At 34.0% G+C, this 54630-nt stretch overlaps 2 protein-coding genes across 2 annotated transcripts; one reads left to right on the top strand and one right to left on the bottom strand.

Moving 5' to 3' along the window:
• Positions 1 to 14091: 14091 nt before the first annotated feature.
• Positions 14092 to 54430, top strand: LOC132736446 (uncharacterized). Its single transcript, XM_060723587.1, has 5 exons — positions 14092 to 14862; positions 16330 to 16482; positions 20481 to 20592; positions 21230 to 21390; positions 54184 to 54430. Exons 1-5 carry the CDS (start codon positions 14559 to 14561, stop codon positions 54306 to 54308), a joined length of 855 nt encoding a protein of 284 aa, XP_060579570.1. The 5' UTR covers positions 14092 to 14558; the 3' UTR covers positions 54309 to 54430.
• LOC132736439 (uncharacterized) lies at positions 40520 to 45584 on the bottom strand. The gene is made up of 3 exons (XM_060723568.1): positions 44805 to 45584; positions 43269 to 44773; positions 40520 to 40787 (listed from the first exon to the last, which is right to left on the bottom strand). The coding sequence occupies exons 1-3, from the start codon at positions 45582 to 45584 to the stop codon at positions 40520 to 40522; spliced, it is 2553 nt and encodes an 850-aa protein (XP_060579551.1).
• Positions 54431 to 54630: the final 200 nt, after the last annotated feature.

Here is a 54630-nt window from a genome sequence, read left to right as displayed (position 1 = left end):
TTTTGAATTATGATATTTGAAATGAATATTAAATTAATTATTCAAATAATCCATGATCAATATTTACAACAATGGTTATCTGAATTAGACTCGTCTTCTAAATTAGATTAAGTTAAATTTTATACAAGCTAGTTATTTAAATACTGTTACTGTTGAGGCACATATGAAATTTTAGATGTTCATCACACAACTTAGAGATTGAAGAAAGTCGATAAAGGAATATTATTAGAAGTGAAAGATTATGTAGAAGATGTAATATGAATTAAGTTGAATCAGATAATCATTTTTGTAATATGTCCTTTTCATAGAGAATTATGTTTAACTATTTTAGATAATTATTATTACACATGGCCTAATATGAATTAATTCAATAAAATTATGTCAACACACAACTTGCTAAATGTGTTTATTTGGCAAGAAGAGAAATGATAGTGTTGTTGTATAATGAAATATGTATTTCTTATTTGTCATATTTATGATGTATTTTATTAAAAATGTTAAATATGCCGTGAGTTTTATTGTATGTGTTTATATGTAAGAGAGTGCATCAATAAATTCGTAAACTAATTCAATAGCGGGGAAATGATTTAAGTCAAGTACCTAAAATGATTACTCATCAAAATAACGTCCCATGCACGATTTGCATTTGTCCCATCTCTCGACCGATGACAAGAACACGTGTTGTGGCCCGTCACGTGACATCTCCCGCAGCTCTCTGTCCACGGACCAGCTCAGTTCCTCTCTTGACTCAAATTTCGTACCATGGAGAATGTTTTTTAAAGTTGGAAACAGCCAGAAGTCACAAATCGCTAGGTCCGGGCTGTAGGGTGGGTGTGGTAACAGTTCGACGCTGAGTTTTTCTAGTGTATCCATGACAACGTGGTTTGAATGGCTCTGCGCGTTACCGTGATGTAATATGAATCGAGACCTAAGTAGATGTTGCCGCTTTCTCCTTATTGCCGCCATGAGTTCTATTCTAAGTAATGTTGCATAATAGTTCCCAGTGACTGTCGTTTTCGGAGGAACAAAGTGGTTTAGCACTACACCGTATGTATCACATAATATAATGGCCTTAACCTTCCCGGCTGACTTGGAAATTATCGCATTTGTAGGGGACGGCTAGTAGTCCAGACAGAACTCTGACGTTTGCATTCGGTTTAAAAAAGTGAATCCACGTGTTATGTTATCACTCGTTTTAGAAAGTAATCGCCTTCTTCCCGCTACCTCCTGTCGTACTGCTCTTACCCCCATCTGCTCCGACGTCAACAAACGAGGCACCCATCTTGCTGAAACGCGGAGCATTCCTAATCTATCAGTCATAATGCCCTGAGCTGTACCATATGAAATAGCGAACTTATCTGCTACGTGCTCCACACTTACTCGTCTATCTCAGAGTATGTACTCCTGAATGGCAGCCACTGTTTTTTCATCTGTTACAGTCACTGGTCTACCTGCACGACTGTCGTCTTCACTTGCCTATCTACTGTCTTTATACCGCTTCATCAACTTTGAAATGGCACCTTTTGACAGAGCAGACTCTCCGTAAACTTTCTGCAAATTTTCATGAATATCGGAAAAGACTTTCCGAGTATTTTTTTAAAAACTTTATAACGATGCGCTGTTCGTTAACTTTGTGTGACGCCATTTTCGAATGGATGCCCATAACGACGTCATTTACGGTTTATGACGTCATTAGTGATGACGTCAAAGTTTTGTACACTTTACGATTCATTTTGTAATAATCTGTTTTCACAGCATTTAAAGTTTCATTTGAAACGTACGATTCATTTTAAATTGTAATAATCTGTTTCCACAGCATTTAAAGTTTTATTTGAAACGGACCAGTAGTTTTGACACTATTGAAATAGTTTACGAATTGATTGATGCATCCTCGCATATGCCCGTCTTTTGCTAAAACATGAAAATGAAACTTGAATTATATATTTTCATAATTTTAAATATTATTTTACTATTGTTAATCTTACGGCGAAAATCATGTATATACTTGTATGTTTATGCTAATAAATACTTTGACTTAACTTGACTTGATAACTGAAGTGGTCATCCTAAACACACCATTACATGTTCCTCCCTTCATTGAGGGACTATTTTGGTCCTGTGGCAGTTCTCAATCAACCTGGTGCCATTACTTGTCGACCTGTTCAAACAAACGCGCATACGGAATAGTAATATCCCTCAAATTATCAATGGAAATCAACCCATGCAGTCTTCCAGTCCATTGCAGTATACATTTGTTGCCATGTACAACACGTCATCATTGAAACATCATCAAACTACCATCATGGTACTTGCCATTTGATACCAAGTAAAAACTGTCATAGTCTTCAGGCGGCCATCTTCAACTTTAACTGGACAATAATGATAAAATGATTAAAGATCCTGTATGTTGTAATTTAGGTTGTAACCACACTTAAGTGAAATTCTATATATGTATATAATTATGATTCTAAAACAATTTTCAAACATCGAAGAATATGTAAAATATGTACTGCAATTATTTGTACACATTACATGAAATCATTAAAATATATGCATTCATTTTTAATTGAAGAATTTGACTCGGACTTTATAGAAAATCAATTTCAAATTACCTCCCTTTATTAACATAAAATTGTAAATTCGGTATTATCTTTACTGATAAATCTTCATTTGAGCATTATATTTATGATATAATACCATAAGAAAAAATTCAGTTACAGGATCTTTAAACTTGGTTTAATTGCCAACAGTAAAATGTAACACAGTATCTCATGACATTAGAAGGAAAAGCATGCAGTGTATTTGTGATGATCAATTCAGATGCAAGACTTCAACCTCTGTAAAATCGTATGTGATTGGATTTTTTTATTATATTGCAATTAACCCAATCCGTCACACCTTTTAATTATCTCAGATTTGATGTCCTCCTTAACAGCTTTGCGATGCTCTGTGTGTAACATAAACTTCTGCAACACTGCAAATCACCATTAGAATAATAGTCTGATAATCTGCATCAGCTGCATTTCGTTGGCTTTAGAAAGATAAATTCAGTGTGTCAATCCCTCAATGGCTCGAGCAATGAAGTTGTTAGATTATTTATTATGAATTTATGTTTTGATATTTTCAAGCAATGTTGTTTTGCCGTTTTGTTGCAGCAGAAACAGGTGCAGAAGCATAAAATGTGTTAATGCAATTTCTAAATCAGCAAAAGACTTGAAATGTTGCACATGGCTAATGCTTCATATTGTTGACCATCATACCATGATGATGAAACGGATTTTTAGAATCTGTTGCAGAGTTATATTGGACCAACTGTCCGCAAACTCTAGACTTTCCTAACTCTGTGCAAGGTCATATTGGACCTAATGTCTGCAAACTCTGGGACAGTACCTACTGTAGTGGTTAAAGCGTCTGTTGGGCAAGTGAAAAAGTGAAGTTGCCTACTGTAACGGAACTCTTTGCCCATTTTCGCAGCACTCCATGTGGAAAATATGAGTAAGTTAAAAAAAACAAAAGCAGAAGTTAAATGTTATATCAAGCATAATGTCACATTAAATTAAAGTATGAACATACAAATCAGGTTTTTATTTTATTTAACAAAAATTATTGTATTAATCCTTTTAAAAAGAATAATTCAATAAATTTCAATTTTGATATGAACACATAACTTAAGAAAAAATATCTGCGGCAACTCTGGCAGGATACTTTAGCGCTCTGTTTTGTCATCATGATAAGATCATATGTTCATCTCATTAATCCAAGGACGTCAAGTGCAGTAAAATCAATTTTTCAAGGACTGTTAACTTATTTCTCGATGACACTGTATTTTGATGCACATTATAACAATGTGAATTGATATAGTTTGATGCACATTATGTCATGACAGTGTGATTTTATATGCTTTGATACATATTATGTCGTGTGAATTTATGGTAGTATTTTTATGCACATACATTTATGTCAGTGTGAATTATATATTTTGAGGCACATTATGTACGTTTTGATGCGCATGATGCCGGGATGGGGTCCTATGTTATGGTGAGGATGTCACCTAATGAAAATTTCAATCTGTTGCAAACTTGACGGTGAACTTTTGGCCATTGTCACTTTTCAAACAGTCAATTTGACCAAACGAGAAAATTGAACTTTTAAGTTTCGTACGACTGTTATACTTTCCGTGTCTTGTAATTAACCAGTCTATTTCAAAATGTTTACTGTACACGTCGGCCGTAATGAGATACCTTTTATTGTCCAGAGAGAAAATATCGCAAAGCGATATTCTGCCATGGTCGTTTTGGTATGTCATGGGGTTTAAGAGGCTCTTTTGCATTGGAGTCTTTGGTTTTAAAACATAATTGGCTAGCTAACACATGGTCAGTTATTTTTCGATTGTCTCATGTCTTTGGGAATTACACTATTTTAACCTAAGATTATATCATTTCCCACGCACAAGTCGTCCCTAGTTCTTGGACAGTCATTTCTAAGGTCAGGCCATCTATCAAGTATAATCCGATTTTACGTCTGACATTGACTATCAGTTTAAGTGGCTGGATGGATTTGCTTCCGACGATGTGCCCTTATTTAATGAAATAATATCAAAAATAAATGGAAAGCATTCCTGTTTGTTTCCATAACACTGAAATATAGCTTTATTAAGGTTATCATGAATATGTAACTGTTTAGTTTTACTGAAATATAAATGACGAACTTGTAGAACAGGGAGTTATAAAACTTACGGTTTCGTCAAGGATTAATTATTGAATTTTGGTTAAATTGTCATAATTTTGTTATACAGATTTGATTAATATTTGGACAAAAGAAGACTTGCCACCAAACAAACATAGTTAATAAACCAGATCTGACATGAGCACTGACTTAGATTATGGACGAAGTGACCTTCTTTATTGTCGTTTAACTGATGTACAGCTAAGAAATTTGGACCATGTGTACAGTTTCAGATATAAAATTGAACTTTGATATCAGCTGACCTAGATTTTGCCGAAGTGGTTACTTTCTTATCCTTCTTATACTTGGACTAAAATAAGTATGACTAGACCTACCTTTTAAAGTTTAAAAAAAATGAGTAACTAATTTTTTATGCTAAGCAATCGGTGATGCGGTGGCATATAGCAAATTACTAAGATTTTTTAACAAACTGGTGATTAAGTAAAATGATTTCGAAACTATATAAGATATCAACAGAAAAATTTGGAATACATGATTATTATGACAATTCACAGTTGTTAGACTGAGGACATTATTGTAAATGCATTTTTCTTAAGTTATTACACATTTTCCCATCTCTATTTAGCCATTTTCCTATAAGTGATAAATAAGAAAGCATAAGTTAACATTTTTTAATAAAAGGCTCTTTTCAAATAGCCCGATACATAACCACAAATTATGACAAAAAGGTTCCATTTTTTATAGTATTTTGTTAGAATTTAGCATCTACTAAAGCATTACTTTCGAATCTTTCATGAGTGAATGTTGATTCATTCACCTAACGAAATTGAAGGTTTGCTGTTTAATTGATATATTGTTTTAATCGTTTTGACATTAATGATAATGGTGAACTTTTTCTTCTCCACTTAAATCCTGTTATTTACACACATTTTTCCCCTCGTTTTAAGCTCTGCATGTAGACCTCATGACAATTGATCTTTTATTTAAAAAGTCTTTAATAAACGTATTCTAATACTGTTTAACTGATTTGTTTCTGTTGATTTTTTTAATATAATGTCTATTTTAATAGGCACAAAAATCTCAAATAAAATAAAACAAAAAAACATGGTCATGCCATTATCTGTTATGAACGAATTCAATAAAACTGGATCTGTAATTTTCAACTTACAGCATTAATCTAATTGATCTCAAGGGACATTTCTAGATTTTCTTAAATGGCAATATGCAAATTCACATTCTAGTTTTAACTTTTTTTAAGTTATGTTAGATAAATGAAACCATAGGTAACTTAGTACTACATTGTAGTTCTAAGTACTTTGACTTGTTTGATATGACTTTGTTTATGATACTGTTTATGAAGTATATTATCATTGCCATTGCTTCATAACATACTGGTGATAAATCTTAATAATATTTATAGTAAAATGTCTTTTATGGTCCATGTGTTATTGAAATCGTACTTTTATTTATGAGCTAATAATACTGTTTGCTAAGGTTTTGTTTGTTCTAATTACTTCTTGATTTTAGAGTTGAATATTTTTGTTAGATTTCCTAAACTTTCTATTCTGAGAATAAATGCAATGTTTATTGACCTGTATTTAAAGAAATTGATTAATGCAATTATTCTGTAAAATAATGTGTTGTGTTCTATTTCCAAAAACTGAAATGAAATGGTTATTGACCGGTTTCATATTTAATTCTACATTAAATATATATTGTTTCATATTTAATTCTACATTAAATATATATTGCATGCAATATTTTTTAAACTTGATTATTAGGCTCCGTCTATTTGGTGTACTGACCAATTGACTTCATATTGTTAATAAACTCATAGTATCAACATCTCGTTTTCTCTGCATCGACACCAATTAAACTAACATGAAACATGACCTATATTGAAAACCAATGTATAATGCAATTATATTTAAATACCTCAGTTTTCTAGCATTCAATATTTTCCACAGGCGTTCGGCACATTTGTCTTGCCAACAGTAATCAAATTATCATGGAATTATCTCCGTTTGGTCATTACTATGCATCAATTTTTATAAAAAGAAAAAAAATCAATACCTGGAAGTTTGTCTTAAGGTAATTATCTCTAGCAAGAACGATGTTTGCTTTCCAAATGATTTGAGGTCATGACCTCTAGCAAGAGCGTTGTTTGCCTTGCATGGATATTTATGAAACGATCTAAGCACGTTATAAGGACATTAAAATAGAGAAAATAAGAACCCCTAAAGAAAGCCCAACACGGCATAATTGAAAATGTTGCAGACTCGGTTTGATTGAGCCTGTTCATGGACGGTACTGTTAAGTGCAAACTACCGTCCACGCCCACTAGCACCGGCTTAAGCAGAATTCAACATTTACTATGAACTGGTACAATTTTTAATTTTGAAGCATCCGCAGATGTATTCATATGGCGATTATCATGGAACCTTCAATGTGACACGTAAGTGCCATTCCATGAAAAGCGGCATATGGTCCCCAAGAAAAAAGTGCGTGTGTCCTAAACGAGAAAACAATTAGCGGAACTTAATAAAATGAATTTTGAAAGGGGATCAGAGGTTATGAAGCCTGCATATCACAGATAAGACGTCAAAAGACCAATTTTAAAAGCAGGCCACATATCCTAAGGGTGATTATACAGTATTCAAGTGAGGAATACTGGAACCACCCAACAAAAAAAGCAGAATAGAAAGAACTAAATTACCACAAGCACAACAATAATGTCGTGCTGAACGATCTTTAAGGATCGGAAATATAACATCTCTGATTGAATGTACGGGGCGACTTTTGACAGCCTCCACGCGGCACAAATAACGCTGATGTGGCGATAAAATAGAGATCCTGTAACACAATTTTTTATGGTTTTCAATCATAAATATGATGCTCAAATTAAGATTTATCAATATTGTTGGTTCCAAAAAGCATTATTGATAAAGATATTACCGAATTTAACATTTTATGTAAATAAAGGAAGTAAATAAAAATTTATTTTCTATAAAGTTTAAGTCAAATTTTACAATAAGAAATGAATGCATATACATTGATAACATATAATATGCAAAAATATTTGCAGTACATATATTTTACATATTCTTCAATGTTTGAAAATTGTATCATTTGCATAATTATGTATATATATATAAGTTCACTTAATGTGGTTTACCACTTTGATTTCTCTCTTCCCCTCGGTACGTGTACGTCGTTGCTCAAGAAGACGCAGGGCATCGGCAGAAGATTTGAAGACTGGGGACGGCGAAAAAAGATCGGAACTTGTGCTGCGGACCAGCTGCCGATGTCCTGACTACAGCCCACATAGCTCAATCGGTTAGAGCGCGAGACTTGTAATCTCGACATTGTGGGTTCGATTCCCGGGCTGGCCAACTAAAATTACTAATCAGTCTTTCGGATGAGACTTTAAATCGAGGTCCCGTGTATGGGTGCTTAAACACTTGGCACGTTAAAGAACCAGGAGAAGCTTCTGGAATTGGGGCATCTTTCTGTATCTGTAATTGCACTATCCTCCAAAAAATAAAATGACTAATACTCTTCTGGAGGACTCGCCCATATAGGCAACCGGTGGCGAGTATAGTATAGTGGCGAGTATAAATAAACGCAAATACACACACAATAAAGCCGAGGGGAGTGGCCCTACAAAGTAGGCGCTTGGGTCGACGAGGATGGTGTGCTAAGGTGCGTACGTGAGCCCTTAGCACGGTTAGGCGGCTTAAATGGCACCAACAGCCATTTTCAGGGCTAACCTTTCATATTGTTACAGCTAGGATGCTGTACATTTAGGTCTTTCATTTGAAATGAATTATCGTAAACACAAGTCTCAAGTAAATAAGCCAGGTGCTAATCATCTATTAACTACAAAGACGTCATGCCATGTTCTTTACAAAGTGACAAAAACTTATTATTGAGCCAGGTGCTAATCGTCTATTAACTACAAAGACGTCATGCCATGTTCTTTACAAAGTGACAAAAACTTATTCTTGATTATTTGCTGATAAGCATTTATGCAAAACTTAAATGGATACTGTATATCATCTAATGGGATATCAATATAGCGTTCAAGATTAAACGAACTCCACTGAAAAAAAGCCTGAACATTTTGAAACTTTGAGACACTAACGATAGAAAAATTAAAGAAATAATAATCGAAAATATAACATCATTGATTAAATGTACGGGGAGACTTTTTACAGCCGCCACACGGCACAAATAACACGGATGTGATCATAAAATAGATAAAAATACAGAAGCCGTACCATTCCGGATTTAAAAAAAACAACAGTATGGAAACGGTTTTAAAATGGCTCAACCAGGAAGATACTTAGGTGATCTAGTTTTTTGGCCCATATTGCGGGGGTATATTGTTTATAACATTTCCGACTGATTTTGAAAGTTCGAAGGGTTGTAAAGATGCCTCTTCACAATACTTCCGACCAGTAGCTACAGTATAAGTATCAGATTTTGATTTAACAGTGTTTAAATTATTATGTACGTTTATGTTTTAATAACTGATAATGTTAACGAATGATAAAATCAAAGATAGATATTGCTAGTTACATGAGTATGCAAATTACATTTTAATTGGTAATTCATATTCCTTGTGTGCGTGACGGCGAGGTGTTGTCATAGTCAACAGAAACAGAATTGAAAATGATTCGCCCCACTTACAATTCGCCCCACTTACAATTCGCCCCAAAACAACCCCACTTTAGTGACAATTAGCCTAACTTTAAAACAGTCGTTTAAATCGACCTTAAGCTTATCAAAGTAACTGTACGTTGGTTTTATGGCCAAACAAAAAGTCTAGAAATAACAATGTAAAGTTGGAGTGGGGACGGAGCAAAAACATACTAATAAGCATGTGCATGGGTGTCAGCTAATAAGCATGACTCCGCCCAATGACCCCAACAAGAATGAAGTTGGGAATTAACAAGTTAAAATGGCAAGACACAGAGGATAAACACGTTAGTCAGTGGGGTGCAGGGAGGAATTTAGGAAATACAACAACAGGGGCACAAAAAGCAGCTGATTTGTGCCATTCGTGTTTTTCGCCCTGCAACCCCTGCCAAGCAAATGTAAGAAAATTAACAATTTTAAATGGCAGGGGGACAGAGCGAAAACACGGTAATTAGCGAGGGCATGGGGCAAAGTTCAATAAATAAAACTTTGCCACGAGCCAGATTTAATCAATAAAACGGTGGTATAGCTGGACAAACAAGCTAATTAGCAGGGGTGCGGGACGAAGTTAAATAAGTCAAACTTAGCTCCACAGTGCGAGATTTAAAAAGTAAAATGGCGAGGTTGCGGGACCAAAACACGCTAATTAGCGGGATAGGGCAAAATTTAATAAATAATACTTTGTCTTGCGCCTCCACTAATTAGCATGTTTTCTTCCTGAGACCCCACAAAACGAAAAGTCGATAATTAAACAGTTAAAATGGTAGGGGCGTGGAGCAACAACTTTACACTTCAAATTATAGACTTTGAAAGAATATTTTTGAATATCATATTTTTGTAATTACCAATATTTAATTATATATGACATTTTTGTTCTAGTAAAAGCATGCCAAAATATGCACAAAATTTAATGTTTGATTTTTTATGCCCCCGCCATATAATGGGCTGTTTCGTCATTCCTTCATCATCAGTTTCCGTTCATTATCTTAGTAACTGTTGCACACATTCAACTCAAATTTTACATATGGATATGTCGTGAGAAAATACAGGTCAAGTTCAAATTTGGTCATGGTTCATTGATTTTTGGCAGAGTTGTGCCCCTTTTACTTTGAAAATAATATGAAATTTTCAGTTTCCATTCATTATCTCCCCAACAGTATTACATATTCAACTCAAACTTTGCATATTGATATGTCGTGAGAAAATACAGATCTTTTCGAATTTGGTCATGGTTTGATGATTTTCGGCAGAGTTATGTCCCTTTTACTTTGAAAATAATATTAAATTTTCAGTTTCCGTTCATTATATCCCCAAAAGTATTACACATTAAACTCAAACTTGAGAAATGGATACGTCAAAGGAATGCGTAGGACAAGTTCGAATTTGGTCATGGTTCAATAATTTTTGGCAGAGTTATGTCCCTTTCACTTTGAAAATAATATGAAATTTTCAGTTTCCGTTCATTATCTCCTGTACGATTTTTACACATTCAACTCAAATTTGACATATGGATATGTCAAAGAAATGGGCAGGTCAAGTTTGAATTTGGTCATGGTTTGATGATTTTTGGCAGAGTTATGCCACTTTGACTTCGAAAAAAAAGGAAATTTTCAGTTCCCATTCATTATCTCCCTAACAGTTGTACATATTCAACTTAATTAAAGATATGGATATGTCATAAGAATGCATTGGTCAATTTCGAATTTGATCATGGTTGGATGATAGCTGACAGAGTTATCCCTCTTGAACTTTGAAAAAAAAATCAGAAATATTAAGTTTCCATTCATTATCTCCCCAATGGTTGTACACATTCAACTCAAATTTGACATATAGATACCTCTTAGGAATAAGCATTTCAGGTTTGAATTTGGTCGCAGTTCAATGATTTTGGACAAAGTTATCTCTCTTGAATGTTGGAAAAATTTTGAATTTTCAGTTTCAGCACTCATACTTTTGTGGAAATATATGCAGCCATTATTTTGGCTACAAATATGCAATATGCAATTTACAAAAGGTTAACACTGAATAGTTTCAGTGCCTTTATTAACTTTGTATAAAAATGGTTTGTGTTAACATTGAATAGTTTAAAGGGCTTTGAACTTGAAATGAAAAAAACAATTTGTGCAAACAAATTTGGAACTAAATATGATAACATATGAAATTTTGGCTGCATGTGGGGGCATCTGTGGCGTGACAACACATTTCTAGTTATTAAATTGAATTCTTTTTATAAATAGTTAAATATATCTAAATTTTTGAAAAATATGAAAATATATTTAATAGTTTAGTGATAGTATCACCAGTTTGTTACAGTAAAGTATAAGTATATGTAGCACTAACACCTTTATAAAACATTCTAATTACATAATTATGTATAATGCATTATACAACTTTCACACTTATTTAACTATGATCTTATCTGTTACATATCAACATGTTATCTATAATCAATGTCCTTTTAAGTTTTTAGCTCACCTGTCACAAAGTGACAGGGTGAGCTTTTGTGATCGCTTTTCGTCCGGCGTCCGTCCGTCCGGCGTCCGTCCGTAAACTTTTACTTTAAATGACATCTCCTCATAAACCACTAAGCCAATTTCATCCAAACTTCACAGGAATGTTCCTTTGGTGGTCACCTTTAAAAATTGTTCAAAGAATTTAATTCCATGCAGAACTCTGGTTGCCATGGCAACCAAAAGAAAAAACTTTAAATATCTTCTTTTAAAAAACCCAAAGAGCTAGAGCTTAGATATTTGGCGTGAAACATCTTCTAGTGAGTGTCTACCAAGTTTGTTCAAATAAAAGCCCTGGGGTCAAAATTGGCCCCGCCCCAGGGGGTCATTGATTTTCCCTATATGCATATAGTAAAAACTTAAAAAATCTTCTTTTAAAGAACCCATAGAGCTAGAGCTAAGATATTTAGCATGAAACATGTTCTAATGGGTGTCTACAAAGTTTGTTCAAATAAAAGCTCTGGGGTCAAAATTGGCCCCGCCCCGGGGGTCATTGATTTTCCTTATATGTGTATAGCAAAAACTTAAAAAATCTTCTTTGAAAAAACCCAAATAGCTAGAGTTTAGATATTAAGCATGAAACATCTTCTAGTGAGTGTCTACCAAGTTTGTTCAAATAAAAGCCCTGGGGTCAAAATTGGCCCCGCCCCAGGGGGTCATTGATTTTCCCTATATGCATATAGTAAAAACTTAAAAAATCTTCTTTTAAAGAACCCAAAGAGCTAGAGCTAAGATATTTAGCCATGAAAACATGTTCTAATGGGTGTCTACAAAGTTTGTTTCAAATAAAAGCCCTGGGGTTAAAATTGGCCCGCCCCGGGGGTCATTGATTTTCCTTATATGTGTATAGCAAAAACTTAAAAAATCTTCTTTGAAAAAACCCAAATAGCTAGAGCTTAGATATTTAGCATGAAACATATTCTAATGGGTGTCTACAAAGTTTGTTCAAATAAAAGCCCTGGGGTTAAAACTGGCCCCGCCCGGCCCCCAGAGGTGTCATTGTTTTTAACTATATGTGTATAGTAAAAACTTAAAAAATCTTCTTTTAAAAAACCCAATGAGCTAGAGGTTAGATTTTAAGCAGGAAACATCTTTTTGTTGGTGTCTACCAAGTTTGTCCAAATAAAAGCCCTTGGGTTTAAATTGGCCCTGCCAAAGGGGGGGGGAGGTCATTGTTTTTCATTATATGTGTGTAGTAAAAACCTAACATCATGAAACATCTTCTAATGGGTGTCTTCCAAGTTTGCTCAAATAAAAGCCCTGGGGTCAAAACTGGCCCCGCTCCGGGGGCCTATATACAGGTGAGCGACCTCAGGGCCATCATGGCCCTCTTGTTTTTATAATTTGATAAAAAAGAATATACATTTATAAAAAATATACATGTATATGTAGGCTTATAGCTGAGAATTCAGTCACAATTCATATACACTAACTATAAATAATAATTTTCCCAGGGAAATTATCAGTTAGGCGAATCGTTATATTACCCATAAACAAGAACCTTCCATCTCCTGGCCCTCATGGCCATTCCGGTAATATTCATTTGCCTATTTCAGAGTTTCAGTAGCTGTGATACTGGTTGGGGACCACCAAAACCGGACAACCACCAAACCCGGACGGCCCCAAAAATGCTTAATTTAGAATTTTCTTTGTTCAGTGGTGGTCAGTCATTTTTATATCAACAATAAATGCATGTTTCTTCTAAAATTAAATAAATAAATTTATTTCAACCTCCGTAAATGGTAATATTTTAATGTCTATTTCAAGAATGTTGACGTTGAAATTCGGGGCCAAGAAAGCAATGCCTGACCTCATATACCAGCTATAATCATTTGCAGAGTAAACAATAGAATATCCAAAACTTCAGCATTTGTTGCTGAAATATTGTATATCATGTTAAAAGTCAAAAAATCAAAGCACCCAAGCTTTTTATCTGAATTAAATCACGTCATGTACATATCTGTCCGGACACATGGTACTGTAGTGTTGACAATTTAGGTAATTTTCATACCCTCCTTGTCGAGCCTCAGATATAAGAGTCAATACATTCAGAAATAAACAAACTAGTTTGTTAGTTAGGAGAAGAACCTAGCTGAACTGTGTCAATTTTTTTTATCTCTAGGTTAAAAATTATGAAATCTGTACGGAAAAATGTTCAAAAAGTGTCCGGTTGATGGTCCCCGACCAGTAGAGGATTTGTGATATGAGAGGATCATTAGAACTACAAAAAAAACCTCAAGTCTTGCGTCTGTATATTCAATGAGTGAAATGTCAACTTGTGCTAATTTTTTTTAACCTTACTTAAATTAGAGTTTGTAGTAAAGCCTAAATCAAGGAGAAATTATTGTTTGGTAAAATTGATCTAAGGCATTTGATTATTCAATAACATTTTGTCGGCAACTGTCATTATCGGAAGTAAATTAACCATGCAGACTGATTTTGTATTATTGTTGGGACTAGCTTGTAAACTCAGATTTCAACATTTTTGGTAACAATTTTACAATTTTGAGAAAAAGCTAGGCTTCCACCTTCATGATGCAAGATAATTTTGACTTGCATGCAGTTAAAGGTGACAACATCTGATCATGAGGTTAAATAAATACTCCCTTTGTAGAATCGATCAACAATTGCAAAGGATTAAACTCTGATAAGCTATTCATAATGAGTTTACCAAGCAGACCTCCGTTGGAATCTAAAGATTCAAGTTTTGATGACCCACTGACAATTAATCCTTGGAAAGTTTTAGTGGACAACATATGTGAGAATTTGGACAAAGAGCTCTATACCAAGTTTTTGTTTCACTCAAAAGAGCTGGTACTTGATGACTATAATGCTCTAGAGAAGAATGGAGAGAGAGATGAGTACAGGCAATATTTTAGTAAACTGGAAGATAATCTTGGTGAAAATGGAGCAGTAGATCATCTTGAGCATCTTGTAAGACACCTTGGCTTGCATGGTGGAATGGGTAAGAGTTAGTGATATAAGAAATTCCTTTCTGAAGCAGTAAAGATAAAAAATACATGAAACTGAATCAGATCTGCAGGTGTACTTGAAGTTGAATTCAATCAACAAGTGCAATGTTATATTATAAATAAATACTTCTACGTAATTGATAGGGCGTCTGTGGCCGAGTGGTCGTTGACTTCAAACCACTTGCCCCTCACCGCTGTTGGTTCGAATCCTGACAGGGACTTTGGATTTATTCCTGTGTGGAAGCTATTCAGCTAGCTTAAGGAACGTCGATGGTTCTACTCAGGTGCCCGTTTGTGCCTGAAAATAATGCACGGAAGGACACCTGAGGTCTTCCTCCACCAGTAGTGCTGGAACATCGCCAAATGACCTATACTGTGTCGGTGTGACGTAAAACTCAATGAAACAAACAAACTTAATTGATCATAATTTTAGTTTGATTTATATTTTACATCATTTTAATTGTGTAAACAACACCAAAAACAGTTTGTCAAAGGACTTTTGGAGGGCACTGTATATTGATTGTAGAAATTGTAATGATTACAAATAAGGAAACAATTACAGTACAATTTTAGCAATTTTTAAAATGTATTCAAACACATTTGATTACTTTAGAAAATTGTAACAGATAACAATCAATTTCTAGCATAAAGTTATGAATAAATCATGCCTGCTTCAAAACCAAACATACAGTAATACAATTTTGGGTTTTCTTTCACACTTTGATTTAGCCTACTTCCACCAATTTCACTCCGTTACTCTACACTCCCTTGCAAAAATTAGTGGAGTGTCAGTAAAAATACAATTTTAATGAAATCGGCCTACTACATGTATGTGCAAATTCTGGGCCAAGAACCTTCTGTGAAGAGCATATTTTGTGCCAATGAAAAACTCTTTATAATTATATCCCCATAAACAAAGTTTGGGGGGGGGGTATATATAGGAGTCAGCTTGTCTGTTGGTTGTCTGTCAGGGCATCAGTACTTCGGTCCGCATTATGGTTTCCAAATGATAACTAGAGTTTGGAATGAGTCATTGTAATCAAACTTGGTATTTAGCAACCTTATGAGGAAATCCAGGTTGACATTGTATTAGGACCCTATGTAGGAATGAGATATTGTAATCAAACTTGGTGTTTAGCAAGCTTATATGAAGACCCCGGTTAGTATTGCAATTAATGGAAATAATTCTTTGTACACAGTTGATACTTCTTTTATTATAGGTTGATTTCAAACTTTTCTTCAGACCTATTATTAGTCACCTTTTATTTTTAAAAAGTCTGTGCCGGTGGAGTATTAATCTAGTGATAGCTCTAGTTTTTTGTTGATAAGGATCTAACATTTTAAAAGACTGGCAAACTTAAAAGAGAAGTTGTTAAAATGTCTGTTTAGATTTATTTTATTGTGATATTAAACAGGTTAAACAATGTTATTCAACATTGCTTTGTTTTAATATTATGCAGGTGAAATTAATTACACAGAATGGATTAGCAGTTACAAGGAAGCAAAGATAGAGTATATTCGGAAATGTGAGAGTGTTCTGAAGATAGATCCTGACTTTATTGGTAGAGAACTTATTCTTGAGGATACACTGAAAAATTTCAGAGCCTTTAAAGGTAAGTTTCGCCAGACTGTGTCTTTAATCATTCTATCTGCAAACTTAATTTTGCCTTTCTTTTCATTTGTAACCAGGTTTAAGACATTAAAGTGACATTTTTGTTCATGCAGGTGTAAATGGTGGATGTACAGATTGAAGTCAAAATTATTTAATAACTTTAGATTTTGCCATAATTGCATTCAATGTTAAAAGTTAAGGACATGGGTGTAATCAGAAACCAGTGTGAACGTGACTTCGCATAAATATACATCTGAATGTATTGTTAACATTCAATTGATAAAGGAGTGGGACAGTCCTTTAATACAATATTTTTATCAGTCGACCACAAAATAAAATTAAAATGATAAAAGAGGTTAAATTTTTTAATTTTCAAACATTTTTTTAACACTCTAAAAACAGATTTTTTGTCCATAAAATCAATGATTTTATAGTTTTGAAGTATTTTTGACATGATTTTAAACAAAATAATTGAAAAAAAATGTTTTAAGTCACTTTTGCTTTTGTTTAAAGTAGCTATTTAATGCTGATCTAGTTTTTATTGTGTCGCCTTGAAAAGGTGACATATAGGGGTTACTTATGTCGGCGGTGTCGGCGGCGGCGGCGTCTGTGTCGGCGTCGTTGTCGGCGTCGGCGTCCGCTAAAGCTTGTCCGGAGCATAACTCAGTCACTATAAGTCAGATTGACTTCAAACTTGGTATGCATGCTTCTTTCAATAACCCGAAGTGCAGTGCACAAGGACCGGTACTCTGCAGTTCTTATTTTTTGAGTTATTGCCCTTTGTTAATTTTCATACTTTAATTTTGTCCGGGCCATTTCTCTTCAACTAAAAAAAAGCTATGGACTTGAAACTTCATAGGATGATAGATCTCATTAAGAAGAAATGCAGTGCACAAGAACCAGTACTCTGCACTTCCTAATTTTTGAGTTATTGCCCTTTGTTAATTTTCATACTTATATTTTTGTCCGGGCCATTTCTCCTAATGTATAAAAGCCATGGACTTGAAACTTCATAGGATGATAGGTCTCATTAAGAAGAAGTGCAGTGCACAAGAACTGGTACTCTGCATTTCTTATTTTTTGAGTTATTGCCCTTTGTTTTATTTTCATACTTAATTTTTTGTCCAGGCCATTTCTCTGAAAGTATAAAAATTATGGACTTGAAACTTCATAGGATGATAGATCTCATTAAAAGAAGTGCAGTGCATAGAACTGATACTCAGCATTTCTTATTTTTGAGTTATTGCCTTTGTTGCTTTTTATTACTTTATTTTTGTCCTGGTCATTTTTCCTTCAAGTATGAAAGCTATGGACTTGAAACATCATAGAATGATAGATCTTATTGATAAGAAGTGCAGTGTCCGGAAACTGCTGCTCTGCACTTATTATTTTGTTAGTTATTGCCTTTTGTTATTTTTCATATTTCATTTTTGTCCTGGCCATTTCCCCTAAACTACATTGTTCACAAGGCGACACATCCGACTCGCGGAGTTCTAGTTAGATTTGTCTTTTCGCATTTAGGGCAAACATGCCACACAACTCCAAATTCATTGTTTAGTGTCTTCATTTCAAGAGTATCCAAACAAGGTCGTTTTGCCACTCTCAAGCTTTACTGACACAAGCTTACAACCAGGTAGAACCACCAACCTATAAGCTTACTACAGAAGAACAGAACAGTTCTGTTCTGTTCTATAAGCTTACTGATAGTTTCCTCACGGGAATCCAAATTAAGTTCCTGACAAGATTCTAATCCACAACACCACACAGGGAGAGTGATTTAAGGTCAGAAACCCTAAACCATTCACAGAGGTACAAACATAATAATGTACAATGTCAGTTTCACAAGGTAAATTGAATCAACAACTTCAAATTATCTTTAAAAGAGAGTAAGTTCTGTATGTGCAAAAAATTGCAATTTCTGAAAATTATTTATATTTCAAATGATTAGTAAAATGAAAGCCATTGACAGTAAATAAGAATCAAATGGCATACATTGTTACAAAATCAGGTTTTTCTGCTGAGAATTTACTATAGGCAATTTTTTACAGAAATGTCTAAGAGGACTTATGCTCATAATCTTACATTGAAAAAAGACCAATTTTCTCAATATTTATCTAGTAAAAAACTTCTAAAAAGACACATTACTACCTGTCATGATATGATATAAACTTAATAAATGTTATAGCTGACTGTGTTCAATTATAACAAGCCTTGTATTTCAACAAGACAACAACAAAAATCTGTCCACCAAACAACTTTCAGGAATTTATTATTTTCGTATAATAAATTAATCAATTGTTTTCAAAGATTAATAATAAAAAATTTTCACTATCAATTTACTAACAAATAAAACTACAATGTAAGTAGAACAGATATGAGTCAAATTTCGATAACTCATTTTTCTCAATACATGTATGTCGAAGTAAAATGTAAGTCCAGATTTTCCCCTTATATTTCTTTATAAAAACCTATTAATACTTGAGTCTAAATTTTAATGTGTCGAAATATTCTCATGGTCCGTGGTAAATTGAGTAATATTTCATTTTGACACCTTAGCAGTCGATCAACAGTGAAGATAATTCAAATCAACTTATGCAATGGATGTTAATTACCAGTCATGCTTTCTAAAAGCTTTACAGGCTATCATGTTTGATAAAATGCTCTAATATTTATTAGTTGTAATGAAAAGCGAACTTCCGTGACCCGGTGTCGCGTGATATTCACACGGGTTAATTTACTACAAGCTTGTAAAGTTATTGCCCTTCCATTTGTAACATTCTTGTAAACATCAAAGGGCCTAACTTTTGTCAGTTGTTTTAAGCAAGTTCCTTTGCTTCACCGAGGTTCTACCGTTAAGTATCGTTAAAAATTTAAGTGAAAAACATGTACCATACCAAGTAACTTTTAATTTTGACAGAAGTTGGTAAGAGAGGTTGGCGGGCAAAATGAAAATAAAAGTTCTTAAATGAACTTTTATTTTTATTTGATTTTCTCTAAAAATACAGTCGGCGGTCCCGTAAAACATTTTATAAAAAAAATGTTGGCCTAATTTTAGTATTAAACCTATACTCATTCAATATCCTCTACATCAATCTTTTTAAATATATTACCAATTCAGCTCAAAGTCGACAACAAAACATGAGCATGATGTCACTGTTAGGTTTTGAAGAGAGGGGTTTGTGGGAGGGATCTGAGAAATGTTTGAAATTCTTGTTAGACACAGTAAAATTTCAAAAGGATTTTTTGACATTTGTATGTTTATGAGAGGCTTATATTGCGCTATTATTGTAAATATTTCCAATGACTGTTTAACATCAAACATAAAACATTCTTTACCCAATACCTATTATAAGAACACTTCCAAACTTAACAGATTGCCATGTAATATTGTATTAAAGGTGTTACACATGTAGTCTATGTTTAATGAGAGTCCATCCAACTGTTAATGCACAAAAAGCCGCTTTCGCTGTTGAGTACGGATCCTGGACATGTCATCAGTCATGCCCTCAAAGACTTAATTCTAAATCACATAGTGGTGATGATTTACCTCCATGCAATTTCCATGGCATATTAGCCAAAGGTATGAGTTTTGAGCTAAAGGTCACTGTATGACGGTCAATGAGAACCAAAATGTACAGTAACCTGAGACAATAATGAAAGGAAGTAGCCCTTTAAAGGGCTGTTGATGCCAAGCAAAGGGCCGACTTTACAAACCGTCTATCTGTGCCAAGGGCCTAGCACCCTAGCACACCATCCTCATTGTCTCAGCCAACATTGTAGAGCCACCAACCTCAGCTTAAGTCAAGACATCAGCAGCTTGTCCCCAGTTGAAGACCAAGTAGCAGTCCTGTAAACAGGCAGGGTAATTAAAAGCCGTAAATCTTTGGCCGATGCCCTGCACCTTCTCAGCGAAGTGCACTCACTCAGGGGAAGTGAAAAGAAGGTGTTACACTGTGTGGTGTAAGTGACTTATATACCAATTTTTTTATTATATTAAAGGTGTTACATTGTGTGGTATAAGTGGAATGGGAAAGACCAGTTTGGCTGCCCAGGTGTGTGCCCGACTTGCATGCAGTAAACCAAAGTGGAGGATCATCATCCTCAATCAAAGGTATAATTAATTTTAGTGCAATTTCTTCTTGAATAATTAATTTTAGTGTAATTTGCTCTTAATTAATTATTTTTAAGTGTAATTTCATCTTCATTAATTATTTTAATTTTAATTTCTTCTCACTAGTTATGGTTATGATAGATTTATGATTATATTAAAGCTGCACACCTCCAGATGAACCAAAATATTTAAAGAAAAATCAAACTTTAAAAAAAAAGTACTTAGATGTTAAAAAAGTAAAATTATTCAAGATAAAAGTAATAATTTCTATGTTATGTGTGCTTTATGAAAGCAATGTCTTTAATCAGTGCATGATTTCTGCTGCTTAATAGAAGGAAAAATGATTTTGTTTGCTAAAAACTGTCTAGGAATAAATTGTGTCCAAATGTTTGAAATTCTATAAGAAATGGTACTCATCTTCCTTTTCAGTATAACATAATTTACATTTTCTAATCCACTACTTTCTCCTTTAACCTTGGAGTCTTAGAACAGAATGTAGTTTCAAAAAGAGCTTTAAAAATTAGATAAAAGCAATCTGGTTTACATTTAAAAAGCTACTTGCATTGCATAGATCTATTTATTTAAGAAATTGAAAGAGCAAAAGAAACTGTTTGAAATTTAAACATTTTTATTAAAGAGAAAAATCAGAACTCAACGACTTGTTGTTGGACATGATAGCAGAATTGAGTGCAGAATTAGATGGGAATGAGTACATGCAGTTACTGTCTGAAACAAACACCAACCATCTAAAGGTCAAGTGTAACAAACTGATAGATGAGGTTCTTGAAAAACAACTAAGTAAGTAGCTGTCTTGTTGAATTTTAAGCTCTTCTGGTGAGCTTTTGTGATCGCTTTTCGTCTGGCGTCCGACCGTTCATCTTAAATTCTTCTTTTAAAAATTCTGAAGAGCTAGAGCTAAGATATTAAGCATGAAACATCTTCTAATCTGTGTCCAAGTTTGTTCAAATAAAAGCCCTGGGGTCAATATTGGCCTACGTCCGGGGGGGGGGGTATTTTGATTTTCCTTATACTAGTATGTGTATAGTAAAAACGTAAAAAAAATCTTTATATGAAAATTGTAAAAACAAAAAAATCATCTTTTGAAAAACCCAAATAGCTAGAGCTTAGATATTGAGCATGAAACATCTTCTTGTGAGTTTCTACCAAGTTTGTTCAAATAAAAGCCCTGGGGGTCGAAATTGGCCCCGCCCAAGGGTGTCAATGATTTTCATTATTTTGTAGAGTAAAACTTAAAAAGTCTTCTTTTAAAAAACCAAAAGAGCTAGACGCCCATCCTCAATAATAAGGACCAAATAAGAAAAGTTAAATGATAAACTTTGGATTTTGCAAAAAGTCAAATCATTGTTTTTCATTCAAAACATATGTGTCTTACCCGGCTGTGTATTTTCCAAGGTATTCAAGAAAAATCATGGAAAAAACCATGGAAGTCCAAGCTTTAATGGCAGTTTTACTAGGAAACCTTGGACAATGTTGCAATTGTCCAAGGTGAAAGGTTTTTTTTCTAACTTTTCCTTGGACATATTCCATGGTTGTCTGAAAAATTCCTAGGAATCGCTTGGACAATACCTGGGAAAGTAAAACATAGTTTTTTTCAAGCTGGGAAAATGAACACATTCAAACACTTAGAAAATTTTTAGCTTGGAATTCACTTGGAAAGAAACACTTAGAAAATTTTCAGCTTGGACAAAGGACTTAGGCAATTTTTCTTTCATTTTTTCAATCATCCTAGTGAATGATAATGAATACTGAATTATTTACATTTATTGTCATTATGATGTGCTAGAAGGAACAGAATATTTAATCCTTTTCACAAGATATAAATAGACATTTTAAAGAAATATAATCATTTATTGATTTCTGTATTTAATTATTAAATATAAAGTTATTAAAAATATCAAATATATACATGTACATGCATACAATCTACTAAATTCATTGCATTACAGAGATGAATGATGTTGTGTATAATACATACATTTAATTTTTTTATCAAAACAGTATGGAAAATGTTCTGTTGGTTTCTAAGTTTCTAAATGCATGAGTATCTTCCCTGCAGTTTGTATCTTTAGACTTTTTTATTTCTTGACAGCATGTAGCAACAGTTAAATAATTTTAGAATGCTATTAAACTTTGATATAAGAGTTTATGTTTTTATGCCATATAAAATAGTACATTCTCTGAATATTTGTAGACATACATTTTGATTACACTTAAAATACTCTGCCACTTAGTTTATGTGTACAATAAACACAGTCATATAAATTATATAATAATTATTGCCCATTATATATATATGGCTTTATCTGCAAAATTTGTTAAATATAATAACCAGCTTGCCTAGTCAGGATAAATAAATACTAATATAACACACAGATCAGATAAGACTAATGATTACCATCTGCCCTTCCCTCTATCAATGCATGACTAATCTGACCTCATGGGGCATTCTGGGATACTGACCAGACTATTCCATTTGATTATTAAGGGAATCTGAGCATGATACATTTCTAAACAATCAGTTTAGAAGGTCATTGAAACTTTGATTTTTTTAAACACTTATTATTATTTTCAAATTCTACATTTATTTATCATTTGATATGTTTATACATTCAATAAATGTAAAAATACAATGATGGGTGTTTTGATATTTTTTTTGATAATCCCTGTTTCACATTATGATAGACCTGTCCAGACTGAAACCGTTGCAAAATTTGAAATCTCAGACATTCAGTGCTAACCATAAAGGATCTAAGTGGTATTTTAGCTATTTTGGAGATATCATCTTGTTTTTGAATATTGTGTACATTATTGTGGAATTTTCAAAGAAAACATTTATCTAAATGTGACAAGATTGTGGAATTGTTTGGTTGTTGTAATTGAACTAAGAATGACCTGAGGCAGGAAGTTATGCAAGAATCATAGTAAACAGTTTCAGGTAAATAACTTTTAGATACATTTATGCAGAAAAATGGTTATTTTAAACAATCAAAATATATTATGGCAGCAAGCAAAAATGTTTCTATAAAATAAGGTTGATAAAATTATGCTGTGAATAATTATTTGATAATTAGATCTAGATTTATTACCAAAATTATTTAATTATTTCTATATTGAATCAGTTATTTGTTTAATTTACTTACTGAAATTCCAAGTTAGTATGCTCAACTTAAATTTTGAAGATAAAAAGTTTTAATGGAAAATGAAGATTAAGGAGAATTCAATGCATTTAATGTTAAAATAGACTAGATATACTGAAACTTTGCTTACTTAAATTATATTATTCCAGGAACAGCTGTATGGATATGTAAAGTACAGTGATGACTTCTCAAAAGCCAGCAAGCTCCTGTTCAGACTTTATATAGTGTTGAAGAATACAGGGGCAGGTGTTTTACTGGCAACAGTTACCAACACTAAAACCAAAATCAATTAAGGCCAGCATTGGAGGACACAATATTACTGAAAGTCTTTCATGGTTTGTATAATTTCATTTCCTAGAATTGTTATCAAATTTGAACATATTAATCTTTTTTTGCAGTATTTTACAGTTTTACACAGCATTAAGTTGCAACTAATGTAGTTAAACTCTAATGTCCTTATACATAGTTATTCAAAGTAAGTAAAATCTGTATCAATTAGGAAGTCTTATATATATATATATATATATATATATATATTTATATATTGTTCTTTTAACCTACATTTGTACTGAGTAATGATAATGATAATTGTGCAAGGGAAATATAAAATTATGTTGTCGTTCAAAATATATTGTTTAAGACTTGCATTCCTCATTTGTTACTACATGTATAATTAAGTGTTTTGAATGTAGTTTTTAATGACATTTTAATATTTTTATTTCAGAGTTGATCAAGAGAAAATGGCCATGATTATGTGACTTGAAGCTGTCCAGAAATTGACATTGACATTGATGTTACCAAGCGGAATAAATATTGTTTTAATATTTATAATATTTTATGTTTTGTATTCTACCAGTGTAACATATAGTGTTTAAAAATCATGGAGAGCGAGTTCGTCAATATGTCAGGGATTTAAAGGCAACTAGTTATAAGAATGATGAAAATTCCATATCTCAAAGGGGCTATTGTAAAAAAGCACAGAAATTACAAGCATCAAAGATACAGCGTCTATGGCTTTGCAAGATCATGAAGATGTCAAAGTATTTTCCCAGGTTTTCCAAGTTTTTTTTCACTTGAAGAACCTTGGACAATTCCAAGGAAATAACATTGGACTTCCATGGAAATGTCCAAGCTTTCCGAGGATGTCTATGTACATGTCCAAGCTTTCCAAGGATGTCCAATGAAAAAACCTTGGTCCCAATACTCCAAGGTTTCCAAGGTTTATGGCATATGTTCATGGAAACCTTGTACAAGCTCCAAGGTTTCCAAGCATTTGTCCAAGCATTTGTCCTAGGAAAGACCCTGCCATTTTTGTTCTTAATTTACTCTTATTGTATTGAAAAAGTATACCCAATACTCCAAGGTTTTTTCCATGAAAAATTCCCTGATATTGTCCAAGGAAACCTTGGAAATTGTTCAGCCGGGTAAGTATTTGAAATAAAAACATTTGCGCCACATGAACAGTGAAATATGTCTAAGTCGGATGTTTTAAAAATGTATCTGATAAATCAAAGATATTTACGTTACTGACTAATACATTTATGGTTAAACGAAGTTTAAGAATGAAAAACTCCAAACTTGTCAAACAAAATTTATTTCATCAAAAGAACATATAATACAATGAAGATATGACTGTTTGTCACAAGACTATTCATTAAGATATCTTAGCAGTAAGCATTTGATGATGGCAAATATTTTAAGTCAGTACATAAAAATACAAATGCTTATATAACACACCTTTTGTAAGTTGTATTTTTAGCTCGACTTTTCTATGAAAAGGGGAGCTATCCTACTCGCCCCGGCGTCGGCGTTGGCGTCACACCTTGGTTAAGTTTTTCGTACCACCCCACTTTATTTCAGAAGTATTACAAGTATGGCTTTTGAAACTTACCATACTTGTTCACCATCATAACCTCCATCTACAGACAAGAGTACATAACTCTGTCAAGGTTTTTGACAGAATTATGGCCCTTTTTAGCTCGACTTTTCTATGAAAAGGGGAGCTATCCTACTCGCCCCGCGTCGGCGTCGGCGTTAGCGTTGGCGTCACACCTTGGTTAAGTTTTTCTACCACCCCACTTTATTTCAGAAGTATTACAAGTATGGCTTTGAAACTTACCATACTTGTTCACCATCATAACCTCCATCTACAGACAGGAGTACATAACTCTGTCAAGGTTTTTGACAGAATTATGGCCCTTTTTTGACTTAGAAAGTGTATTGAGCTTGGTTAAGTTTTTTTGTACCACCTCACTTTATTTCAAAACCATTGGAGGTATTGCTTTGAAACTGACCATACTTGTTTACCATCACGACCTTCATCAACAGACAAGAGGACATAACTCTGTCAAGGTTTTTGACAGAATTATGCCCCTTTTTGACTTAGAAAAATACATTGAATATGGGTAAAATCCACTTATTGCCTTAACCCTTTGAGATATTGCTTTGAAACTTTTAATGCTATTTCACATCATTACCCCATCTGTACGCAAGAGAAGGTAACTCTGTCAGGGATTTGTTTTAAAAATTAAGGCCTTTTATCGACTTAGAATCTTGGTTAACTTTTTTGTACCAGTCACTTTTTGACTGAACTGGTTGAGATATTAAATTGAAAGTTGGAATACTTGTTTACCATCATGGTCCCAAAACATGGGCAGGAGAAGGTAATTCTGTTAAGGATTTTATTTGAATTATGGCCCTTTTTGACTTAGAAACTCAGTTAAAATTTTCATTCTTGTCCACTTGTTGACTTAACCATTTGAGATATTACTTTGGAAGTTGGAGTTCTTATGTGCCATCATGAGACCTATCTGTAAGCAAGAGAAGATAACTCTGTGAAAATGTTTCTTGATTTGTACTTAGAAATTCCTAGTTAAGTCTTGTGTGCCCTTAACTGTCAAAGTTTTGTTTTATAGGCAAGCACTAAAAAGTCGAGCGCGCTGTCCTTCTGACAGCTCTTGTTTGACTTAGAAAGTGTATTGAGCTTGGTTAAGTTTTTTTGTACCACCTCACTTTATTTCAAAACCATTGGAGGTATTGCTTTGAAACTGACCATACTTGTTTACCATCACGACCTTCATCAACAGACAAGAGGACATAACTCTGTCAAGGTTTTTGACAGAATTATGCCCCTTTTTGACTTAGAAAATACATTGAATATGGGTAAATCCACTTATTGCCTTAACCCTTTGAGATATTGCTTTTGAAACTTTTTAATGCTATTTCACATCATTACCCCCATCTGTACGCAAGAGAAGGTAACTCTGTCAAGGATTTGTTTTAAAAATTAAGGCCTTTTATCGACTTAGAATCTTGGTTAAGTTTTTAGTACCAGTCCACTTTTTGACTGAAACTGTTTGAGATATTAATTTGAAAGTTGGAATACTTGTTTACAATCATGATTCCCAACATGTCCAGGAGAAGGTAATTCTGTCAAAGATTTTTATTTGAATTATGGCCCTTAACTGTCATGTTTTGTATTATAGGCAAGCACTAAAAAACTTAAAAAATCTAAAAAAATTCATTCCTATCCACTTGTTCACTTTACCATAAATTTTATGTCATATTAAACATTGCTGTAATATTCAAGGGTATCAAACAACTAGTTCACTTTAAAAATACAGAGATTCTTGTATTGCCTTTTACTGCAAAAACTTTTTTATTGGCAAGCAATAAAAAAAGTCGAGGCGCGCTGTTCTTACGGACAGCTCTTGTTTTAATTTCTTGTTCACATGTAAAAAAAAACAAAATTATGATTTTCGTGCATTTAGTTATATACATTCATGTCTGGGGTTCCAACCTCATAAACCAATTATCATTGTGTGAAACATCATTTTTAAAATTACATTATAATGTAACGTTAGATATCATACTTCATCACAATTAACACATTATAGACAAACGTTGATGAAACATCAAATAGAATTGCAATAACTCTGAAAATAAGCAGCGACATGAATGCACATGCTTGTTAAAAACACAAATGATAAAGAAAAGCATTAATATTTTTGATAAACAGCACATATCTGTCTTCTTTATTCAACAGATATATGAAGATGTAGCTACTCTCAATGCCTCAAACATTAAACTATATACCACAAACATACAATTTAATCATATCTTATGATCACTTGAAAGCTTTTACATTCTCAAAGCAAATATATGATCATGAGAACACTTTTTGGTTGGTACAATAACATAACATTTATACAATGTGGTAATGGTAACGTAGATATCAAATTCATTACAACAGGACATTATATTCAAACATCAATTAACATCAAATACAACTGCATTAACTCTGAAAAAGCGCCAACATGAATAAACAATCATATAATAACACTCTGATTAAAGCATTAATATTTAATAGACAGTACAAAAATCTGACTCTTAATTCAACACATATATGAAAATGTTAGTTACTCACAATGTTTTAAAACTTTAAATTTAAAACCGCAAACTACTATTTGATCATTTTTAGGGAACTTTTAACGTATTTAAAAGTTCAAGCAAAAAATAATAAAAAAACACATTTGGTTGCTCAGAAAATTTTACATTGTGGTTATGGAACGAAATAAAAATACAAAAATACATTTTTTTGTTGTTTTGTCTTATTCAAATGTTTAAAATTGCTTGACTAATCCCCATGTTTTTATTCGTTATTTCAGATCATGGTTTTGTTTCCACCAAACCCAAAAACGTTCTTTTGTTTTTCCTGTTTGTTGAGGCTCTCTTTTTTGCCTTATATCAAATGTGTAACCCAAAAAATGTCCCCCGTCTTGGCTCGTACAGTTCCTTCCTTTTCTGAAAAAAATCTTGTATTCCCATCTCAAAATCTTTTCCTGAATTTTTCCAATTAGTACCTGCCTCATACATAACAGCTACAAAGTCGTCGACACTGACTCATTGTAATCACAGGTTTTTTGTTTCTGTCATTTTTAGCTTGACTATACGAAGTATATGGAGAGCTGTTCCTACTCGCCCCGGCGTCCGCGTCCAGATTTTAGATTAAAGTTTTGGTTGCAGTAAAAATTTTTTCACTATACTTGTCATTCTTAAGGTATCAACTTCAAACTTCAAATATATGTTCTTATCATCAACCACATCTTATGTGACAAGGTTCATAACTCTAGCACCAATATTTTCTCAGATTTATCTCCCCTTGAACTTAGAATTTTCCTTAAAAAAATACTATTTTTTTACTGTTACTTTTTATTCTTAAGGGGATCAACCTCATACTTCAAATATATGTACCTTATCATCATCCCCATCTTATGTGACAAGGTTCATAACTCTGGCACCAATATTTTCAGATTTATCTTCTCCCCTTGAACTTAGAATTTTCCTTAAAAATACTATTTTTTACTGTTACTTCTTTATTTCCTAAGGGATCAACCTCATACTTCAAATATATATACCTTATTATCATCCCCATCTTATGTGACAAGGTTCATAACTCTAGCACCAATATTTTCAGATTTATCTCCCCTTGAACTTAGAATTTTTCTCAAAAAAATACTATTTCTTACTGTTTCTTCTTTATTTCTTAAGGGATCAACCTCATACTTCAAATATATTTACGTTATCATCATCCCCATCTTATGTGAACAAGGTTCATAACTCTAGCACCAATATTTTCAGATTTATATCTCCCTTTTAACTTAGAATTTTCCATAAAAAATATTATTTTTTTACTGTTACTTATTTATTTCTAAAGGGATCAACTTCATACTTCAAATATATTTACGTTATCATCATCCACATCTTATTCGACAAGGTTCATAACTCTAGCACCAATATTGCAAGAATTATCTCCCCATAAACTTAGATTTTTTTACTAGAAAAATGTTATTTTTTTAGCTCACCTGTCACAAAGTGACAGGGTGAGCTTTTGTGATCGCTTTCCGTCCGGCGTCCGTCCGGCGTCCGTCCTTCCGTAAACTTTTACTTTAAATGACATCTCCTCATAAACCACTAAGCCAATTTCATCCACACTTCACAGGAATGTTCCTTTGGAGGTCACCTTTAAAAATTGTTCAAAGAATTTAATTCCATGCTGAACTCTGGTTGATGGCAACCGAAAGAAAAAACTTTAAATATCTTCTTTTAAAAAACCATAAGAGCTAGAGCTTAGATATTTGGCATGAAACATCTTCTAGTGAGTGTCTACCAAGTTTGTTCAAATAAAAGCTCTGGGGTCAAAATTGGCCCCGCCCCGGGGGGTCATTTATTTTCCCTATATGCATATAGTAAAAACTTAAAAAATCTTCTTTTAAAGAACCCAAAGAGCTAGAGTTAAGATATTTAGCATGAAACATGTTCTAATGTGTGTCTACCAAGTTTGTTCAAATAAAAGCCCTGGGGTCAAAATTGGCCCGCCCCGGGGGGTCATTGATTTTCCCTATATGCATATAGTAAAAAACTTAAAAAATCTTCTTTTAAAGAACTCAAAGAGCTATGGCTAAGATATTGAGCATCAAACATGTTCTTATAGGTGTCTACCAAGTTTGTTCAAATAAAAGCCCTGGGGTCAAAATTGGCCCCGCCCCAGGGGGTCATTGATTTTCCCTATATGCATATAGTAAAAACTTAAAAAATCTTCTTTTGAAGAACTCAAAGAGCTATGGCTAAGATATTTAGCATCAAACATGTTCTAATAGGTGTCTACCAAGTTTGTTCAAATAAAAGCCCTGGGGTCAAAATTGGCACCGCCCCGGGGTCATTGATTTTCCTTATATGTGTTTATAGCAAAAACTTTAAAAATCTTCTTTGAAAAAAAACCCAAATAGCTAGAGTTAAGATATTAAGCATGAAACATCTTTTAGTGAGTGTCTACAAAGTTTGTTCAAATAAAAGACCTGGGGTCAAAATTGGCCCCGCCCCGGGGTCATTGATTTTCTTTATATGTGTATAGCAAAAACTTAAAATCTTCTTTGAAAAAAACCCAAATAGCTAGAGTTTAGATATTAAGCATGAAACATCTTCTAGTAAGTGTCTACAAAGTTTGTTCAAATAAAAAGCCCTGGGGTCAAAACTGGCCCGGCCCCAGGGGTGTCATTGTTTTTTAACTATATGTGTATAGTAAAAACTTAAAAAAAAATCTTCTTTTAAAAAGCCCAATGAGCTAGAGCTTAGATGTTTAGCATGAAACATCTTCTTATGGGTGTCTACCAAGTTTGTGCAAATAAAAGCCCTTGGGTTAAATTGGCCCTGCAACGTTGGGGGGTGGGTGTTGGTTGGGGTGCCCTATATACAGGTGAGCGACCTCAGGGCCATCATGGCCCTCTTGTATTATAACTTTTTTATTTTTAAAGGTTTTTATTTTTAAAGGTATCTACCTCTAATTTCAAATACTTATTCCTCATCATCAATTACATTTTATGTGACAATGTTCATAACTCTTGAAGCAATATTTACAGATTTATCTCTCTTTGAACTTAGGATTTTCTTTAAGAAATATAATAACTTCTTTACTTTTTAGCTCACCTGTCACAAAGTGACAGGGTGAGCTTTTGTGATCGCTTTTCGTCCGGCGTCCGTCCGACGTCCGTCCGTCCGTCCGTAAACTTTTACTTTAAATGACATCTCCTCATAAACCACTAAGCCAATTTCATCCAAACTTCACAGGAATGTTCCTTTGGTGGTCACCTTTAAAAATTGTTCAAAGAATTTAATTCCATGCAGAACTCTGGTTGCCATGGCAACCGAAAGAAAAAACTTTAAATATCTTCTTTTAAAAAACCGTAAGAGCTAGAGCTTAGATATTTGGCATGAAACATCTTCTAGTGAGTGTCTACCAAGTTTGTTCAAATAAAAGCCCTGGGGTCAAAATTGGCCCCGCCCCGGGGGGGTCATTGATTTTCCCTATATACATATAGTAAAAACTTAAAAAATCTTCTTTTAAAGAACCAAAAGAGCTACAGCTAAGATATTTAGCATGAAACATGTTCTAATGAGTGTCTACCAAGTTTGTTCAAATAAAAGCCCTGGGGTCAAAATTGGCCCCGCCCCGGGGGTCATTGATTTTCCCTATATACATATAGTAAAAACTTAAAAAATCTTCTTTTAAAGAACTCAAAGAGCTATGGCTAAGATATTTAGCATCAAACATGTTCTAATAAGTGTCTACCAAGTTTGTTCAAATAAAAGCCCTGGGGTCAAAATTGGCCCCGCCCCAGGGGGGTCATTGATTTTCCCTATATGCATATAGTAAAAACTTAAAAATCTTCTTTTAAAGAACCAAAAGAGCTAGAGCTAAGATTTTTATCATGAAACATGTTCTAATAAGTGTCTACCAAGTTTGTTCAAATAAAAGCCCTGGGGTTAAAATTGGCTCCGCCCCGGGGGTCATTGATTTTCCCTTTATGCATATAGTAAAATCTTAAGAAATCTTCTTTTAAAGAACCAAAACAGCTAGAGCTAAGATATTTAGCATGAAACATGTTCTAATGGGTGTCTACCAAGTTTGTTCAAATAAAAGCCCTGGGGTCAAAATTGGCCCCGCCCCAGGGGGTCATTGATTTTCCCTATATGCATATAGTAAAAACTTAAAAAATCTTCTTTTAAAGAACTCAAAGAGCTATGGCTAAGATATTAAGCATCAAACATGTTCTAATAGGTGTCTACCAAAGTTTGTTCAAATAAAAGCCCTGGGGTCAAAAATTGGCCCTTGCCTCAGGGGGGTCATTGATTTTCCCTATATGCATATAGTAAAAACTTAAAAAATCTTCTTTTAAAGAAGCAAAAGAGCTAGAGCTAAGATTATTTAGCATGAAACATATTCTAATAAGTGTCTACCAAGTTTGTTCAAATAAAAGCCCTGGGTCAAAATTGGCCCCGCCCCGGGGGATCATTGATTTTCCCTATATGCATATAGTAAAAACTTAAAAAAATCTTCTTTTAAAGAACTCAAAGAGCTATGGCTAAGATATTTAGCATTAAACATGTTCTAATGGGTGTCTACCAAGTTTGTTCAAATAAAAGCCCTGGGGTCAAAATTGCACCGCCCCGGGGGTCATTGATTTTCCTTATATGTGTATAGCAAAAACTTAAAAAATCTTCTTTGAAAAAACCCAAATAGCTAGAGTTAAGATATTAAGCATGAAACATCTTTTAGTGAGTGTCTTACAAAGTTTTGTTCAAATAAAAGACCTGGGGTCAAAATTGGCCCCGTCCCGGGGTCATTGATTTTCCTTTATATGTGTATAGCAAAACTTAAAAATCTTCTTTGAAAAAACCAAATAGCTAGAGTTTAGATATTAAGCATGAAACATCTTCTAGTAAGTGTCTACAAAGTTTGTTCAAATAAAAGCCCTGGGGTCAAAACTGGTCCGGCCCCAGGGTGTCATTGTTTTTAACTATATGTGTATAAAAAAATCTTCTTTCAAAAAGCCCAATGAGCTAGAGCTTAGATGTTTAGCATGAAACATCTTCTTATGGGTTTCTACCGAGTTTGTGCAAATAAAAGCCCTTGGGTTAAATTGGCCCTGCAACGTTGGGGGGGGGGGGTTGGGGGCCTATATACAGGTGAGCGACCTCAGGGCCATCATGGTCCTCTTGTTAAAGTATCTACTTCAAACTTCAATTATATATTTCTTATCATTACACAAATGTTGTGTGGCAAGGTCCATAACTCTAGCATGACTATTTCTAGAATTATTCCCCTTGATCTTGGAATTTATGTTAACAAATGTTATTTTTATGCCCCCGCCATGTAATGGCCGGGGCATATAGTGTTACCCTGTTCCGTCCTTCCGTCCTTCCGTCATTCCGTCCTTCCGTCATTCCGTCCTTCCGTCATTCCGTCATTCTGTCATTCCGTCATCATCAGTTTCCGTTCATTATCTTAGTAACGGTTGCACATATTCAACTCAAATTTGGCATATGGATATGTCATGAGAAAATACAGGTCAAGTTCGAATTTGGTCATGGTTCGATGATTTTTGGCAGAGTTATGCCCCTTTTACTTTGAAAATAATATGAAATTTTCAGTTTCCGTTCATTATCTCCCCAACGGTACAACACATTCAAATCAAATTTGACATATGGATATGTCATGAGAAAATACAGGTCAAGTTCGAATTTGGTCATGGTTCGATGATTTTTGGCAGAGTTATGCCCCTTTTACTTTGAAAATAATATGAAATTTTCAGTTTCCGTTCATTATCTCCCCAACGGTACAACACATTCAAATCAAATTTGACATATGGATATGTCATGAGAAAATACAGGTCAAGTTCGAATTTGGTCATGGTTCGATGATTTTTGGCAGAGTTATGCCCCTTTTACTTTGAAAATAATATGAAATTTTCAGTTTCCGTTCATTATCTCCCCAACGGTACAACACATTCAACTCAAATTTGAACATATGGATATGTCATGAGAAAAATACAGGTCAAGTTTGAATTTGGTCATGGTTCGATGATTTTTGGCAGAGTTATGCTCCTTTTACTTTGAAAATAATATGAAATTTTCAGTTTCTGTTATTATATCTCCCCAACAGTACAACACATTCAACTCAAATTTCACATATGGATATGTTTTTTGGAATGCTCAGGCCAAGTTTGAATTGGTCATGGTTCAATGATTTTTTTGGCAGAGTAATGCCCTTTCACTTTGAAAATAATATGAAATTTACAGTTTCTGTTCATTATCTACCCAACAGTGTTACATATTCAACTCAAATTTGACATATGGATATGTCAAAGGAATGGGCAGGTCAAGTTGGAATTTGGTCATGGTTCGATGATTTTTTTGGCAGAGTTATGTCCCTTTCACTTTTGAAAATAATATAGATACATCTTAGGAATAAGCAGTTTAAGTTTGAATTTGGTCATGGTTCAATGATTTTGGACAAACTTATCTTTCTTGAATATTGGAAAAAAATTTGAACTTTCAGTTTCAGCACTCATACTTTTGTGGAAATGTATGTAGCCATTATTTTGGCTACAAATATGAAATATGCTATTTTCAAAAGGTTAAGACTGAATAATTTCAGTGCCTTGAACATTGTATGAAAATGGTTTGTGTAAACGTTGAAAAGTTTTAAGGGCTTTGAACTTAAAATGAAAACAATAATTTGTGCAAACAAATTTGGAACTAAATATTATAACATCTGAAATTTTGGCTGCATGCGGGGGCATCCGTGGCATGATGACACATTTCTAGTTTTACTATAACTTAATACATAATTATACATAATTTATTTTTCTTTCATAGTTTTGTCCTCCTTACTGCGTCCAGTATATTATTAGTCGAGCTTGGCTGTCTCCTGTGACAGCTCTTGTTTACTGTTACTTCTTTATTTCTTAAGGGATCAGCCTCATACTTCAAATATATGTACCTTATCATCATCCCCATCTTATGTGACAAGGTTCATAACTCTAGCACCAATATTTTCAGATTTATCTCCCCTTGAACTTAGAATTTTCCTCAAAAAATACTATTTCTTACTGTTTCTTCTTTATTTCTTAAGGGATCAACCTCATACTTCAAATATATTTACGTTATCATCATCCCCATCTTATGTGACAAGGTTCATAACTCTAGCACCAATATTTTTAGATTTATCTCCCTTTGAACTTAGAATTTTCCATAAAAAATATTATTTTTTACTGTTTCTTCTTTATTTCTAAAGGGATCAACTTCATACTTCAAATATATTTACGTTATCATCATCCACATCTTATGTGACAAGGTTCATAACTCTAGCACCAATATTGCAAGAATTATCTCTCCATAAACTTAGATTTTTATGCCCCCGCCATGTAATGGCCGGGGCATATAGTGTTACTCTGTTCCGTCATTCCGTCCGTCCGTCCTTCCATCCTTCCGTCATTCTGTCATTCCGTCATCATCAGTTTCCGTTCATTATCTTAAGAACGGTTGCACACATTCAACTCAAATTTGATATATGGATATGTCATGAGAAAATACAGGTCAAGTTCGAATTTTGTCATGGTTCGATGATTTTTGGCAGAGTTATGCCCCTTTTACTTTGAAAATAATATGAAATTTCAGTTTCCGTTCATTATCTCCTTAACGGTACAACACATTCAACTCAAACTTGACATATGGATATGTCATGAGAAAATACAGGTCAAGTTCGAATTTGGTCATGGTTCAATGATTTTTGGCAGAGTTATGCCCCTTTTACTTTGAAAATAATATGAAATTTTCAGTTTCCGTTCATTATCTCCCCAACGGTACAACACATTCAACTCAAACTTGACATATGGATATGTCATGAGAAAATACAGGTCAAGTTTGAATTTGGTCATGGTTCGATGATTTTTGGCAGAGTTATGCCCCTTTTACTTTGAAAACAATATGAAATTTTCAGTTTCCGTTCATTATCTCCCCAAAGGTACAACACATTCAACTCAAACTTGACATATGGATGCGTCAAAGGAATGGGCAGGTCAAGTTCAAATTTGGTCATGGTTCAATGATTTTTGGCAGAGTTATGCCCCTTTCACTTTGAAAGTAATATGAAATTTTCAGTTTCTGTTTATTATCTCCCCAATGGTACAACACATTCAACTCAAATTTGACATATGGATATGTTTTTGGAATGCCCAGGCTAAGTTCGAATTTGGTCATGGTTCAATGATTTTTGGCAGAGTAATGCCCCTTTCACTTTGAAAATAATATTAAATTTACAGTTTCTGTTCATTATCTACCCAACAGTGTTACATATTCAACTTAAATTTGACATATGGATATGTCAAAGGAATGGGCAGGTCAAGTTTGAATTTGGTCATGGTTTGATGATTTTTTGGCAGAGTTATGTCCCTTTCACTTTGAAAATAATATAGATACATCTTAGGAATAAGCAGTTTATGTTTGAATTTGGTCGTGGTTCAATGATTTTAGACAAACTTATCTTTCCTGAATGTTGGAAAAATTTTGAACTTTCAGTTTCAGCCCTCATACTTTAGCCATTTATAATTTTGGCTACAAATATGCAATATGCTATTTTTAAAAGGTTAAGACTGAATAATTTCAGTGCCTTGAACATTGTATGAAAATGGTTTGTGTTAACATTGAAAAGTTTTAAGGGCTTTGAACTTAAAATGAAAAAAATAATTAATGCACCATCTGAAATTTTGATTATTCCCCTTGATCTTGGAATTAATGTTAACAAATGTTGTTTTTTTTCTATAACTTAATACATAATTATACATAATGGATTTTTCTTTCATAGTTTTGTCCTCCTTACTGCGTCCAGTATTTTATTAGTCGAGCTTCGCTGTCTCCTGTGACAGCTCTTGTAGAATGGTCTATTTCCATGTTGCTGCCTGTACATATGTCGTCTTTGTTATTGTCAATCTCTTTAGGACTCCCTTGCTGAGTTGCTGTTTCTAGTAGTGATGTCTTTGGCTTATTACTTCTCTTAAACATAGAAACCTGCATCCACGTTTTGCATAGTTTTCCTGTTGCACATTGTGCACAATAACAGGACGTCTCTCTTGTCATAAAAGCTTTGCGGTCACCATCAAACATAATAGCATGCAGTTTCATCGTATTTTGGACAGGTCTGATGTTCTAAGAAGCAAATTATTGTTGTTTTTTCTCGCAAAGTTCCTTGCTGACAAACAAAATTGTAACTTCTGACATTGTAGAGGATTAAGCCCAACTATAGAAGTCATGAGCATTTTGAATAAGACAATTCCCTTGACGAGATTTCCATCAGCCATTCTTTTTTCAGTGCCACCCAAACCGTCGCATGCACTTTTGCCATGGTCAGCTTCGAAATAGTTGAATTGAGCACGAACTCCATACACCTCATTGTGGTTTGCAAGGGTGTTAAATATAAACTTGTTTCTGTATTGGCTAGATGGACTGTCTGTCCAGTAATGTACCTTTGTGAGGTTGGGAAGCAAACTTTTGATTTCTGGTAACACAGCATCCAGAAATGCAACAACAGTGCTAGAAGAATGTTGTATAGTGTCTGAAATAACAACATAGCTCTTATGTCACAACCTGCTGTCTTTCTTGAAATAGATGACAACTGGATTCAGTGTAACTGATGTCAGGCTTCAGTATGCGGTTTGCACTTCGTCAGCTGTTCGACATATATAGGTTTCCGCAAAATCCATCTGAATCAACGCCTCGTCATTTTGCAAACGTTCTTAATTTGCTTTTAGTTCTTGATACTGACTTTTTACCCTTTGTACGTGACCCCAGAAGTCTTCAATTTCCTTCTTGATTAATGTAACGAAATCTTCTCTGGTAACCTCTATTTCTACTATCATTCATTTTCTTCATCTTATTTTCTAGCTCAACCTTTTTCCATTGTCTGTATTTTATTAGCTTAATGTCTGAGTCAATTGTGTCTACCAATTCTTCTACGCTATTTCTGTGGTTACATATTTTTTCTGGGTTTTCACTTCACTTAGCACCCACTTTTCTCATTGCTGCAACCTTCATGGCCATATTTTGGTGTTTCAAACACTGGCATGCATTTCTTGATATGAACTTTGCTAGCAAAATGTGTTTAGGTCGTAAACGACAGAAAGTTGCCAGGGAAACTTTTAGCTCACTGTTTTCAGCAACAAACTTCTCATACAAATTCTTCAAGTAGTCAGTGAGGACTTTGGTTTGTTTTCCTTGTTTCACATCTTTCTTCCCAGGCTGAACTCTGCAGTTGTCCTCTCTTCCAAGGAACTCTTCTATTCTTTTCTCAATCATTTTTGAAACACATTTTCTTGTTTCTTTTACAGCTGCATGAACTTTAGTGTCAGCTTTTCTCATTGCTTTTCTGGACAATCCAATTTCAGAACTTAATGCGTTCAAACATCTATTCTTTCTTGCTATGTGACCTGCTACTGTACTGTGTAAAACACTTCTTTTCTTCTGAAGAGCTAGAGCTAAGATATTAAGCATGAAACATATTCTAATCTGTGTCCAAGTTTGTTTCAAATAAAAGCCCTGGGGTCAATATTGGCCTACGTCCGGGGGGGGGGGGGGGGGGGGGGGGGGGGGGGTATTTTGATTTTCCTTATACTAGTATGTGTATAGTAAAAACGTAAAAAAAATCTTCTTTTAAAGAACCCAAAGAGCTAGAGCTTAGATATTAAGCAATAAATGTCTACTACGTTTGTTCTAATAAAAGCCCTAGCGTCAAAATTGACTCTGCCCCAGGGGGTCATTGATTTTCATTATATGAAAATTGTAAAAACAAAGAAATCATCTTTTGAAAAACCCAAATAGCTAGAGCTTAGATATTGAGCATGAAACATCTTCTTGTGAGTTTCTACCAAGTTTGTTCAAATAAAAGCCCTGGGGGTCGAAATTGGCCCCGCCCAAGGGTGTCAATGATTTTCATTATTTTGTAGAGTAAAACTTAAAAAGTCTTCTTTTAAAAAACCAAAAGAGCTAGACGCCCATCCTCAATAATAAGGACCAAATAAGAAAAGTTAAATGATAAACTTTGGATTTTGCAAAAAGTCAAATCATTGTTTTTCATTCAAAACATATGTGTCTTAAGTATTTGAAATAAAAACATTTGCGCCACATGAACAGTGAAATATGTCTAAGTCGGATGTTTTAAAAATGTATCTGATAAATCAAAGATATTTACGTTACTGACTAATACATTTATGGTTAAACGAAGTTTAAAAATGAAAAACTCCAAACTTGTCAAACAAAATTTATTTCATCAAAAGAACATATAATACAATGAAGATATGACTGTTTGTCACAAGACTATTCATTAAGATATCTTAGCAGTAAGCATTTGATGATGGCAAATATTTTAAGACAGTACATAAAAAATACAAATGCTTATATAACACCTTTTGTAAGTTGTATTTATAATTCCTTGTTTATATGTAAAAAAATAAATTATGATTTTCGTGCATTTATCTAGGTTATATACATTCATGTCTGGGGTCCAACCTCATAAACCAATTATCATTGTGTGAACATCATTTTAAAATTACATCTATAATGTAACGTAGATATCATACTTCATCACAATTAACACATTATAGACAAACGTTGATGAACATCAAATAGAATTGCAATAACTCTGAAAATAGCAGCGACATGAATGCACATGCTTGTTAAAAACACAAATGATAAAGAAAAGCATTAATATTTGATAAACAGCACATATCTGTCTTCTTTATTCAACAGATATATGAAGATGTAGCTACTCTCAATGCCTCAAACATTAAACTATATACCACAAACATACAATTTAATCATATCTTATGATCACTTGAAAGCTTTTACATTCTCAAAGCAAAATATATGATCATGAGAACACTTTTTGGTTGGTACAATAACATAACATTTATACAATGTGGTAATGGTAACGTAGATATCAAAATTCATTACAACAGGACATTATATTCAAACATCAATTAACATCAAATACAACTGCATTAACTCTGAAAAAAGCGCCAACATGAATAAACAATCATATAATAAACACTCTGATTAAAGCATTAATATTTAATAGACAGTACAAATCTGACTCCTTAATTCAACACATATATGAAAATGTAGTTACTCACAATGATTCAAACATTAAACTATAAACCGCAAACATACTATTTGATCATATCTTATGAACATTTAACAGTATTTACAGTCTCAAGGCAAAATATATAATAAAGAAAACACATTTTGGTTGCTACAGTAACATTCTTACATTGTGGTTATGGTAACGTAGATATCAAATACATAAATAACATGTTTGCTTGTCTTGTCTCAATATTCAAATGTTTAAAATCGTGCTTGACTAATCACCACTGACATTGTTATTCGCTGTACTTCGAGATCATGGTATTGTCTTCCACCGTAATCCTAAACAGTCTCTTTGATTTTCCTGTTTGTTGAGGCTCATCAATTTTGCCAATTATATCTGAATGTGTAACCCATAAAATGTCCTCCGCTCTTGGCCATCTGTACAGTTCCTTCACTTTTTCAATGAAAGAAATCTTGTATTCACCATCTTCAGAATCAATTTCCTGAACTTTCCCAATATATACCATGCCATCATACATAACAGCTACAAAGTCGTCGACACTGAACTCATTTGTAATCACAGAGTTTTTTGTTTCTGTCATTTTTAGCTCGACTATACGAAGTATATGGAGAGCTGTCCTACTCGCCCCGGCGTCCGCGTCCAGATTTTAGATTAAAGTTTTGGTGCAGTAAAATATTTTTCACTATAACTTTGTCATTTCTTAAGGTATCAACTTCAAACTTCAAATATATGTTCCTTATCATCAACCACATCTTATGTGACAAGGTTCATAACTCTAGCACCAATATTTTCAGATTTATCTCCCCTTGAACTTAGAATTTTCCTCAAAAAATACTATTTCTTACTGTTTCTTCTTTATTTCTTAAGGGATCAACCTCATACTTCAAATATATTTACATTATCATCATCCCCATCTTATGTGACAAGGTTCATAACTCTAGCACCAATATTTCTAGATTTATCTCCCTTTGAACTTAGAATTTTCCATAAAAAATATTATTTTTTACTGTTACTTATTTATTTCTAAAGGGATCAACTTCATACTTCAAATATATTTACGTTATCATCATCCACATCTTATGTGACAAGGTTCATAACTCTAGCACCAATATTGCAAGAATTATCTCTCCATAAACTTAGATTTTTATGCCCCCGCCATGTAATGGCCGGGCATATAGTGTTACCCTGTTCCGTCATTCCGTCCTTCCGTCCTTCCGTCATTCTGTCATTCCGTCATCATCAGTTTCCCTTCATTATCTTAAGAACGGTTGCACACATTCAACTCAAATTTGATATATGGATATGTCATGAGAAAATACAGATCAAGTTCGAATTTGGTCATGGTTCGATGATTTTTGGCAGAGTTATGCCCCTTTTACTTTGAAAATAATATGAAATTTCAGTTTCCGTTCATTATCTCCTTAACGGTACAACACATTCAACTCAAACTTGACATATGGATATGTCATGAGAAAATACAGGTCAAGTTCGAATTTGGTCATGGTTCAATGATTTTTGGCAGAGTTATGCCCCTTTTACTTTGAAAATAATATGAAATTTTCAGTTTCCGTTCATTATCTCCCCAACGGTACAACACATTCAACTCAAACTTGACATATGGATATGTCATGAGAAAATACAGGTCAAGTTTGAATTTGGTCGTGGTTCAATGATTTTTGGCAGAGTTATGCCCCTTTTACTTTGAAAACAATATGAAATTTTCACTTTCCGTTCATTATCTCCCCAAAGGTACAACACATTCTACTCAAACTTGACATATGGATGCGTCAAAGGAATGGGCAGGTCAAGTTCAAATTTGGTCATGGTTCAATGATTTTTGGCAGAGTTATGCCCCTTTCACTTTGAAAGTAATATGAAATTTTCAGTTTCTGTTTATTATCTCCCCAATGGTACAACACATTCAACTCAAATTTGACATATGGATATGTTTTTGGAATGCCCAGGCCAAGTTTGAATTTGGTCATGGTTCAATGATTTTTGGCAGAGTAATGCCCCTTTCACTTTGAAAATAATATTAAATTTACAGTTTCTGTTCATTATCTACCCAACAGTGTTACATATTCAACTTAAATTTGACATATGGATATGTCAAAGGAATGGGCAGGTCAAGTTGGAATTTGGTCATGGTTTGATGATTTTTTGGCAGAGTTATGTCCCTTTCACTTTGAAAAATAATATAGATACATCTTATGAATAAGCAGTTTATGTTTGAATTTGGTCGTGGTTCAATGATTTTAGACAAACTTATCTTTCCTGAATGTTGGAAAAATTTTGAACTTTCAGTTTCAGCCCTCATACTTTAGCCATTTATAATTTTGGCTACAAATATGCAATATGCTATTTTTAAAAGGTTAAGACTGAATAATTTCAGTGCCTTGAATATTGTATGAAAATGGTTTGTGTTAACATTGAAAAGTTTTAAGGGCTTTGAACTTAAAATGAAAAAAATAATTAATGCACCATCTGAAATTTTGGCTGCGGGGGCATCCGTGGCATGATGACTTATTTCTAGTTTTACTAGAAAAATGTTATTTTTTATTATAACTTTTTTATTTTTAAAGGTATCTACCTCAAACTTCAAATACTTATTCCTTATCATCAATTACATTTTATGTGACAATGTTCATAACTCTTGAAGCAATATTTACATATTTATCTGTCTTTGAACTTAGGATTTTCTTTAAGAAATATAATAACTTCTTTACTTTTTAAGGTATCTACTTCAAACTTCAAATATATATTTCTTATCATTACACAAATGTTGTGTGACAAGGTCCATAACTCTAGCATGACTATTTCTAGAATTATTCCCCTTGATCTTGAAATTAATGTTAACAAATGTTGTTTTTTTTTCTATAACTTAATACATAATTATACATAATGGATTTTTCTTTCATAGTTTTGTCCTCCTTACTGCGTCTAGTATTTTATTAGTCGAGCTTCGCTGTCTCCTGTGACAGCTCTTGTAGAATGGTCTATTTCCATGTTGTTGTCTGTACATAATTATGTCGTCTTTGTTATTGTCAATCTCTTTAGGACTCCCTTGCTGAGTTGCTGTTTCTAGTAGTGATGTCTTTGGCTTATTAATACTCTTAAGCATAGAAACCTGAGTCCACGTTTTGCATAGTTTTCCTGTTGCACATTGTGCGCAGTAACAGGACGTCTCTCTTGTCTTAAAAGCTTTGCTGTCATCATCAAACATAATAGCATGCAGTTTCATAGTATTTTGGACAGGTCTGATGTTCAAAGAAGCAAATTCTTGTTGTTTTTTCCCGCAAAGTTCCTTGCTGACAAACAAAAATGTTACTTCTGACATTGAAGAGGATTTAGCCCAACTATAGAAGTCATGAGCATTTTGAATAAGACAATTCCCTTGACGAGATGCCTCATCAGCCATTCTTTTTGTAGTGCCACCCAAACCGTCGCATGCACTTTTGCCATGGCCTGCTTCGAAATAGTTGAATTGAGCACGAACTCCATACACCTCATTGTGGTTTGCGAGGGTGTTAAATATAAACTTGTTTCTGTATTGGCTTGATGGACTGTCTGTCCAGTAATGTACCTTTGTGAGGTTGGGAAGCAAGCTTTTGATTTCTGGTAACACAGCATCCAGGAATGCAACAACTGTGCTGGAAGAATGTGTTATGGTGTCTGAAACAACAACATAGCTCTTATGACACAACCTGCTGTCTTTCTTAAAATATATGACAACTGGGTGCAGTGTAACTGATGTCAGGCTCCAGTATGCGGTTTGCACTTCGTCAGCTGTTCGACATGTATAGTTTTCCGCAAAATCCATCTGAATGAACGCCTCGTCATTTTGCAAACTTTCTTTATTGGCTTTTAGTTCTTGATACTGACATTTTACCCTGTGTACGTGACCGCAGAAGTCTTCAATTTCCTTCTTGATTAATGTAACAAAATCTTCTCTGGTAACCTCTATTTCTACTATCATCATTTTCTTCATCTTATTTTCTAGCTCAACCTTTTTCCATTGTCTGTATTTTATTAGCTTAATGTCTGAGTCAATTGTGTCTACCAATTCTTCTACGCTATTTCTGTGGTTACATATTTTTTCTGGATTTTCACTTAACTTAGCACCCACTTTTCTCATTGCTGCAACCTTCATGGCCATATTTTGGTGTTTCAAACACTGGCATGCATTTCTTGATATGAACTTTGCTAGCAAAATGTGTTTAGGCCGTAAACGACAGAAAGTTGCCAGGGAAACTTTAAGGTCACTGTTTTCAGCAACAAACTTCTCATACAAATTCTTCAAGTAGTCAGTGAGGACTTTGGTTTGTTTTCCTTGTTTCACATCTTTCTTCCCAGGCTGAACTCTGCAGTTGTCCTCTCTTCCAAGGAACTCTTCTATTCTTTTCTCAATCATTTTTGAAACACATTTTCTTGTTTCTTTTACAGCTGCATGAACTTTAGTGTCAGCTTTTCTCATTGCTTTTCTGGACAATCCAATTTCAGAACTTAATGCGTTTATTCTTTCTTGCTATGTGACCTGCTACTGTACTGTGTAAAACACTTCTTTTCTTCTTTGAAATTGAAGCTTTGGCATTCTTCACTTCAGAAATAACAACATTAGCAAGAAGTTTTCTTTGTACAGTTTTTCTTCTTCTTGGTGTTAGTCTTAACTTCTCAACTTCTGCCTTCGCTTTTGATTTTGGTGACATGTCTGCAGCGACTTTCTTAATAGAAGACAAAATATTTATTTCTGACACAGGTGTAAAACATTCTGTTGTTGACTCTGATATAGATTTATTGAGTTTCGACATTGAAGGAATTGGCTTTTTCCGAATTCTCTCTAACTGTTTTGCCTTAGTTTTCAGCTTCCTTTCAAGATCTATCTTTTGCTTTTTCAGTGTTGCAATTGATCTATGTGCCCTAGCAAGTGCTCGACTTCGTGCCTTTTTAGCCCCATTTGCTCTTGATTTCATTCTAATTGCAGGAAGACTGACGATCAAGCGTTCTCTATCACCTGTAACTGGTTCTCTCTCTGTATCACTTTCTGTACTATTGGCAGCTTCACTTCCGATGCTAGCATATCCACTTTCATCATTGGATGTCCTACTTAACTCATATATTCGTAATCTATCCAACAACTCTTGTCGTCTAGTTCTAAATCGTTTGTTAGCAGCCTTCATCTTTTCATTTCTTTGTTTTCTCTTTTTGTTACTAAGTTCAGCTGATGGAATGTAATACTTTTTAACCCTTTCTCGCTCCGTCTTCTGGTATTCTGCACCTAACAGTTGTTTCTTGTGTTCTCTGTACTCTTTTTGTATCGGAGCCTGCGATTTCCCCATCTGAAAGAAGACATCAAGGTTATTTTAAGACAAAACGTATATATGATATCTACGTTACCATTTGAACGTACTTTATATAATATGTTCTCATAGCAATATGTTGATTTAATTATGTTTACCATGTAAATATGAATATACCAGGCTGTCCAGCGTCCCTAAAATTCCTAAAAAATCCTAATTTTTTTCAGTTTGGCTAAAATTCCTAAAGAAGTGAATAATTCAAAGGGAATTCCTAAAAATGCCCTATTTTTTCACTGAAATTCCTAATTTTTTTATCTTTTGTTATAAACATACTTATAACTTGTAACCCTGCGAAAATGGTCTTGAAAATGTTTTGGTCAAAACTCAAAATTGGTGACTATAAGGTTTCGTTCCAACTAAAAGTTACTTTGACTATGTCAGTAACATTACTTTTTCATAATCAAAGCAGTTGTTTATAATCATGTTGACAGTTAACAGCAAAAATACTACCATATCATGGTCCTGAAACTTAAATCATATCCATAAGAGGTCCACTTATTAGTCCCCTACCGGTTTACCGGAGGGGACTTTAGGTTTACCCTCCGTCCGTCTGTCCGTCTGTCCGCACTCACAGGAGAGTAATTATGTGGCTAGAGGGACAATAGGTTCTCTTTGATGTCATTCATTCCGTAATGCTTTTATGTGGCTATTTTTCTTTTGCGTGGCTAAAAGAACAATAGAGAGAACAATAGAGTAGCCACATAATTACTGTCCTGTGAGAACGTCCGTCTGTCCGTCCGTCAGTCCGTCCGTCCACAAAACTGGATCCCGCGATAACACAAAAAGTACTGAAAATATTTTAATGAAACTTGGTATATGGATAGATGGCAGTATGGAGATTATGCACGTCTTTTTTTTTTCTTCCTATGTTGAAAATTCTGGTTGCTATGGCAACAAATAGACTGAAAATATGGCAAATTTTACACATAACCTGGATCCCGCAATAACGCAAAAAGTACTGAAATTTTTTTTATGAAACTTGATATATGGATAGATGGCAGTATGGAAATTATGCACGTCTTTTTCTTTTTTTCCAATGCTGAAAATTCTAGTTGCTATGGCAACAAATAGACTGAAAATATGGCAGATTTTACACATAACCTGGATCCAGTGATAACGCAAAAAGTATTGAAAATATTTTTATGAAACTTGACATATGGGTAGATGGCAGTATGGAAATTATGCACATCCTTTTCTTATCTTCCTGTGTTGAAAATTCTGGTTGCTATGGCAACAAATAGACTGAATTTCAAGATTTCTTATTCTAGTTTTTAAGTTTTTTCACTATAAGTTCTTTATTTCTTAAGGTATTTTCTTCAAACTTTAAAAATAAGTTGCTAGTCATCAACCACATCATATGTGACAAAGTTTACAACTCTAGCACAAAATTTATCAGAATTACCTCCCTTGAACTTAAAATTTTCATGAAAAAAAACATTGTTTTTTTTAATAACTTTTTTTTTTCTGAACGTATCTACTTCAAACTTCATATAAATGTTTCTTATTATCACTCAACATTTGTGAGTGTTGCAAGACTATTTCCAGAATTATGCCCCTTTTGAACTTAGACTTTTTTTTGAGAAATTGGTAATTTTTACTCCAACTTCTTCAATCATGATAGAATTTTCTTCAAACTCCCACATCAATATAATATGACAAGGTTTATAAATCTAGCATCCATATTTCCAGAATTATCTCCTCCTTAAACTTTTAATTTTTCCTATTTGTTCTTTTAACTTTCATTAACTTCAATTTCAAAATAAATATTCAATATTCATACCTTCATTACTAATTGTTCTTTGTTACAATCACATCATGTATGACATCGTTATCTCCTTTTTTTTTAAATTTTGCTTTTAAAATGTTATATTTTGATAACAGGGATGTTTAAAAAATAACTTTAGACTGTCCTTCAGTCCGTCTGTCTGTCTGTTCACTGTGATCACTTTTAAAGAACTTTTTCAACAAATTTACTTAAAATAGAAACATAAGTGAATGGCCCTTCAGAATGTTGCTTGGGCTCTTACCGGTAGGGGACTTATGGATTGCTTGCAATACTATGATAATTGCTTGTTCTGGAATATTTTGACACTGTTTTGCCAACTCCAGATACCTTGAATTTTATGTTTTTTCTTTTTTTTTCCAAATGGCTGAAGTGGTCCATTTATATCAAATCATATTTGAAAATGATCATTATGAAGCTGTTGTAACGCAATCTAAATTAAAAACATGTATAAATAGTTGTCAAAAATTAATGTACAATTTGTTTACTCACAACTCTTTTATTTAAATCTGCATAATTTCAAAACAACATTGTAAAGTACTAAATGTGTTAATGTAGACTTTGCAAAATTAATTCTTTCCCTCATACTTATGTATCCTTTCCGATGCCATTGTAGGAGAAATATTTTGCCACAAAGTTATCAATTTCATTCAATTCTTGTTCTTTCATTCATATGGTGTGATTTAGGAAAAGGCAGACTCAAATAATGTAATCACACTCAAAATAATTTGGCAGCTCAATTTAAATTTAAAGCTCATTTCCACTTACCATGTACACACATTTTGCAGTTATATGATCTAGATAAACTGCAATTGAATGGTCTGTGCGAATGAACTTTTTTGATATGCAATTCTTTGCGTTTATAACAGATGTTTCCCATTTGTTCAAATGATTGTACTAAGGCTAATGCCTTTTTACTTCCTACTTGTACAAAAATTTCATTTGTCCATATTCAAAAGCTGCATTGTGCATGACTTTCACTGTATAAGAATTCCTTTTATATAACATTCCCAAAATATAACATTCAACCATTGAAAAAACATATTTCAAATATGGTTTGAACATGGTTTGACTATGACCCAGGGGAGGCAGTTGACCAGTGAGTCCACACTGGTAGACACCTCTTTGCTCTAACTAAACTAGAGCATTATTTGTGAGTTACTGTTGAATCAAATATGCAAAGGTTAGCCCACATCATGGTCTTTTGGGGCCTTAGTTTAGTTATAAAATTCCAAATTTTAGCCCTAAAATTTCTATTATGTACCCTAAAATTCCTAATTTTAGCCCTAAAATTTCTAAAATATTGCCCTAAAATTTGCCCTTATTTTTTGTCGGAAGGTGCTGGACAGCCTGATATACATTAATATTCATTATGCACATTTTCTATTTCTGCAGTATGACTTTGCATTTACTATCAGTTAAACGGTTGCATCTAATGATATGGCTTGAATGAGCATGCTTTAAATATTAACTTATAAACACTATGTTAACTTGCAGATTAAACAAACATAGGTTTAAAAATTGTACTAAACAGCGTCGTGACGTTGATATACAGTCAAAGCATACACGACATGACTGATTGCTATTGCTCAGAAAACCCTTAAGCATCATGATATCTACGTGATGAATGATAACGTAGATATTGTATACTTTTTTGCTTTATTCTACACAGATAATCGTTAATACTTTTTATCATGTCAATTTATTTAATACAACGACATATTATCTAAATAATACCAACAGAAAGAATGTACAACTGTAAAGAAAAAAATATTTACCTTGGTTATGAGGATTGTTGGCTGTTCTACAATGTTTCGCTCAAATTTTCTGTATTATTTGCGAAGTTTGTCATTGGAAAAAAAACATGGCTGTCGTGAATTATTACGTCATTTCAAAATGTGATGACGTCATTTAGGTATACACAAGTTTGACTTCGTACTCAATTGCATTCGTACTGCAGTAACGTAAATACCGATAATGTAGATATTTTATGTTATGTTTGGCTTTAGCAAATGGAATTATGATTAAATATAAATTAGTCAATGTTTAATACTTATAATGTGAACGAAGTTTAATCAGTTTACATGTGTGTGGCTTTTGTATTGCTTGACGATTTTTTATATTTTAATTCACGTAGATATCACACTTTTATATAACATTCCAATCAATTGACGTTTGGCATCAATCTTAAAAACCGAACAAACCCTGTTGTAATTTTTGTTTTCTTAATTTAGAAATCAGACAGGTACAAACAATTTTAAATGTTCTTTAATCACAAAATGTTTTTAATAAGGAAAATTTAACATTTTAAAGAGATGTATAAGGTAGATATCTTAAATTTTGCGACATGCAAGAAACTTAAAAATAAACACTTTTTAGTTCTATCATCGTTATAAAACCTTGTGCTATCAAAAATTATGTCCTTTGTAAATATATCGCTGAAAAAACGGGTCTTAAGATACGTATCTATCATCGGTAAAAAGGTGCGCAAAATATGTTATAAAAAGGGGCGACAGGTATATTTTGCCAAAATTGCGGTCATAATTCAATTGAGAGTTGGAGACAAAAAAAACTCCCATAACCTTTTTCGTTGTATTGTATTTTATAAATAACCCATCTTCGAATATCATACTCTTGAAAATATTTTTTTTCATGTACCAAATTATTTCTAAAGGGTTACGACAATAAAATATTTGATTTGGTCCTTATTAGTGAGAAAGGGCGTAGAGTTTAGATACTAAGCATGAAATATTTTCTAGTTATGCATATAGCGTTGCACTTGTCCGTCCGTCTGTCCGTCCGTCCATCCGTACGTATGTCTGTCCATCCGTCCGTCTGTCTGTCCATACGTCCCGAAATCTTGTGAACACAACTCCTCTAAAACCGGATGGCAGATTTTGCTTAAACTTCCAGGGATGAACAACCTTAATGTGTAGATGGTAGTAAAGGAAGGAATTTTTGCTGCGACCAAATTTAACAGAATTATGGCCCTTTGTTGATTGTTTCATTATATACTATGTAGAAATTTTGTGAACGCAACTCCTCTTAAACCAGATGGCAGATTTTGCTTAAACTTCCAGGGATGAACAACCTTAATGTGTAGATGGTAGTGAAGGAAGGAATTTTTGCTGCAACCAAATTTAACAGAAATATGGCCCTTTGTTGATTTTTTCACTATATACTATATAGAAATTTTGTGAACGCAACTCCTCTTAAACCAGATGGCAGATTTTGCTTAAACTTCCAGGGATGAACAACCTTAATGTGTAGATGATAGTAAAGGAAGGAATTTTTGCTGCGACCAAATTTAACAGAATTATGGCCCTTTGTTGATTTTTTCACTATATACCATATAAATGTTGTCAGTGGGGGCATCCGTGTCCTTTTGACACAGTTCTAGTTTTTAGCTCACCTTGCACAAAGTGCAGGTGAGCTTTTAGGATGGCCAACCAAATGGCGTCCGTCGTCTGTTGTCCGTCCACATTTTAAATATTCTAAGGACATCTTCTATGATACCACAAGGCCAATGTTAATGAAACTTGGCAGGAAAACTCTTTGTATGAAGCTCTATCAAGATTGTTCAAAGAATTCCATTTCATGCAGAACTCTGGTTGCCATGGCAACCAAAAGAAAAATCTTTAAATATCTTCTTTTAAAGAACCGTAAGAGCTAGAGCTTAGATATTTGGCATGAAACATCTTCTAATGAGTGTCTACCAAGTTTGTTCAAATAAAAGCCCTAGGGTCAAAATTGGCCCCGCCCCAGGGGGTCATTGATTTTCCCTATATGCAAATAGTAAAAACTTAAAAAATCTTCTTTTAAAGAACCCAAAGAGCTAGAGCTAAGATATTTGGCATGAAACATCTTCTAGTGAGTGTCTACCAAGTTTGTTCAAATAAAAGCCCTGGGGTCAAAATTGGTCCCGCCCCAGGGGGTCATTGATTTTCCCTATATGCATATAGTAAAAACTTAAAAAATCTTCTTTTAAAGAACCCAAAGAGCTAGAGCTAAGATATTTAGCATGAAACATCTTCTAATGAGTGTCTACCAAGTTTGTTCAAATAAAAGCCCTGGGGTCAAAATTGGTCCCGCCCCAGGGGGTCATTGATTTTCCCTATATGCATATAGTAAAAACTTAAAAAATCTTCTTTTAAAGAACCCAAAGAGCTAGAGCTAAGATATTTAGCATGAAACATCTTCTAATGAGTGTCTACCAAGTTTGTTCAAATAAAAGCCCTGGGGTCAAAATTGGCCCCGCCCCAGGGGGTTCATTGATTTTCCCTATATGCATATAGTAAAAACTTAAAAAATCTTCTTTTAAAGAACCCAAAGAGCTAGAGCTTAGATATTTGACATGAAATATCTTCTAGTGAGTGTCTACCAAGTTTGTTCAAATAAAAGCCCTGGGGTCAAAACTGGCCCCGCCCTGGGGGGTCATTGATTTTCCCTATATGCATATAGTAAAAACTTAAAAAATCTTCTTTTAAAGAACCCAAAGAGCTAGAGCTAAGATATTTGGCATGAAACATCTTCTAGTGAATGTCTACCAAGTTTGTTCAAATAAAAGCCCTGGGGTCAAAATTGGTCCCGCCCCAGGGGGTCATTGATTTTCCCTATATGCATATAGTAAAAACTTAAAAAATCTTCTTTTAAAGAACCCAAAGAGCTAGAGCTAAGATATTTAGCATGAAACATTTTCTAATGAGTGTCTACCAAGTTTGTTCAAATAAAAGCCCTGAGGTCAAAATTGGCCCCTGCCCCAGGGGGTCATAGATTTTCCCTATATGCATATAGTAAAAACTTAAAACATCTTCTTTTAAAGAACCCAAAGAGCTAGAGCTAAGATATTTGACATGAAATATCTTCTAGTGAGTGTCTACCAAGTTTGTTCAAATAAAAGCCCTGGGGTCAAAATTGGTCCTGCCCCGGGGGGTCATTGATTTTCCCTATATGCATATAGTAAAAACTTAAAAAATCTTCTTTTAAAGAACCGTAAGAGCTAGAGCTTAGATATTTGGCATGGAACATCTTCTAGTGAATGTCTACCAAGTTTGTTCAAATAAAAGCCCTGGGGTCAAAATTGGCCCCGTCCCAGGGGGTCATAGATTTTCCCTATATGCATATAGTAAAAACTTAAAAAATCTTCTTTTAAAGAACCCAAAGAGCTAGAGCTAAGATATTTAGCATGAAACATCTTCTAATGAGTGTCTACCAAGTTTGATCAAATAAAAGCCCTGGGGTCAAAATTGGCCCCGCCCCAGGGGGTCATTGATTTTCCCTATATGCATATAGTAAAAACTTAAAAAATCTTCTTTTAAAGAACTCAAAGAGCTAGAGCTAAGATATTTAGCATGAAACATGTTCTAATGGGTGTCTACCAAGTATGTTCAAATAAAAGCCCTGGGGTCAAAACTGGCCCTGCCCCGGGGGTCATTGATTTTCCTTATATGTGTATAGCAAAAACTTAAAAATCTTCTTTGAAAAAGCCCAAATAGCTTGAGTTTAGATATTATACATGAAACATCTTTAAGTAAATATCTACAAAGTTTGTTCAAATAAAAGCCCGGGGGTCAAAACTGGCCCTGCCCCAGGGGTGTCATTGTTTTTAACTATATGTGTATAGTAAAAACTTAAAAATCTTCTTTTAAAAAAACCCAATGAGCTAGAACTTAGATGTTTAGCATGAAACATCTTCTTATGGGTGTCTACCAAGTCTGTTCAAATAAAAGCCCTTGGGTAAAAATTGACCCGGGGGGGGGGGGGGGGGCTATATACAGGTGAGCGACCTCAGGGCCATCATGGCCCTCTTGTTGTTTGTTTTGGGTTTTACGTCACATCGACACAGTATAGGTCATATCGCGAGTTAGTATCTACCAAGTTTGTTTAAATAAAAGTCCTGGGGTCAAAATTGGCCCCTCGGGGTGTGGGTCATTGTTTTTTCCTATATGTATATACAGGGCTGCCGATTTTCCGCGGATTCGCGGAAATCCGCGGATTTCGTGAGCTCCTGGGTCATTTTTGAGATCGATGTAAATTCGACAAAGACAATAAATTCATTCGTCATATTTTATACAGTACCCAAAAACCGGCACACTTCGGCTTTTATCGTTACGCTAGCCGCCTATGGTACGTCTGTAAGCCCTTTTCTCATTGGTCAAATCGAGTCTTTTCCGGCATTCTATTTTAGAATAACCAATCAAATTACAGTTTACATTGTCGCTCTTGTCTGTTGTCAAAATGCGTCAAAATGTCGGATAAGGAAGTCAAATTTAGAGTCCAGGAAATTGATTTTAGGGCATACCAAATCATCAGAATCCAGGAGCTTCCGGGGGCTTTGCCCCCTAGGCCCCCACCAGGGCTCTGCCCTGGACTTGCAAAGGGGGCTTGCGCAGCCCCCTTGACCCCCGGCGTATTTTCCTCGGATTTTGCAATTTGCTGTTGGCAGCCCTGTATATAGTAAAAACTTTAAAAAAATCTTCTTTTAAAAACCCCAAAGAGTTAGAGCTTAGATATTTATCATGAAACATCTTCTAATGGCTGTCTACCAAGTTTGTTCAAATAAAAGTCTCTGGTTTAAAATTGGCCCAGGGGCCTATATACAGGTGAGCGATTTCAGGGCCATCATGGCCCTCTTGTTAATGAAACCAAGTTTCATAAGACTGCTGGCATGGGAAAACAATCTTTAATGTCACTTACATATTGCATACTTCAAGAAATTTGTTTATTGTTACATATTTATATTATCTTTAAAATTGCAAGCGTAATTCACAAGGGTATTTTATTGTTCATTGTTAGATATACTGTTATTGATGGACAATGTTGATGGACATTGTGATGGAGAAGATAGACAACATGATTTCTCTCAGTTTATGAAGGAACTCCTAAACAATATTCCTCTAAAAAGCAGCGTAAGTCCATAGACAATTGGGAATGTAGATTGAAATTGTGACTCCCATCCGAGGCTTTAAAACCAGTTATATTCCGATTTTGCAGTGTTTTTTTATTTTCAATTTTCAAAACAACCAGTGGCTTTCCAGGAAGGGGAAAATAAAGCGCGATAAATCAGAAAAGGGGGAAATCAAATTATGGAATTTACCCACACATTTTTATAAATTTTTCAATTTCAATTCAATTAAACATGCATTGTACATAGCAGAGGCTATCTATTCTGCTGCATGTCATGGTTCTGGTGAAGAATGTGCACAAGGCATTTCAGGGGAACTTATAGCAATTTAAGGGGAA

Source organism: Ruditapes philippinarum, unplaced genomic scaffold, assembly GCF_026571515.1.
Source record: "Ruditapes philippinarum isolate M1 unplaced genomic scaffold, ASM2657151v2 ctg4309_1_1_1_1, whole genome shotgun sequence".
Classification (NCBI taxonomy): domain Eukaryota; kingdom Metazoa; phylum Mollusca; class Bivalvia; order Venerida; family Veneridae; genus Ruditapes; species Ruditapes philippinarum.
The sequence above is the reverse complement of the archived record's forward strand: the minus strand, read 5'-3'. Positions and strand labels throughout refer to the sequence as shown.

Coding starts and splice junctions, on each gene's coding strand:
- LOC132736446 (XM_060723587.1), top strand. CDS start 14,559: ATGAGTTTACCAAGCAGACCTCCGTTGGAATCTAAAGATTCAAGTTTT. Junction 16,483..20,480: donor AAATTTCAGAGCCTTTAAAG/GTAAGTTTCGCC, acceptor ATTATATTAAAG/GTGTTACATTGTGTGGTATA. Junction 20,593..21,229: donor ATCATCATCCTCAATCAAAG/GTATAATTAATT, acceptor TTTTTATTAAAG/AGAAAAATCAGAACTCAACG.
- LOC132736439 (XM_060723568.1), bottom strand. CDS start 45,584: ATGGGGAAATCGCAGGCTCCGATACAAAAAGAGTACAGAGAACACAAG. Junction 44,774..44,804: donor TTTCAAAGAAGAAAAGAAGT/GTTTTACACAGT, acceptor CAGGTCACATAG/CAAGAAAGAATAAACGCATT. Junction 40,788..43,268: donor AACAAAGACGACATAATTAT/GTACAGACAACA, acceptor AAATGAGTTCAG/TGTCGACGACTTTGTAGCTG.